Genomic DNA, 72,089 nt, shown 5'->3' on the forward strand with positions numbered 1-72,089 from the left:
TCTGTATATCCGTTTCCAGTCCCTGCCTTGCTTCCCATTTGCCTTGCGCATTCCTGTTTGATCGCCAGGATCCGTGGGCTCAGCTGACTACATAGGTGGTGTTTCTTGTTCACTGTGAGTTTTGTCTTTGAGTTACATTTATAACATCACTATAGGTATAAGCTCCACAGACCCTGCCTTTGCATGCATATCCTACATGTGGGTATTTGCAGTCAGTATCTGTACCAGCAATTGCGGGTAAGAAACTTACTGAGCTTCAGTCTTACCATGTGGAGCTCCTGAGTGCTTTACCCCACACCCCCCTTTATTGTTAATGTTGTATTATATATATATGTCTTGCACGTCCGTCCTGGGTGTAGTTAGTCTGAATGCTAAATTGCCTAGTGAGTGCCCTTCCTTTCTGAGTCTTACCCATCATGTTCACTTGTACAGGCTTCCCCTTTGGATCCCTCTTTCTCCTCTGACTCCCTGTATGATCCTGGGCAGCACTGTATTCCTCCTTTCTGTGTACGTCTTCTACTCAGTTCCCAGTCCTTGTCCCAGTCCCTGACTGTGTTCCCCACATAGTCCCGGACAGTCCCTGACAGAATGACCAACCTACATTTCCAGGGTCCCTTCTGAGGTTTCTTTGCATTCAGTTAGCTACTTTTTTCTGTTTCATGTGTGTGTGCAAATATTAAGTGTCATAATGAGAGGTTTAAGAAAGAGACACACCAGTGCATCATTTAAGTTTGTTCAGGGCAGTTCCCCAGTGTTCACCAATGAGACATTTAGTGTCTACTTTCCAGTTTGAAAATGTTCACCCTAGTCCTGAAACAATTAATCCTCTTATGAAAAATGGACATTTATGTTCTGAATATTTTACTCATTGGCTCTCAAACACCTCTTTTGCCAGATCCCGACTTGCTCTGTTCTGATCCAGATTCAATGTCTGTGTCAGAATTGCAAAAGGAAAATAATACCTTACTCAGTGTGCTGAACAAGAATTCTGATTCTCGCATGTCTGCTGAAAGTGGTTGTAAAATACAATGTTCAACCACACAACCAAAGAAAGAGCAGATCCATTTCATAACCTCTGTTTTCCATTCACATAATGTTACCCAGTCTGGTAGTCCAGTAAAAATCACAGTCCCGGATACTAAAGGGACCTTGTTAAATACCACATTCAAAGTAAACAATAATCAGCTCAAAAAAAGAGAGAAAAGACCTACTAGAACACAGGAGGCTAATAGCCACTTTGAACAAAATCCAAGGTATAGCTTTGTTGCTTCTGAAGTTGCCAAGTCTGCCACTGTCCTTGTAGAGAAAGATCTGCAGTCCTCGAAGGATATATTTTCATCTAAGATTCTTGAATTACAACAAGAGAATAAAATGTTTCAGACTTTGTTAAAAAATTAAAACCCCTGTAGAAAACAACTTTTCCACCTCTATGTTAGCCTCCTTAGAAATGGAGAATGAAGCCTTGCGCTATCTTTTGCGTTCCCCTCTGAGCTGGTCCAGCAATTGTGTTAATAATTCTGTGGCTGATCACTCCGATACCATTCAGAACAACCATAGTACCTTGTCTCACAGTCCAGCTAAGGAAAGTATTTGTTTGAATCCTGAAATGTCTAACTCCTCTGTTTTGTCTTCTAGTACTAAATTACATCCAGGCGCTACATCTGAGATGTGTCCCTCCACTTTTCAGGAACCCCAAATGCCAGGCAAGACAAAACACATCTCTTTGCTTTCTTTTCCTGGTAATGCGGTCAGTTCTATCTCAGAGATAAGCCAGGGACAGGTCATTGACATAAAGACAAAACCTGAACCGGTGATCCACATATCCCTGCTGTGACAATGTCCAGTGACTCAGACCATGCTCTAGATTTAACTACTACAACTGAAGACAACCTCACTGAGAAGGAACAAAATCCTGACCCCTTGTTTGCTCTTCCACCTTCAAGCTTGCCACATATTGAAAAGTCAGAAATATTACTCTATGCTCTGATGCATCTGTACCACCTTATAATGCAGAAGGAATTGAACAAATGTCTCATGACCATGGAGTCTCCGACCTACTTCCTCTGACTAAGAGATGTGAAGTGCTAAAAAGTAAAGGAAGTCTGATCAACAAAGACTCTAAAATAAGCAGTATTCTTAGCCATCCCGAAGAAAGCACTTCAGTATGTTTTAATGGGCCAAGGAACTGTGAAGATTTCACTATTGACAATAGGGATGTTCAAGGGCAATCGCCATTTTCAGAATTTAAAGACTGTCATCCTTGTGCCTCTCTGCCATCAGCTTGTCTGCTTTCAGAGTCTTCAGAGTCCTCAGCCGGCCTGCTGCTTCCTGAACTTCAGCCTGCAGCCTTCCTGCCATCTGAGCCCGAGCCTGCAGTCTTCCTGCCATCAGTACCAGGGCCTCCAGACTACCTTCCTTCAGAGCCTAAGTCCTCAGCCGGCCTACCTACAGAACTTCAACCTGCAGGCCGCCTGCCTCCAGCACCAGAACCTGCAGGCGGTCTGCCTCCAGCACCAGAACCTGCAGGCCGTCTGCCTCCAGCACCAGAACCTGCAGGCCGCCTGCCTCCAGCACCAGAACCTGCAGGCCGCCTGCCTCCAGCACCAGAACCTGCAGGCTGCCTGCCTCCAGCACCAGAACCTGCAGGCTGCCTGCCTCCTGCACCAGAGCTTCCAGGCTCCCTGCCTCCTGCACCAGAGCTTCCAGGCTCCCTGCCTTCTGGACTTGAGCCTCTACTGTGCCAACGTTTTGACTCTGTGCTTCCAGTTTCCCAGCTTTCAGAGGTCTCAATACATATACATTCAGAGACTGAACCTCCAGCACCAGAGACAAAACTCTCAACATGTAAGCCTCCAGGGCCTGGGTCTCCTGCATACCTGCTTCCTAAGTCTCCTGCATGTGTGTCTTTAGTATGTTTTCTTCCAGGGCTAGAACTTCAGGTCTGCTTCCTATCACCAGTCCTGCCAAGCGTCACGCAACAGGTGTGACTGAGGTACTGGGTTTTTAAGAGCCGGTACAGAACCGGTAACCCAGCGGTGCCAGGGGATCAACACACCAGAGACCTCGGGTTCTCCTGAGTCAGACCTACAGAAACTTCAGAGTCTTCCAGGTGAAGTCAAAGATTTGTTTATTGGCTGCAACCAAGGTGACAGGGTCCTAGAAGTACGATACAAGTATATTCAGGAGACTGCACACTTTCACAAAGTCAGGCTTCTCTTCTTATACCTAATATTCAGCCTTGAGCAATACATTCCTTGGATTCGTGGTATTTCATTTATGGTTACTGTTTACAAAAGAAAAGCAGAGTCATGATGACATGTACATATTTCACGTCGTGCTGCTCATAACAAATCATCCGGCAAGGCCCAACATTTCATCAGATATCGCTGGACCCCTAATAAAAACGGTCACCTCCCCATCATAAAGCAAGTGAAGGAAGGAGTGGAGAAAGATGTGAGCGAGATATGGCAGGTGTGCGTGCCGAAATGGTTTTATGGCTGGTTGGGCTTAGATGCTATCTTGCTCGGCCACTGGGAGGGAACTGACCTAACGAGCTCGGCCTGGGGCAATGGTTCTAACTTGTACTGGGGTCAGAGAGAAGTCGATTAAGGAGTATGTGTCCTTGTGGAATCAAATTCAACTGGATTAAGGCCTATGTAGAGGGCAACATGCAGCTAAGGGTTTAGAAGGTAAATGACGATTTCGAGGTGAAATCGTCACTCGAATATGCCGAAAATATACGTACTTGATGTACTCGTCATTCTCGGTCTTTTGATACCAAATTCGTCCTATTTCGACGAAGTTTTTGTTCTCGAGTCCGGTACTATTACGGATCCACATTTTTCAGAACCACAGACCCTCCTTTTGCCCTTACATAGGCAATTAATCTATCCTCATGTTAATCTGAGTCCAGATCTATATTCCTAAAGTCATTGAGATGTTGCTGCAACATCATTCTAGTGCTGAGTTCATGTCTTGACACAGGCTTCCTTACACATGATGTAGCACAGAGGCCACATATTGCAGGAGCACACTGTATGCATAGACAGAACAGGAAAAGAATGGCTAAGACCATCCCAATGACCATCAGAATTTTCCATCCCCAGGCAGATATCAGTCCCCAGAACCATCCCATTAATGACCAATCTCCTTTATCCACATGAATAGATTCGGAAATCTTATGTAGTTTGGAGATGGCCCCGTACACTGTTGGAGCATTATCTGGAATAAAAATGCAACAACTGGACTGGATCAATTTGCATACTCCACCTCGGTCCGCAAGTATTACATCCAAAGCGACCCGGTTCTGAAGGGTCATCAGTCGATCCGACTGGAGCTCAGCAGTCAGGTTACTAAGGGCACCAGCAGTTTCAATCACGGTGGATTCAACTACCCTTGTCAATTGCCTTATGTTTCTGCTGTTAACCATGGCTCCCCAGAACGGCAGAACACCCATTGCAAAGTCACCAAATTCTTGACCTGCAGTGTCTTCTTTACTCAAAACACCTCTAACTACCCTTGTCCGATGGTAATCCGCCGCTGCTGTGTAGGTGGGAGGTAACAGGAATGAAACAAAACATGAGCCCGAGAAGTCAGGGGGAAACCATGTATAGGCTCTATCGTGGCAGATGAAATAGGTACCCTTAGCGGCTAAAAAGGCAGGGGAAGTCTGAGATCCAAAAACGTACGTTTCTGTGCAGACACTCTTCCCTAGCTGAGCTCTCGGATTCCTACCAATACCTTGCAGACACAGGTGACCTTGATGGGGTACGATCCAGATTGGGGACGATCTCTTGGCTTGCTGTTTCTCACTTACTGTAGTGCCATATCCGGTCACATTCCAACCTACATATGCAAGTATCTCATCATCCGGGGTATCTTCGTAAGAAGTCACTTCCTTGATCATGTCAACTATACCCTTCACTAGGGCGCTAGTCTTGAGGTTGTCTTTTACCGAACGTAGGGGTTGGATTTCTCGTGCATATATGAACATTGTCCTATATGCCCATACTGACCCATTGCGACTAAATGGCAGGACCAAATAGGGGATACCTCTATCCGTGGTGTGGGGCATGAGGCCACACACCCAACAGTTGGTTGTGTTCATCACAAGTTGGTGTTGGTGTAATAGCTGAACGAAGGAGTTATTAATGAACTCTAATCTCCTATTTGATTCGTGGTCAGGCAAAGAGTGGAAAGAATGAGAGGAAACAGTAGGGGGAGGTATGGGTGATGTAGTGGCCGTGAATGTCACATGAAAAGAGAATAAAACATAGCTTATAAAAAAGACCATTACGCTAAATAGCATAAAAATACACATCATTATAAAAATTCTCTTCCTCATTGTTTCCAAAAGTCTCTGCTTAAAGTTCATTTGTTTGGCAGTTCTCTCCACATCAGGAAACTCCATCCTCTCTAAGGTGCTGCCCGCGGCGGTAGGTTGTTTCTGCTAAAGGATGCTTCCGTCAGTCTAGGGTGGCTCCCTTGGACCAACTGGAACCAGCGACCTATTGTCGACAGCTGCACCCAAAAGTCTTTAATCAACCGCGACCCTAGCAGCGGAACCCGGATGGCGGTTCGAGAAAAAAAAAAAAAAAATAAGCAAGTTACCTAGATGGGAGAATCTGCACTTTCAAAAATAGGATTTTGGGAAAAAAACTTATTTTTTATTAGTCCACAGGTTTTTCTCTCGGATCATAAAATAAATCACTTTTACTTTAGTCTGTTTTTCTCGGTCGTAAATGGTAGCGTCTTTTCCCGGGTACTGTCTGGTCCGGAAATAGTAGCTCAGGTTCCACAGAGTTCAATTGTTCTGATGGCGGCGTAGTTTCTTGAAAAATGTTCCCGCTCTTACAATCACGTTTAGCTTCTTTTACACGTTCATCAGTTGTGCGCTCTGAGTCAGTGCCTCCTGTCCGGACCCATTGGTCATGCAGCAGAGGGAAGGGTATCTTCTTACAATGGATCCCGTGGACCCAATTGGCCTTCCCCTCCACTTTAACGGTCGACCTTGTAGACAGGAGGACGAGGTGTGGCCCGGTCCATCTGGGCTGGTCGTTTCTTGTCCTCTGGAAATTCCTGACCAGCACCCAGGAACCGGGGTCAATGGAGTGACCCGGTGTCTCAGAGACCGGAGGCAAGGTGTTGTGGACCTGTTGATATAAAACACGCAATTTAGCCGTCAATTCATACAAATAGTCAAGCAAAATGGGGTGTTGCAGCTCGCTAAACTTCGTGGGCCTAGGCACTCCCCATATGTTGGCTGGCCGACCAAAGATTATTTCATAGGGGCTGAGTTTCATTCGCGAATGCACAGTCATTCTGGTGGATAGGAGTGCTAAGGGTAGAGCGTCAGGCCATTTAAGACCTGTGCTCGCTTGGATTTTGGCCAATTTAAGTTTGAGCGTGCCATTGTAACATTCCACTAATCCAGCTGATTGGGGGTGATTTGCAGCATGGAACTTCTGCCTAATGCCTAGCCCTTCACACCCTCTTTTCATCACACAACCCACAAATTCACTTCCGTTGTCCGACCAGACCATTCTAGGCATTCCGAACCTGGGGAAGAACTCTTTCACAAGGGCTTTCGCTGTGGACAAGGCAGTATTGTCCCTTAGGGGATAGGCTTCTACCCACCTTGAGAAGGCACAAACAACCACGAGCACATATTTTAAGTTGTTGCACCTCTCCATGTGTATGAAATCTAGCTGCAAAACCTCGAACGGATACGTAGGAGGTGCAAAATGACCAGCTGGAGTTGGGGTTCCCCTACCAGGATTGTGCTTCAGACATATCATGCAATTCTTGACAACATTCTCTGCACACTTGGGAATCCCTGAATTCTTCCACACTGGGGCCAACAACTCGCAAATCCCTTTCGCGCTGATATGGGCCATCCCATGAGCCATTGTAACCACTGCAGGCACATATGCATCGGGTAACAACCATCTCTGTTGCTCTGTCGATTCAATCCAACAACCATTTGCATCCATTCTCCCTGTACTTTCTCTCCACATGCTTAACTCTTTCTCCGTGGCCTCAGCTTGGATGGACTTCACACTTTCTATCGTGTCTTCACATATTCCAACATCACCAGTCCATCTTTCTGGGCTCGCAACATACATTCGGCTCATCATATTCTTTGCCGTATCCTTAGCAGTTTCATCAGCAAATGCATTTCCACGACCAACATCATCAATCACTTTCTTGTGTGCACTACATTTTACGATCGCTACTTTCAGGGGCAACGTCAGTGATTCAAGAAGCTCATTCACTTCACTTTAATTAGTCTTTATTCGATATATTTCAATCATCAAAGACATTTTACAAGATAAAAATGTGTTGTTTTTTGTCCCACCCCTCCCCCCCACCCCACAGAAATACAGGATCCACATGAGTTAATACAATAAATAAACAAAAAATAATAAAGATCTTCCTATCTCATACTATTTACACTATTACACAATCTTAAAATATCCTATTTACATCTTTACACAATCTTAAAATATCCTATTTACATCTTTACATAATCTTAAGATATCCAGCTAAGTTCATTAGATGCCAATCGAAAGAAAATAAGAAGTAACAACTACTTGTTGTGGTTTGCATAGTTTATCACATAAAAATGTATACTAAAAAGAAATTTAAATAAATGCAAACTGTACGACATGAAATAACAATCCTAAACTTATTCCAAACAGATTTTGCGTGCCCGAATTATCCACATCCAGTGGAGGAATTTTGCCATAGCTATAACAGGCTGAGAGGAATCTGTTCTTAAGATCCTGACAGCCTCGTTTGACGTTTTTAAACCTAACTGGATGCAAATTGGTTTAAGCCATGATTGTCTAGGTATTCTATATTCAGGGCAGGCAAATAACACATGTCCGATGTTTTCGTTATGGTCCGGACAGAAGGGGCACCTTGGAGTTTGTACCTTATTCCATTTCACTATTAGGGCATTTAACGGAAGTGTCCCCACCCTCAACTGATGGTACCTCTTCCGGTCCCCTGGGACCGTGATCCAATCCCAGTAGGATTCGAGGGCCGGTGAGTGCTTGAGCTCCAAATAATCATATGTAAAGGAACGGTCAATATGATTCCTAAAGCACTTAATCTCCACCATACTCCAGTAGAGTTCACGAAGTGTCTTTTTCGGTGGAAAAACACTATTTAAGGGATCATCCCACATTTGGGATAAACCCAGTGCCCTATATAGAAGTTTAGCCTCTTTCAACCAGACTATCTTATTAGCAGTATCTAGGGTTCTCACCTCCAGGAAGCCTTGGGCATACTGGAAGAGTTCAGGAGTTACCCATAACCTTCTCCAGTAGGCCACAATTCTATACCTGGCTATGTCCCTAAAGCTATAAAATCCCAAATCATACTTTAAAGGTATCAATGGGGTTGACATTGGTAACCCAGTAATGTTGCGGAGAAATTTGTTCTGTGCTACCGTCAACTTGTTAAGATTACTGGACCCCCAGAGTTCTGCTCCGTAAAGAACAGCTGCTCCAACCTTAGCATTGTAGATTTTTAAGACAGGTCTAATTGGTTTGGTATAAGATGAAAAAAGCTCCTTTGTGAGAACTCCTGCAAGTTGAGCATGTTTTGTGTCTAATTCATTTATATGATGTTTCCAATCTAGATTGTATGACAGATTGATACCAAGGTACTTGAAGACCTGGGTCTGCTCGAGCTGGACCCCATCCATAATGACTCTACCTCTAATGTGTTTCCGCTTGTGCATAACCATAAATTTAGTTTTGCTGGTGTTAATTACAAGACCATGATCAATGCAAAATCCTTCAAACACCCTAATGGCCTTTTGAAGTCCCTGCTGGGTCTTTGATATCAGCAAGGTATCGTCCGCAAACATCAACAGGGGGATCGGCCTTCCTGCCAACCTTGGGGCATCCGTGGGCTGATGTTCAAAATAACCGATCACCCTGTTGATGTATAACGAGAAGAGTGTTGGTGCGAGCACGCATCCTTGGCGTACACCCCTCGCAATGGGGAACTTCTCAGTGGTACTACCCTGCTGATTCCATCGTACTTGTGCAAAACTGTTTTCATGCATCCTGATCAATAAAGACAGGATTTCTTTTGGCATACCCTGATCATGTAGGATATTCCACAGTTTATGGCGGGGAACTAAATCAAAAGCTGATTTTAAATCAACAAAAGCTGCAAAAAGCATCCCGCCCCCTAATAAAACTGTACGCCAATACAATAAAACAAATCTAAAAACTTGATCGATAGTGCTGGTATGACTACGGAAACCAGCCTGCAGGGGAGATAATATATCATGATCATCTATCCACCCATGAATTCGCTGTAATAATAACCTTGCCACAACTTTTTGTATACATGCAATCAGGCTAATAGGCCTGTAATTGCCTGGATCCGAGCATGCCCCCTTTTTAAAGATGGGGATAATCTCGGCTCCTTTCCAGGTCTCAGGAATAGGCGAGCCCTTTGCAATAGCGTTGGCTAACAGCTGAATATAGGTGGCCCATAGGTCCTTGTCGTGCATAAACAAATCTGCAGGGATAAAATCTAGGCCCGGGGCTCTGGCTTTAGGTATACAGCTCAGAGTTTTTAGGATATCATCTTTGGAGAAGACTAAGGGGCTCGCAAGAATATCTGCTAAAGCTAGACATTCCTCTTCGCCTTCATCCTCAGCAGCAAAATGGGTAGAAAAATGGGATACCCAGGCTTCTGGTAGCACATGGTTAGTGGGTTCTCCTCTATTAGACCCCCTTCCCCATTTAACAATGTTCCAGAAGGGTGTCATAGATCTTTCCCTACTGGCATCGAGTAGGTCCCTCCAGTAGCCTTCCTCCCAATCCCTTTTTGCACTAAATTGCACTTTTTTGTACATAGCTCGGGCCTCCCTTATTTTGGTTTTGTCTCGAGTTTTTACCGCATCTGACAGGAACCTATAGGCAGTCCTGCAGGTCTTGTCATACCACTGATCCTCCTTTCTTATCGGTCTACGTGGCTTTTTCTTAGCTTTCTTTACAAAAAATAATTTTAACTTGTTAAAAAATTTGTCGTGGATCCTGCTAATTTCAGCTATCGGGGTATTTTTATCATATATGTCCTGGACTTCATGGATGGCCAGAGTTGTTAAGTCCCTTATGGCTACCATGCTTTCCTCATTTGCTGCACAAATTGCCCATCTGATGTGTCTTTGATCGTTGGAAAGGTTTATCTGAACAGTTTCCCTCTCTTCCTCATTTGTCATCAGATCGAACAATTTAAAGGTTAAAATCAGTGGGTCGTGGTCACTTTCCACCCTTGTCTCAATCCTCATATCAAGAACATTCCCCCAGTTCTCTTTGTTAGTCAATATATAATCAATACGACTTTGAGTAGTACCATTAGAGAAAGTAGGGGCACCCTGCTTATCTGATAATGTTCTTCCGTTAGTGGCCCTCAGCCCAGACTCAACACATAATACTTTTAACTGTAATGCAGCCTCAGACCATCTTTTGATAGGTATCAAGGAAAGCTGTGGGATTTCCCAAATGAAGTCCTCTTCAGTAGTGAGGTCAACATCCTGGTTATCAAGTGGTTCAAAACAACAATTAAAATCACCACCAATAATAATATCAGCATTCAAACAGTGTTGGTTTAATAGAATATCCAACAGTTCAACCGCCTTAGTGGGTTTACCACCCGGTAGGCCCCTTGAGTAGATGTTAAAAATAAAGATGTCCCTACTTGGCGGTCGCTGTAATTTGACCAATAATATATCAGGACTATTGGTATCTATTTGTAACACTGAGTAATCATTATTCTGCTTAATCCATGTTACCAAGCCACCTTTTGCCCTTCCCCTTGAGCTCGGGGTGGCTGGAATGAAATAATGTAAATATCCCTGAATTGGATCCGGTTCTAACTGCCAAGTCTCCTGAAAGAGGATTATATCCTTTGAATCCAGGAAAGTTAGCAGATCCTGTGATAAAATCTTGTTTTTTAACCCTGCAACATTCCAGGACATCAAAGTACGTTGTATATTAACATTGTCACTGGTAGATTTTATACTATTGGTTTGACCTTCACACTGTTGCTGAGTAAAATTATATTCACATGCGTTACCATCTATAACAACCAATTCAGGAGATAAAATCTCATATGACTCAAGTATATCATTATTAGTAGTAAGTTTGGAACGTTCAATACACTGGTGAGCATTAGTCATATTACCAAACTCGACCTGTGTGTTGCTTACATTAGTCAAAGCATCAGTTAATCCAGTATTTAATCCAGTATTTAACCGGGTGCCCATTTCCCTGACCGCATGAGTGACAACAGGAATTAGAAGGTTTTCAAGTCTATTACCCAGTCAATCACAATCATTTAGCCCTGATAAGGCTTCATATCTATTACCTAAAACCATACCCCAATCGTTTAGGGGAACCCCTTGGCCTCTGTTGTTTCTCACAGTGTTCCACATAGGTCCAGGAGTCCTTGGAAAAGTCACATTCTCTTGCTCTCCATAAAAGAATTTTAACGTAAGAGGAACAACAGATCCTGCTCTTCTTTGGGGGGGATTGATATGGTTTAGGAGATTTGGCAGAACACCTGGATGGGAAAAAGTCACTATAACACAATCTCCCTTGAATACTTTCGGTCGATTTCCAATCCACGCCACCCTCTTAGTGGATTTAATCTCGGATGCAAGTTGATATTTTCCTCCTGGTGCCATTTGCGTATTATTTGTTAGCCAATGGAGGGCCTTACTAAACAAAGATGCTGGTGTTTCGGATTGTGCATCTGCTGGCGGGGGGACATTGGCCAGAACCAGGACCACAGGAGAGGCTTCCTCAATAAATTGGAGGGGATCTATTTCCTGACAGTTTATTGGCACGTTACCTTTGGGTCCTGATACCCCGGCGGTGTTCAGAGGTCGAATAATAGAATGAGTTTCATTCCCGACTGTACTTTCTGGGAGCGTAGGACTGCTCTCTTTTTCTATAGAGCTCTTTGCCTTAGATTCAATTGGTTTCGCCATTTGTGTCACTAAGGTATTAACCGTCTCAACCCCTTCCACAGCTTTGACTTGAAGACCACTCATCTTTTTTACCTCCGCATTCAATTTGTCAATCTTGGCGATTAAAGGCTTAATGATGGTTTGAATTTTGGAGTCAATAATGTCTGCTATTTTCTGAAGCAAATCGTCCTCATTATAGCTTTTATCGTGATTGCTTTTATCAAGAACATTAGTGTCACCATCATCTAAAATTTTTGCCTTGTTTTGCCCTGTCGGAGTAGCATTTTTCCTCCTATTACTTGAACGTAACCCCATCCGCTTTTGATGAGTTTTCCTGTTTTTTCTCGAAGGTCGAGTTTCCTGCTCAGGAGATGGCAAATCATCAACATTATGCACCAGAATCTCGTGGTCATGTTCAATATTTATTCCTTGATCTAGTGGCATAACATTTGCGGCATCATCCAGGATAAGGCTATTCTGATCATCCAAGTTTGGAGTAGGATGGACCGTAATGTCTATTAGGTTAGTGGAGTCATCAAATACTAAAGAGCCTGAATGTTGAGGACTTTGGATTGGGCTTAGTAACTGTAGGTCAGGCGACTGACTTAGTCCTAGTGATTCTCTTCTGTCTTTATTTATTTTGGTTATGACTTGGAGCATGTAGTTTTCTATGGGCTTAGAGTTAACTGTAGGCTTAGAGTTAACAGAGGGCTGTTTTTTAGTATTTTTTTTAGACATATTAAGATTGTATTGTTGATTGTCCTGAGATTATAGGGGCTTTGCCAGTAGACACCAGATACTTGGATGAAGCGCGTGTATCAGTGAGTTTCATTAAGAGCTCCCAGGGAGCCTTACGTGATGACGCTGCACAGTAAAGTTAATAAAGAAGGGAAATTTCTTACTTGCTTGGGTTACAGATGTTAGAGGGGTTGCCCAGTCCAGTCCCGGCCAGTCTAGGACTGTCTAAGACTGTCCCGCCCTTGTCCCGGGCTTCTCCCGCGCGCGCGACTCGCGGGGCGAGAGGGGGCGTCTCCCTTTTCAGCGCCGCCTGGCGCTCCTCTCGCGTCACGAGCGCGTCACCCCTGGTGCTGCTGGGGGCTGTACTGCGCTCTCAGCGCGTCCCGCTGGTCCTGCCGTTCACCTCACGGCTTCCCTGCCCGATGGCTCACTGCTCCGTTTAGCTGTAAAGTTTTGAAACGCTCCACGGTGCTCCAGCGGCGTCTCCCTTTTCAGCGCCGCCTGGCGCTCCTCTCGCGTCACGAGCGCGTCACCCCTGGTGCTGCTGGGGGCTGTAGTGCGCTCTCAGCGCGTCCCGCTGGTCCTGCCGTTCACCTCACGGCTTCCCCGCCCGATGGCTCACTGCTCCGTTTAGCTGTAAAGTTTTGAAACGCTCATTCACCAACTGACCATGCTGAATCTTAGCTCCATGCGAAGTCAAGAACCCACGTTCTCTCCACAATCGTCCAAAACTGTGAGCCACTCCAAAAGCATACTGACTGTCGGTATAGATAGTCACTCTCATTCCTTTGGATAACACACATGCTCTCGTTAATGCCACGAGTTCAGCGGCTTGAGCTGAACCATGTGGTATTCGCGCGGTTTCAACGATGGTGTGCAAAGTTGTGACAGCATATGCTGTAGTCACGTTACCATTTGGGAGTTTAAAGCATGAACCATCCACCCATAATGTACCATCACATTCAGCAAGAGGAGTGTCGAATAAATCAACTCTTCCTTTTGTCTCTTCCTCCGTTCTGAGGAAACAATCGTGCTGTTCTGAAGCATCCGATTCCTCAGCAATTGGTAACAATGTGGCTATGTTCAAGGTACTGCATCTTTTGATGTGCACATGGCTCGCTAGTAGCGTCAATTCATAACTGGACAGTCGAGCACTAGTTAAGTGCTGTGTCTTGGTCCTATTTAACAATGTGTCTACTGCATGCGGGACCATCACGATTAGTGTACTATTCATTACTAGACCTGCAGACTGTCGAATAGAAACAGCTGCTGCTGCTGTGGCCCTTAAACAACTTGGCAATGCTCGTGCTACCGGATCCAAAGTTGACGAAAAATAGGCGCATGGCCGCTGTCTATCTCCGTATAACTGAGTCAGCACGGACAATGCACAACCCTCCTTCTCGTGGACATATAATGTGAAAGGTTTACTGTAGTTGGGGTTACCTAACACAGGGGCCGAACATAATGCTGTGCGTAATTCGAGAAAACTTTTCTGACACTCATCAGACCAAGGAATGGGATTGGGTGTATTTGTACACGTTAGTGCCAATAAGGGTTTGGCTAATAACGAAAAATTTGGAATCCACTGTCTACAGTACGATGTAATGCCCAAGAAAGCGCGTACTTCTCTCTGCGTTCTTGGCATATTTAATTTTGCTATTGCCTGAATTCTTTCTGGGGTCAGTTTCCTTCCCTCCTTCGATAAGAGATGACCTAAGTAGGTCACTTCTTGTCGGCAATATTGGAGCTTGGAAAGTGACACCTTGTGATGTAGATCACATAGATGACGCAGTAGTGCCAACGTGGCCATTTTACATATTTTCTCAGTATCCGCAGCTATGAGCAAATCGTCCACGTACTGTACGAGAGTGGAACCTTTGGGCAAAACCATTGCGTCGAGCTGACTTTTCAGAGCTTGACTGTATATTGAGGGGCTTTCACAGTAGCCTTGAGGAGCGCGTTTAAAGCGGAAACTGCGACCACCTAAACTAAAGGAAAAAATATCCCTGCTTTCCTCAGCAATCGGGATACTGAAGAAAGCATTCTTCAGGTCAATCACCGAAAACCAGGATGCAGAGGCTGGAATCATAGTCAATAATGTTGTAATGTCGGGGACAACTGGGAATTGTGGCACCACTATCTTATTTACTTCCCTAAGATCAATCACGAATCTATACACAGGTGGCTGAGAAGGGTCAGTTCGTTTTAAAACAGGCAGAACAGGACTATTGCAAACATTTCCTCGTGTTTCTTCAATCACGTCTTTCTCAATCAACTCGTAAACAATCGCTAGCAAAGCTTTTTCGCCCTCATTGGATATTCTGTATTGGGGAATTCGTTGCATTTTGACATTCGACTTCAATGTTACAACATATGGTGGAATTTCTAAAAGACCTACATCATTCGGACCAGTTGCCCAAAGAATATCCGGAAGGAGTGCCAATTCTGCTGGAAGCGTATTTCTCGACAAATACATGGGAGAAACCACTTTCTTACCTAAAGTCAGTTGTACTCCTGAGGGAGAACAGTACAAAGTCGCATACAATCTTTTTAGCAAATCTAATCCTAGCAAATTTTCACCACAACCTGTTGTCAAAATAAGGGGTGCTTCGAATTCACAAGGACCAACAGAAAGAGATAAAGGGTCAGAAATCGGAATTCTAACCGGGGCGCCAGAAAAACCTATGGAAACGTTCATTTCGCCAGACAAAGGTGCGCCAGGGAGTTTGGAGTGCATAATAGAACTCTTTGTAGCACCAGCATCCAACAGAAAAGGTTCTGACACACCCGATGTAATCACCTCAACGTAAGGTCCACTCTGATCTACTGGAACTGAAACAACTCCCTCTCCTTGTCTAAGGCTGTCCTAGCAATCATTATTCTCCCACTGCTCATTTTCTGTGTAATACTCATCAACGTAGTATTGAGCTGTCCTGTCAGATACGTTATTTTGCTGGTCAAACCTGTTCATAGAGTTTTGTGGTGGAAGGGGACGTGCGTCCTGAGGGGTGTTTCCACGCCCTCTACCTCTAGGCGCTTGCTGACTACCACAACCTCTTACGCCAGAAAATTAATTTGTACGTTGCGGCAGGGCAGGACAGTCATATTTGTAATGACCCTCTTGTTTGCAGTATAAACACTGGTTGGGACCTACGCGGTTTTGATTGTAATCGAATCTCTGCAAGTTCCTCTGAGGCTGCTGAAAAGTGTTCTGGTAGTGATTCGGACCATTATTATTTTTATTACCACCACCACGTGGAGGATAGGCTTGCTGTAGCAAAACCTTCGTTTTCAGTTCTCTAGTTTTCTTCTCTACTTTATCTTTCTCATCCTTGTCTCTATTCTCGTAGTACTGTGCGGTAGCTAATATCTGGGCTGAAGATGAGACTGCCCAAGAACTTTCCGAATCTTTTAATTTCCTACACAAATCTGGAAGCAGATTGTGGACAAATTTATCGACAAACAATCTCTGGCCACCTTCTGTGGTCATATCTTGACCGCTGTGGTCAATGAATGTTTCTTCAAATCTGGTGAAGAAATCTGAAACAGTTTCTTCTTTCTTTTGCCTGCATGCAGATAACTTATCCCAATTTACACGTATCGCAGGCATTATTGTTTTCATGTAATCTACTATTCTACCAGGTAGTTCCGCTATCAGGGGCTCAGGCTTGGCACCACCAACTTGTCGTGCGTCTGCAGTAGTAATATTAGCCCATGTGTCACCTAATTCCTGGTCATGATCTACATGACGAATTTTTCCCCATAAGGGCTGTGGAACAACGTTCCCGAATAACATATCGATATCGGCCAAATTCATTATACATGATCCAGCAGTTTGCGACAATTCTTTATAGTACCCTGCAGGATTTTTACGCGGATCTGGTAGTGTTTGTTTGAGTGCTAAAACTTCAGCTCGCTTCCATGGAACATGTACCCATACGCGGTGAAAGTGGGGCAGGACAGGTGGGACAGCTGTCGCGTCACCCTCTCTCCACTGTGGGGGAACTTCTCTCATAGGGTATTGTCGTGCCTTTTTCCTACTAGATGCACTAGATTCCGATGGTGACCCAGAACTACTTCCCTTACTTCGATATGATAATAGCATTTCAACTGCTTTTTCTACATCGGGACCTACAATCATACCCAGACTAAACTTAAACCTTATACGACACATCTCTTGTGGGAGGCAATCCTGATCATTGTCTTCTAAATCCTCGCAAAGAAAAACACACATCTGTTCGAACACATATCTCTGTGTCGCTGTTTCCCATTGATGGAAAATTCCATGACAGACTGTAAATCATATTTTGCAGTGTCCATGACCCATTTCCGAGCTAAACTATTCAGGGAATCTCTCTCTTGATAATCAGGCAGTTGACTTCGCAACTGTCTTCTTCCTATGTTAGGGGTCGTAGCAGGCGACCCGAAAAGGGGTAAAAGAAGATTAGTAACAGTGCTGGCCATTTTCTGCCGAAGGGAAGGTGAAACGGAAGAACAAACAGATGAAAAAACGGGGTGAGATAAGGCGGGTGCAGAGATGGCAGAAGAGGTATGAGGAATAATAGATGTGGTACTAGGCAAAATCATAGAAGGGGCATTAGGAGATGTAGAAAGTACAGTAGGCAAAATCGTAGAAGACATAGATGAAGCAGAAGTGGTCGGTGGGCCTGGAGGAGGCTGCACCGAAGAAGTAGGAGCCAGCTGAAGAACAGCTGGTGAGTGCTGTGGAAGAGCCAGAGGCGCAGTCTGTGCAACTAAAGGTTGCGGGGGTGCTGTAGCATTCTGCGCATAGGGGGGTGGCGAAGTTAATAATTGCGACATTAATTGGTCTTTTTCACGCTCTTTTGCTGTCCCTTGCTGAAGAGACGGCAAAACTGGATAGCACTTATCTATTGCCATTTTACGTTGCCTGTGCAATTTATCATTTATCTGCTCTTCCTCATTATCTTTAAACTGCACAGCAGCTTGCATTTCTGAAAGTCCCCCTTCTCTCTTATTTTTCTTAGCTAATTTAATTTCTTTTTGTTTGGCTTCTTTGCGCCATATGCGGAAAGAGTCAAACATCGCCGGCCGGGCTTTCTTTTTGAAGAGTTTAACTTCAAGGTTGTCTAAGATTTCAGAATCAAAGCTACCATATTGGGGCCATTTTAAAACACCATCTTTCCTAGTGTATTTAATCCATACCTCGTTGTAAACGATGGGGCCTACCCCATGTTTAACGTACAGCTCGTAAGTCGGAGTTCCAACTGGAGGAACCGGACATGAGTCCTCCAATCGGGAGTCCCTATTATTACTACCAAGACAAAACCAATTCCCGAGTCTAAGACTAGGCATCCTTTCTCTCTAGTCTAGTTCCAAAACTTCAAAGGAGTTATCGATTACGATATTGCTCGTGAAAACACGAGTCCTTCGGTTATGGTGCTTGCAAGAACCAATAAAAACCTTTATGTATCTCCAAGATATCACAAAGTAAGTCCAACTAAGGACTTGGAGACGCTCCACTTATACTTAACTGAAAAATATCGATGGCTTCACCAGAAGACTCGTCTCAGCGTTTCGCTCTACCGAAAATTTCAAGGGTCCAACATCAGGGCGATAGCCAGGGCATCAGTCCTTGTAGCCGTCGAGAAGCGGGGAACCTCGTAGTAAAGACCTTCGGACCACGTCGACATGCAGGGGTCGATGAGGTGGTGGGCCCTCCTCCGGAATTTTCACACGAAGCTCCTCACGATCTTCAGGCTGATTGGTACCACTGGAATCGCCCCAAACGCTGGGCGCCAAATGAGGTACTGGGTTTTTAAGAGCCGGTACAGAACCGGTAACCCAGCGGTGCCAGGGGATCAACACACCAGAGACCTCGGGTTCTCCTGAGTCAGACCTACAGAAACTTCAGAGTCTTCCAGGTGAAGTCAAAGATTCGTTTATTGGCTGCAACCAAGGTGACAGGGTCCTAGAAGTACGATACAAGTATATTCAGGAGACTGCACACTTTCACAAAGTCAGGCTTCTCTTCTTATACCTAATATTCAGCCTTGAGCAATACATTCCTTGGATTCGTGGTATTTCATTTATGGTTACTGTTTACAAAAGAAAAGCAGAGTCATGATGACATGTACATATTTCACGTCGTGCTGCTCATAACAAATCATCCGGCAAGGCCCAACATTTCATCAGATATCGCTGGACCCCTAATAAAAACGGTCACCTCCCCATCATAAAGCAAGTGAAGGAAGGAGTGGAGAAAGATGTGAGCGAGATATGGCAGGTGTGCGTGCCGAAATGGTTTTATGGCTGGTTGGGCTTAGATGCTATCTTGCTCGGCCACTGGGAGGGAACTGACCTAACGAGCTCGGCCTGGGGCAATGGTTCTAACTTGTACTGGGGTCAGAGAGAAGTCGATTAAGGAGTATGTGTCCTTTTGGAATCAAATTCAACTGGATTAAGGCCTATGTAGAGGGCAACATGCAGCTAAGGGTTTAGAAGGTAAATGACGATTTCGAGGTGAAATCGTCACTCGAATATGCCGAAAATATACGTACTTGATGTACTCGTCATTCTCGGTCTTTTGATACCAAATTCGTCCTATTTCGACGAAGTTTTTGTTCTCGAGTCCGGTACTATTACGGATCCACATTTTTCAGAACCACATGACACTCACGCATTTCAGTGCGGTGATCCGCATCACCGCACTGGAATGCATTGTCACGCATTTTCAACCTGTGCCAGGCGCGCCAGCGGCGCTCCTGTGCCCGGGCTCTCTCTGCTGTTCTGAGAGAGCCCGAGTGCCAATGGTGCGGCGCGCAGCTACTCTCAGACTCCTCACAGTGTCTACAGGGGGGCCGGGCTGCTCTCTCGATACTGCAGGCAGCAGCTCAGACAGAGCTGTCAATCACTGTGTGGCCACCAGGGACTGGGATTAAATCCGGATGTGCCGGCCGCGGTAGTGCCGTCACGTCCGGAACTAGGAAGTACAGAAAAGCGGCGGGGGATTAGAGTGCAGGCTGCCACGACTAGACGCTCTCTGACTCTCTCAAGTGCCGCCATGGCCGCCCGCCGCAGCCGCCTGCGCCCCGTAACAGCACAAAGAGTACAGAGAGAATGGGGACATCATCCAACTTTCATTCTACTCTTTAGCGCCGATAATCGGGTGGGTGTGGAATCGAATGGTGGGAGTCGGATGTGACCTCTCACTTCAGTCCAGGCTGGAAATGAGGTTGGAGAAGCAGCGCGGGCCCGAACCGCCGCGCTATTTATGTCTTAGATTAGCATGATGCAGCGCTGCAGAGCTGGACTCGGAGGGAGACTCGAGGCAATAATTACACCCCTTCCCCCGCGCTGGACCGGCAGGCGAGATCGCGGACCGCACAGCATCGACCTGAGACAGTGATTAGTCCCGGAGAATGGTCAGCAACATCATGTCCGGGCGGCATCAGAGGGCTGAGGTGTGATCATGATAGGGCGACCGCCGAACGGGACCTGGGCTGTCACCTTGCTGAAGTGAAATTGGAGCGGCCTCGCAAAAATAGTGAGTGCAGCCGAGTTTGTTAATAATCCCTAAGCGAGGGTGACTGTTTGTTTTAAACACAGTATCTAATATGGGCAGGCACCTGTTTCCAAGCAATCCGATTTTGTAGGTAACAGTACATGAAGATCGGGTGTGGACAAAGATCACACAATACTGATAAGTGCAGACTCAGAGACCGACCACGCTTATAACACTGAGGTTTCCAGATTCGATGTAGAAGTAGGACAATGTATTATTGGGACAAGATATAGAGCTTCTCCTTACTCAAATGGGTGTAATATCATATATTGATATAGCTCCCTAGTTTCGTTACTTGATTTCGCGCACGAGAAAGTGTCACTCATATTCCCTGAAATGTCACTCATAATTACAGAAAAATTATGAAAATGTCACACATAGCAATCTGAAACCTTGGCAGCTATGTATCACCTCCTTCATTTTCAGCCAGTTTGTCTTTAACCTCTGTGCCTCCTGCCAACCCGTTATCCGCTTTTGACCCTACAGTCAATCAGCCTCTGTTTGCAGAGTGCTACTCTAGCCTGTGAACATCAGGACTTCAAACACATTTAATGCAGGCTTCTAAGCCCTTGTCACTGGATTTGGACTCTTCAGGTTCTACCTTCAATACTGCTGTTAATTTACAGAGTATTATCCAACTCTCCAGAACATCACAATTTACCTTCAGTCCTCTGATAGCGTGCACTGAATCTATGATGGAAATTGACTTAATTCTTAGGAGCAAAGGCTTTAGATCCAGTTCCAGACTCCGCGAGACGGTCTTTGGAGAGGGAGTACTGTCACAATTCGCTCCCTATGTTCTCGTGTCCAACACCAGGGGGCTGAACTGTTGGACTCTCCAGTGTTCTAATATGCTTCCTGACACTCCCCTGCATGCATATCTTGACTTCCAGCCATTTGGACACTATTTGGGAATTGACACCCATTCCCAATCCATGCCGGGTTTTGTGAAAGCCAGCCTGCTTAGACTTAAAGCCAGCCTACTCATGCCTGAAACTCCATTACCCAGAATTCCCTGCTCACTGCTTTGTCTCCACCCCTGCAGGCGAAGGATGGGTGGAGGAATTCAGCTCACCTGTTGCTGGCTGCTGCTAGCCTGCTCACACCAGCTGCATGTGATTACTGTGAGCTCTTTTAAGCCCCAGCTCCCTTCAGGCAAAGGTTGGTCATTGTAGCTGTTTACTGGTGAGACCAATCCTTGGTTCCAGAGTTCCCTGAGCTTTTGCTATTCTTGTTTCCAGTGTTTCCTGAGCTTTATTATTATGCCTTGTTCCTGACCTGCTGCTGTTTTCCCTGTTCCTGAATTAGCACTGCCTGCAGTGCTATCCTGACCCCATAGCCTTAGTATTCCTTGTTCCTGAACTGCAGCAGTTTAGCTTCTCTTGAATTAGCACTGCTTGCAGTGCTACCTTGTTTCCTGAGTCCTGAGCTATAGTTATTCTTTGTTCCTGGGCTTAGCTATTTCTTGTTCCTGATTTGCACTGCTTGCAGTGCTCCCTTGACTCCTCGTTTCCTGAGCTGTAGCTATGTCCTGTTTCCTTGAACCAGTATTGCCTGCAGTCCTACCTTGACTCCTAAGCTCTAGTAATTTCCCTGTTCCCGAACTAGCACTGCCTGCAGTGCTACCTTGACTCCTGAAGCTTTGGTAGTTCCCTGTTCCTGAACCAGCACTGTCTGCAGTGCTGCCTTGACTCCTGAGCCTTAGCTCACTTCTTGTTCCTGCCCCAGCACTGCCTTCTCTGCTACTTTGTTTTCTTGATTCCTTAACCTGCACTATTCTAGTATACCCATGTAGCCTCCCCTTCTGTATATCCGTTTCCAGTCCCTGCCTTGCTTCCCATTTCCTTGGTTCCAGTTCTAATTTGCTGCCTTTCTATTCTGCTGTCTTACTTCTGTTACCTTGTATGTTTGTTACCTGCTTTCTGCCAAGTGTGCCCTGCCATTTCCTTCCTTTCCTGTTAAGCACTCCTCCTTGCTAGCTCCTTGTCTATTGTGCTTGTGTTTAGTTCTACCCCTTTGCTGTAACTGCCTTGCGCCTTCCTGTTTGATCGCCAGGATCCGTGGGCTCAGCTGACTACCTAGGTGGTGTTTCTTGTTCACTGTGAGTTTTGTCTTTGAGTTACATTTATAACATCACTATAGGTATAAGCTCCACAGACCCTGCCTTTGCATGCATATCCTACATGTGGGTATTTGCAGTCAGTATCTGTACCAGCAATTGCGGGTAAGAAACTTACTGAGCTTCAGTCTTACCATGTGGAGCTCCTGAGTCCTTTACACCGCACCCCTCTTTATTGTTAATGTTGTATTATATATATATCTTGCACGTCCGTCCTGGGTGTAGTTAGTCTGAATGCTAAATTTCCTTGTGAGTGCCCTTCCTTTCTGAGTCTTACCCATCTTGTTCACTTGTACAGGCTTCCCCTTTGGATCCCTCTTTCTCCTCTGACTCCCTGTATGATCCTGGGCAGCACTGTATTCCTCCTTTCTGTGTACGTCTTCTACCCAGTTCCCAGTCCTTGTCCAAGTCCCTGACTGTGTTCCCCACGTAGTCCCGGACAGTCTCTGACACCATGGACAAGTAGATATTTTATTAAATCCCAAACCCCTACTGATCGTGTGACCTGTGCTTCTGTTGGATTGTGAGTCAGCAGTTAAAGTAGAGCGCCTTTATGTGCTTCAAATGCATGTCTTAATTGCACCTAGCAGAAGAATTACTTGGTGCCTGCTGTTGGTCTCTACCAGGTATGTGAAGGCGCAAACGTGACTCCCTTCCCAGATATCTTTCAGCCAGGATATGCCGATAAGGTCCCAAGATGTGAGCACTGTGAGTTTGATGGTATGTTCCAGCCAGGACTCTTCCCGTGCTGGCTTTTCTGCTGTTGCAGTTTTATGGCATTAAATCCATAGAAGGGCTTGGTGCCAACATGCCAGAGTTGTGGCAGTAGTCGGGGTAAGGTTAAAGCATGTATGAAATCCATATAGCAGGTGCAACTTGCCTTGTTTTACTATGTATGCTAGTTCCACCTCCACAGTTGGGTCGTCACGATCCGAGAAGAGCCAATCATTTATGTGCAGAATGTTGCTTGGCCAGTAATATAATTGAATGTTGATACACTCACAACACCCTCTTATGGTGGTAGAACACATTTCTTGTATGAAATACTCAGCTGTTAACCTGCCCAAAAAAATGGTTGCTGTATTGTATGTATAGTCCAAAATAGGGAATGCATGTGGGGAAAATTATGGAGTGTGGAAAGTAATTGAGGGAGGGAGATCATCTTAAATAAATAACAGTAATCTTTAGAGAATTCCATGTTTTGATGTCTTGCTTTATTTTGGTAAGTAAAGGGGTGATGTTCAGGTCACAGGCCTACTGCTTATTTAGGGTTAACTGCATGCCCAGATAGTCAAAGTGTTCAGGAGCCCAACTCAGATTTGCAGAGTGCTGGATGTCAGAGTGGTCTCCAGATACCGGGAAGTATGTAGTCTTCAACCAGTTCACCAAGAGACTACAGCCCTCTCCATAGATTCGTAAAGCATCCATCAGTAGGGGGAGTGAGCACAGAGGGTTGCTGATATATAGCAAAAGATCTTTCGCATATAGGAAGACTATCTTCTCTTGCACAGGGCCACGAGAAGCCGCTTAGTTGCGCCTCTCATCTGATCCACTCCCCCAAGGGCTCAAAGGTAAGTGAGAACAGGAGTGAGGAGAAGGGACATTCTGGTCTGGCACCCCAACGAATTGGAAAGGTTTCATACATTGCTCAGTTTACTTTAGTAAGAGTCAGTGGCTCTGTGTATGATAGTGTTATGTAGTGGTGGAAGATAGGACTGAAATTCAACCTCTTAAAGAGGCGGAACATAAAAGGCCAGTGTACTGAATTGAAAGCTTTTTCGAAATCAGTGAAGACTAGGGTTTGTCTCTCCTGGCAGTCTGTGCATCTGGCTAAGATTGTGTTCAGTCATCTAAGGCAGTGCCTAGTGCTCCATCGCGGCAAAAACTAATTTTAGTCTTAGCTGCACATCCAATCAACGGTGGTCAGCACAAGACAACATGTGGAGGGATGGTTCCAGTGCTGCTAAAGGGATGAAGAGTATTCTGCTAACTCTTGGTGAGGTAACGGGTTTTTAGGAACCCGTTGGTGTCAGGGGATAACACCCGTAGACCTCTGAGTTCTCCCTTGTTCCGGACCACAGAAACACGGAGTCTTCTAGTCGCAGTCAAAGATCAAGTTTTATTGGTAGCTACCAAGTAACACGTGTCCCAGAAGTACACCACACGGAGAGTAGGTTCTTGGGAGACTGTTCGTTTTTACAGAACCAGCCGTCTCCTTATATATCAAATATATGGCTTCAAGCAAGAATTCTTGAGTTTATGGTATGGCAACACACATATTTCTACAACAATACAAAGAGCGAAGTCATGTAGGCAAGCCCATATTTTAGATGTCCAGTTCGTGATAGATTACCCGGTTAGGCCCGGAACTCCCATCAGATATCGATGAAACACCAATAAAGGAAGGTACAACCCAGCCATAAAACTGACCATAAACAAGATACGTGGACAGGTGCATGTTTGTAGAAAGCATGGTCTGTATGTAGTGAATGGTTCGTGGAATGTTATGCGTAGATGCTATCGTATTCGGCCACTGGGCGAGGAGCTGCCTAAACAGGTTTGGCCGAAGACAGTGGAGTCAGTTGGGACAGGTCAGGGGAAAGTCACGAAAGGTGGACGTGTCTATTTGGATCAAGCTCGACCTTTAATTGACTTAACATGAGGGCAAGATGTAAGATGGATGCCGTTCACAAAATGGAGTCTAAGGGTTGGGACGGAAACTGTAATTTAGGGGTGTTGGCAACCCTCGATTGTAACGTAAATACATAGGAATGATGTCCTACCCATTATCGGTTCATAGACACCAAAATCGTTATGGTACGTTGAGGTTTTGTGATACGGGTATTGGACCCCGATATAGACAAAACAACAGGGTCCAGATTTTCAGTACCACAGACCCTCCTTTTGCCCTCATATAAGGCAATAACTCATGCTAATCTGAGTCCAAATCGGTATGACGAAATTTGTGGAGATGTTGCTGTAGCATCATTCTGTTACTCAGCTCGTTCTGTGACACAGGCTTCCGCACACATGAGGTAGCACAGAGGCCACATAGTGCAGGAGCGCACTGTATACACAGGCAAAACATGAACAGAAGTGCCAAGATCATCCCAATGAAGATCAAAGTTTTCCATCCCCAGGCAGCGATCAGTTCCCAGAACCACCCCAGCAAGGACCAATTCCCTTTCTCAACGTGAAGGGAACCAGATATTTCGTGCAGTTTGGAGATGGCCTGGTATACTATCGGTGCGTTATCAGGGATGAATATGCAGCAACTGGATTGGATGACTCTACACACACCACCACGATCGGCGAGTATAATGTCTAAGGCAATTCGGTTCTGAAGGGTCATAAGTCGATCCGACTGAAGCTCGGTTGTCAAATTGCCAAGGGCTCCGGCCGTCGTAGTCACGGCGGATTCAACTATCCTTGCTAACTGGCGAATATTCCTGCTGTTCACCATAGGCCCCCAAAATGGCAGAAAACCCTTTGTAAAGTCAGCGAATTCCTGACCCGCGGTGTCGTCTTTACTCATGACACCCCTAGCTGTTCTTGTCCGATGGTAATCTGCTCTGGCCGTGTAGGTGGGAGGCAGCAGAAATGAAATGAAACACGTGCCTGAGAAATCAGGGGGCAACCACGTGTAGGCTTGGTCGTGGCAAACGAAATACGTGCCTTTGGCTGCCAAGAGTATAGGGGAAGTTCGGGAAGCAAATACGTATGTTTCCGTGCAAATGCTCCTTCCTAGCTGTGCTGTGGGGTCCCTACCAATACCCTGTAAGCATAAATGACCTCGGTGGGGCACTATCCAAACTGGGCGGGATTTCTTTGCTGCCTGGCTCTTGACCAGGTAAACCCCATGTTTGGTCACGTTCCGACGGGTGTAGGGACTGAGTTCCTCTTTGGGCATTGTCAGATATGTGTCGATATCCCTACTCATGTTCCTTATCCCTGCAATCAGTGCCTTGTTACTGGAATCGCTTGCAGCGGAACTGGTCGGGTATGGTTCTAGGGCGAATAAAAACATGGTCTGGAAAGCCCACAGAGAACCATAGTAGCTAAATGGCAAAATGAAGTATGGGATTCCCTTATCGGTTGTGTGTGGCATAAGTCCGCATATCCAACAGTTGGATGTGTTCATTATGGACTGGTGTTGGTGTAGAAGCTGAATGAAAGAGTTGTTTGTAAATTCGAGTCTTCGGGCAGACTCGTGTTCAGGTAGAGGATGAAAGTAGTGTGGAGAAATAGTGGGAGGAGGTGGTGTCTGGGTGTCATTTGAAAAGGTAACTTTAAATACGAACAAAGTATAACCAATAAAAAACACAAGTATGCTACATAACATTAAAACACATAATATCAGGAATCTTCTTTTGGACAGTATCGTGCATAACTGCTTTTTGAAGTTCGTGAGTCTGATAGGTCTCTCTACCCTCGGAAACTCCATCCTCTAGTTGCTGCCCGCGGTGGTTGATTGATTCTCCCAGGGAGCGCGCTCTGCTCAGTCCGGGGTAACTCCCGTGGACCAATCAGAACCGTGGACCTAGAACTTCCCAGTTGCACTCCCCAGACTTCAACCGCGACCCTAGCAGCAGAACCGGATGGCGGTTCGAAAAATCAAAAATGAGCTAGTTCCCAGGGGACGAGAGAGCTGAAAAATCCAAAAATAGTTCTTAGGGGAAAAAAGGAAATTACATTAGATCAAACTTTTATTAGTTCTTTTGTTTAGACCGTAAGTTGTATCGTCGTTTCCCAGGTACGGTGTGATCTTTAAACAACGTCTCAGGTTCAGTAATGTCCAATTGCATAGACGGTGACACAAGTCCTTGCAAAATGTGACCACTCTCTTTTTCGGTACTAGTTTCTTTCAACCGTGCATCGCTGAAAGGGATGAAACGAGGTACGGATTCTGTTTCAGAGTCGGCAAGTCCTTTGTTGACCCACCGGTCGTATGGAAGGGGTAGAGGGACCCGTTTGCAGTGGGTCCCATGCACCCAGTTCTTCTTGCCTTCCACTCGCACAGCAGATCTTGTTGAAAGTAGTACTAGGTGCGGTCCGGTCCACCTCGGTTGTCCGTTGTTGGTGCGCTGAAAGTTCCGCAACAGGACCCATGAACCGGGTTCGATGAGGTGACCAGGATCGTCAGAGGCTGGTGGAGAAGAACTGTGAACCTGTTGGTGTAAAACACGCAATTTAGTTGTCAATTCGCACAAATAGTCTAGCAGCACGGGGTGCTCTATCTCGCTTAGTTTCTTGGGTCTCGGCACGCCCCAGACGTTGGCTGGGCGGCCAAACACAATCTCATGGGGGCTAAGTCCTAATCTGGAGTGGACAGTCGTCCTGGTTGACAAGAGTGCTAGAGGCAAGGCATCAGGCCATTTAAGACCTGTACTGGCTTGGATCTTGGCTAGTTTGAGTTTCAGAGTGCCATTGTAGCACTCTACTAATCCAGCTGATTGGGGGTGATTGGCAGAGTGGAATTTCTGGTGGATCCCTAAACACTCACACACTCTCTTCATCACGCATCCTACGAATTCACTTCCGTTATCACTCCAGACAATTCTAGGCATACCGAACCTAGGGAAGAACTCTTTGACGAGTGCTTTGGCAGTTGATAAAGCGGTATTGTCCCTAAGGGGGTACGCTTCCACCCACCTTGAAAAGGCGCAAACAACAACGAGCACGTACTTTAGGTTGTTGCACCTCTCCATGTGGATGAAGTCGAGCTGTAAAACCTCGAACGGGTACGTTGGAGGTGCAAAATGACCAGCTGGAGTTGGCGTTCCCCTACCGGGATTGTACTTCAAACACACCATACAGTTTCTGACCACGTTTTCTGCGTACTTTGGGATATTGCTATTCTGCCATACTGGGGCCAATAGTTTACATATTCCTCTCGAACTAATGTGTGCCATTCCGTGAGCCATCGTCACTACTGCAAATACGTATGCATTAGGTAACAGCCATCGCTGGTGTTCCGATAGTTCGACCCAACAACCATTCGCATCCAATCTACCTGTGCTTTCTCTCCATTCATTCACTTCGTTCTCAGTGGCCTCGGCTTGTATTGATTTTACGCTTTCAATGGTGTCCTCACACATTCCCACATCAGCAATCCATCTAGCGGGACCCATAACATACATTCGAGTCATTGTGTTCCTTGCAGTTTCTTTCGCAACCTCATCTGCGAATGCGTTCCCGCGGCCAACATCATCCTGAATCTTTTTGTGTGCACTACATTTTATAATGGCGACCTGTAGGGGCAAGGTGAGTGACTCAAGGAGCTCATTGACTAACTGGCCATGTTGTATCCTTGCACCATGGGACGTAAAGAATCCACGTTCACGCCATAATCTCCCAAAACTGTGAGCCACGCCAAAGGCATATTGGCTGTCAGTGTACACATTCACTCGCTTTCCTTTTGCCAGCACACATGCTCTGGTAAGCGCTACAAGTTCGGCGGCTTGTGCAGAACCGTGGGAAATGCGTGCAGTCTCTACAATGGTGTGTAATGTCGTTACGGCATATGCTGTAGTCGTATCACCATTTGGCAACTTGAAACATGAACCATCAACCCATAAAGTATCATTGCATTCGGGAAGGGGAGTGTCTTGTAAGTCTACTCTCCCTTTTGTCTCTTCCTCTGTCCTGAAACAACAGTCATGTTTGTCAATCTTGTCTGTCTCTGTCGGGATGGGTAATAACGTAGTGGGGTTGAGTGTATCACACCTCTTTATATGGATGTGACTTGCTAGCAGGGTAAGTTCGTAACTGGATAGTCGAGCGCTAGTAAGATGTTGCGTCTTTGTCCTATTTAGCAAAATGTCTACTGCATGCGGAACCATTACGATCAGAGTGTTATTCATGACTAATCCAGCAGACTGTCGAATGCAGACAGCTGCTGCGGCGGTTGCTCTTAGACAACTTGGCAGTGCCTTAGCCACAGGATCCAAAGTTGCCGAAAAATACGCGCATGGGCGCTGTTTGTCCCCAAAGTATTGCGTTAGGACTGATAATGCACAACCTTCTTTTTCGTGGACATACAATGTAAAAGGTTTATTGTAGTTGGGGTTTCCCAACACAGGAGCCGAACATAATGCATCACGCAACTCGTGGAAACTCGTCTGACAATCGTCAGACCAAGGCATAGGATTAGGCATGTCTTTGCGGAGTAGTGCTAGTAAGGGTTTGGCTAGTAGTGAGGAATTCGGTATCCATTGTCTACAGTACGATGTGATGCCCAAGAAGGCTCGAACTTCTCTCTGTGTCCTTGGGGCACTTAGTTCTGTAATTGCCTGTATTCTTTCTGGTGTCAGTCTCCTTCCCTCCTTCGACAAGATGTGACCTAGGTAGGTCACTTCTTGTCGGCAAAATTGCAATTTGGAAAGAGAGACTTTGTGCTTCATGTCACATAAGTGACGCAATAGCGACAACGTAGCTTCCTTGCAAATCTCTTCAGTGTCTGCAGCGATTAGTAAATCGTCTATGTACTGGACCAAAGTTGACCCATCTGGCAGCACAATTGTGTCTAGTTGTGTTTTCAGAGCCTGACTGAATATTGATGGGCTTTCGCAGTAGCCTTGAGGGGCGCACTTGAAGCGGAAGCTTCGTCCTCCTAAATTGAAGCCGAAAAGGTCTCTACTTTCCTCGGCGATCGGGATGCTGAAGAAAGCGTTCTTCAGGTCAATCACCGAGAACCAGGCTGCTGAAGCTGGAACCATTGTTAATAAAGCAGTAATGTCGGGGACGACTGGAAACTGTGGTATAACTACCTTATTTACTTCTCGGAGGTCAATCACAAACCTATACACAGGGGGTTGTGAAGGACTAGTACGTTTCAAGACCGGTAAAACTGGACTGTTGCAAACGTTACCTGTCGTTTCCTCGATAACATCTTTATCGATCAAATCATAAACGATCGTTAACAACGCCTGTTCGCAGTCGTTAGAAATTTTGTATTGGGGAATACGTGGCAATCTGACGTTGGCTTTCAAAGTTATGACATACGGTGCTATCTCCAAACGACCTACATCGTTGGAACCATTAGCCCACAGTGTATCAGGAAGTGATGACAATTCTGTCGGAATACCTTCTTTTGACAAATACATTGGAGAAATGACTTTTCTCCCCAAAGTAAGTTGTACTCCCGAGGGAGAACAGTACAAAGTCGCATATAACCGTTTCAGTAAATCCAAACCTAACAAATTTTCACCGCAACCTGTTGTCAAAATGAGGGGTGCTTCTAATTCATAGGGACCAACAGAAAGGGAAACAGGACTAGAGATCGGGTTTCTAAGAGGGGCGCCAGAGAAGCCTACTGAGACATTCATTTCGCCAGACAAAGGTGCGCCAGGAAGTTTTGAGTGCATAATAGAACTTTTCGTAGCACCAATATCCAGCAGAAATGGCTCTGACACTCCTGAGGTAATTACCTTGACATAAGGTCCATTCTGATCTACTGGAACTGAAACAACTCCCTCTCTTTGTCCATGGCTGTCCTAGCAATCATTACCCTCGTTTTCGTGTTCGGTGCAATAGTCGTCGGCATAGTACTGAGCTGACTTGGACGATGAATTATTCTGTTGATCAAAGCTATTCATGGATTTCTGAGGCTGAAAAGAAGTTATATTCTGAGTGAAATTTCCACGGCCTCTACCTCTAGGTGCATGCTGAACACCTCTTCCCCTTACACCTTGAGTACTGTTTAAACGTCGCGCAAGGGCCGGACAATTACCTTTAAAATGACCCTCTTCTTTGCAATACGCACATTGATTCGGGCCATATGTAGGACGCTGATGGGAAAGCTCGTTTCCTTGCGCGTCTCTAGAATACTGCTGATTCTGTTGATAATTGGGCTGGCTAGCCATACGAGGCGGATAGGCCTGTTGGAGAAGAACTTTAGTTTTTAAATCTTTCGTCTTTTTGTCTGCTTTGTCTAGCTCGTCTTTACGCCTATTTTCATAGTACTGGGCTGTTGCTAAAATCTGTGCTGACGTAGAGACAGCCCAAGCACTTTCAGAGTCTTTTAGTTTATTACACAGTTCAGGAAGCAAATTGTGCACAAATTTGTCTACAAACAATCTTTGGCCACCCTCGGTAGCCATATCCTGACCACTATGGTCAGTGAAAGTTTCCTCAAATCTCGTGAAAAAGTCAGACACATTCTCATCTTTCTTCTGCTTGCACGCTGATAGCTTGTCCCAGTTTACGCGTACTTCAGGCATAATTGTCTTCATGTACGCAATAATTCTACCAGGAAGTTCAGCTATTAACGGCTCAGGTTTGAAACCACCGACTTGTCTAGCATCTGTAGTCGCAATATTCGCCCATGAGTCACCTAATTCTTGGTCATGATCTGTATGACGTATCTTACTCCATAAAGGATGTGGAACAACGTTCCCAAATAACATGTCGATATCCGCTAAATTCATTATGCATGAGCTTGCAGTTTGGGACAATTCCTTATAATACCCAGTTGGGTTTTTACGGGGGTCGGGTAGTGTCTGTTTGAGTGCTAAAACTTCGGATCTTTTCCAGGGGACATGTACCCATACACGCTGGAAATGAGGCAGAACCGGTGGAACTGCGTTTGCATCACCTTCCCTCCAAACAGGAGGAACCTCTCTCATGGGGTACTGTCTCGCTCTCTTCCTACTAGATATACCACATTCAGACGATGACGCAGAATTACCACCTGTACTTCGATGTGATAATAATATCTCTACTGCTCTTTCAACGTCGGGACCAACTATCATACCCTCCCCGAATCTAAATCGTAACCTACACAACTCTGGCAGGTTGCTCTTCTGACCATTATCTTCCAAATCCTCACACAGGAAAACACACATCTGTTCAAAGACGTATCTTTGTGTTGGTTCATCCCATTGACGGAAAACGTTCATGACAGATTCTACATCATATCTCGCTGTATTCATAGCCCAATTCCGTGCTAACTTATTCAATGATTTTCTTTCCTGATAATCGGGCATTTGGCTTCGTAATTGTCTTCGTTCCGTGTTAGGGGTCGTTTTAGGCGACCGAAAAAGTGGTGAAGGAAAGTTAGTAACAATGCTGGCCATTTTATGCCAGACGGAAGGTGAAAGTGGAGGAATAACTGGTGGTAGAACAGAGTCACGCAAAGCAGAAACAGAAATGTTCGTAGAACAAGTATCAGGGAGACTAGAAGGTGCGCTAGGCGAAATTTTAGAAGGAACAGTAGGAGGAGTAGATGTGATCAGTGAGCCTTGAGGAGGCTGCGCCAGAGAAACAGGAGCCAGCTGAAGAGTAGCTGGTGTGTGCGGTAAAGGAGCCTGTATAACAGCTACCAGAGGCGCAACTAAAGGTTGCGGAGGAGCTGTGGCATTTTGTGCATAGGGTGGTGGCGAATTTAGCAAATGTGCCATTAATGGATCTTTTTCGGATCCTTCCTTTTGACCTTGTCCCTTATTTGGCAGCATCGGGTAACATTTATCTATCGCTAGTTTCTTGCTCCTAAGCATCTGTTCTCTTTCCTGCTCTTCCTCGTTATCTCTGTATGCAACGGCAGCTTGCACCATCGACATACCTCTTTCTCTCTTATTTTTCTTTTCTAATTTAATTTCTTTTTGTTTGGCCTCTTTACGCCATAAACGGAAAGAGTCAAACATCGCCGGCCGGGCTTTCTTCTTGAACAATTTGACCTCTAAGTTATCTAATATTTCTGAGTCGAAACTACCATATTGGGGCCATTTTAAAACACCATCCTTGCGGGTGTATCTCATCCATACTTCGTTATATGTTATAGGACCTACGCCATGCTTCACATAGAGCTCATACGTTGGAGTTCCAATTGGAGGAACCGGACAAGAATACTCTAATCGGGAGTCCTTACTATAACCAAGACAAAACAAGTTTCCAAGTTTGCTAAAACTAGGCATCTTCGCTCACTAGTCTAGCTTCAAACTTCAAAGGATTATCTATTACGATATTTCTCGCGAATAAACGAGTCCTTCGGCTTTGGGGCTTGCAAGTTCCAAATCAAAGCGTATCTCAAGGATACCAAAAACTAAGGACAAACTAAGGACTGGAGACGCTCCACTTATACTTAACTGAAGTAATTGAAGATCGATGACGTCGCTAGAAGACTCGTCTATCGTTTCGCTCTACCAAGGATCACTGGGTCCAAAACAAGGCGATAGTCAGGGCAGCAGTCCTTCGTAGCCGTCGGGACGCGGGGAACCTCGCAGCAAAGACCTTCGGAACCACGTCGACATACAGGGGTCGCTGAAGTGGCTGGCCGTCCTCCGGAATTTTCACACGAAGCTCCTCACGAACATCTGGCTTGGACCGTCACCGCTTGATATCGCCCCGAGTTGGGCGCCAACTGAGGTAACGGGTTTTTAGGAACCCGTTGGTGTCAGGGGATAACACCCGTAGACCTCTGAGTTCTCCCTTGTTCCGGACCACAGAAACACGGAGTCTTCTAGTCGCAGTCAAAGATCAAGTTTTATTGGTAGCTACCAAGTAACACGTGTCCCAGAAGTACACCACACGGAGAGTAGGTTCTTGGGAAACTGTTCGTTTTTACAGAACCAGCCGTCTCCTTATATATCAAATATATGGCTTCAAGCAAGAATTCTTGAGTTTATGGTATGGCAACACACATATTTCTACAACAATACAAAGAGCGAAGTCATGTAGGCAAGCCCATATTTTAGATGTCCAGTTCGTGATAGATTACCCGGTTAGGCCCGGAACTCCCATCAGATATCGATGAAACACCAATAAAGGAAGGTACAACCCAGCCATAAAACTGACCATAAACAAGATACGTGGACAGGTGCATGTTTGTAGAAAGCATGGTCTGTATGTAGTGAATGGTTCGTGGAATGTTATGCGTAGATGCTATCGTATTCGGCCACTGGGCGAGGAGCTGCCTAAACAGGTTTGGCCGAAGACAGTGGAGTCAGTTGGGACAGGTCAGGGGAAAGTCACGAAAGGTGGACGTGTCTATTTGGATCAAGCTCGACCTTTAATTGACTTAACATGAGGGCAAGATGTAAGATGGATGCCGTTCACAAAATGGAGTCTAAGGGTTGGGACGGAAACTGTAATTTAGGGGTGTTGGCAACCCTCGATTGTAACGTAAATACATAGGAATGATGTCCTACCCATTATCGGTTCATAGACACCAAAATCGTTATGGTACGTTGAGGTTTTGTGATACGGGTATTGGACCCCGATATAGACAAAACAACAGGGTCCAGATTTTCAGTACCACATTGGTGATAGCGGAGATTTCATCAATGGTGTTCAGGCCCTGAATGAACCGTAGACATAGATCTTTGTGAGCTAGCCATTGGAGGGCCTCGCCACCCTATCGCCTCATATATGTGAAATTGAGAGGAATCCGCTGCATAGGCAGCAGAGTCCATCAATGTATGTCTGAGTGAGAGGCGTGTTTAGTCAAGGCAGTGTTGTAACTGATCCTCATGTGTACCTGCAAATTGGTCTTCCATGTCTTGAATCTGAAGTTCTAGTACAGACACTTCTTTAAATTTCTGTTTCTTTACAGCAGTTTGATATGAGATTGCCTTCCCTCGAATGACTCCCTTATTTGCTTCCCATAATGTGAGGGAAGATGTTACCGTACCTGCGCTGAGTGTGATGTGAAGATATGGTCTCTAATATAGTCTGCAAAGTCCCCTTCTGGGATTCACCACGCGCTTAGTCTCCAAGTTCCCGCCCACTGGGTACATGGCTGCCTCAGTTTGTGCAGCATGGGAGCATAATCCGTTGGGGCGCGGGGGAGTATATTGATGACCTTCTTGTTGCATAAAAGACAAAAGAGGACTGTAAATTAGATATGATTGCGCTGAATCATCTAACTGCCAATGGTCATATGGTTTCTCCCACAAAGATGCAGTACTGTAAAAAAGAAGTGATTTATTTTGGTACCCATATTGAAAAAGAATCAAGGAAAGTCTCAAATGTGTTTCTGCATTTTGAAATGAGTCTTCCAGCCACCCAGAGGGAGAGGACGTTCCTGGGAATTGTTGGCTTCTGTTGTCCGTGAATGGCAAACATTTTTGTAAGGCAGTGATATCAGGGACCCAGTACCATTTGACGACAAATGTATGAAGGCCTTTCCGGCTTTAGGAGAAAAGTTATGCAATGCACCAACCCTTGAAATGCTGGATTAAATAATTCTACCTCTTTTGTTATGAAAAAGGTGGGTGTGCATTGTCTGTGGTGACCCAAAAACATGGGGGAATCATGAGGCAGCTTCTTTTTTGTATCCAGTAGTTGGAACTGTTCCTGGCTGTCTGAAATTGGTTGCAGCTGTTTACATTTAAATTGAACAAAGCAAAGGAATTGGATTGGGACATACACTAACTGTATTTCATCCTCATTTAGTTGAGATTTTGATGACCCTTACTAGGACTCAGCACATGACAAACAGTTGCCTTACTGGTATGAGCAAGTCATACAACCATCAGAAAACATTGTTATCAGAATATTTAATTTTCTGAAGCTTGCAACACTTTCCTGTCTCAGAGCAGAGACGACCAAGACAGAAATATATCACAGAATTATGTACCAAACCAAGACCAGATGTCTAAGAAATTCCTCTTGAAATTGCTGATCTGCTATTTTTCATAAATGGTTCTTATTTGAGAGACCATTGTGGAACATTTAAGGCTGTATATGCAGTGTGTTCCATTTCTGAAATTGTTCAATCATTATACCTGCCTGATATAACTTCAGCAAGTGGGAGATTTGATTGCACTGACGAGACATTGTTGCCCAGCAAATAATTTGAATGTGACGCTCTATAAAGACAGCTAATATGTTTTTGGAGTTGTCTATGATTTCAGGCAGTTGTGGTCACAAAGAGATTTTGTAACATCCTTTGGTTCTTTTATGGCATCACGAATGGTTCCTATAGTCTTGATTTGTTTGAAGCAATGCAACAACCAAAATAAATTACAGCTGTAAAAAGTGTGCTGCCCCTAAAGGCTCGAAATGACTTGGACACACTGGGTAACAATTGTGCACCCTGGTTGCGAGGTATTGCGTACCAAATCAACAAGTTACAATGCAAGAAACAGAGGAAGATGAATCAAGTGAAATTTCTATTGAGAATTAGGCCTGGGCAGTAAATTCCGTTCCGCTCGCAGAATTTGCGAAATTTTGGTAATTTCACGTTACGCGGAGAACGTGGAATTGCCCAAAATCCCGCGATCCAGTGCTTTGCGGAATTTTTTGCTTGTTTGTGCTTTCAAAATGCGTGTTCGCAAGATATTTCTCCCCGAGCACGCAAACAGCGTTTGTGAACAGGAAAAAAGCATCGCGAACAGGTGGAACAAGCAATTCCGCTTGTTTGCGTAACTTTTGCGTGCTCGCATAGATTTTTTACAGTTTCGCCGAGCTTTGCGTAGCGCGACTACACACATTCCGCCCACCCCTATTGAGAATGCAGAGAATGTGAATTGTTTCTTGTTGAACCCAGTACAGACTTCATTTAGGGGCATATGCATCAAGCCCGCATTTTGCGAATCCCAAATAGCAAATTTTACCGATTCGCTAGTTGGGAATCGCAAAATGTTATGCATGTAGGAACTTCAAAAAATGTGCGATTCCTGCACATTCAATCATTGTGACTCGCAAATTGCGAGTCACAATTAAGGAATGGCTTCCTATTGATTCCTATGGGCCTTGGGTACTCGCAAATTGCGCATACAATTCCAAGGGTGATAGGGGGGCCAAAAGGACACCCTGATGCACCCCTGAAAGTGCAATTAAGAACCATGTTGCACACACACATGCCCCAAGGGCATGTCTGTGCGCAACATAGAACTTTTAAAAATGCACTTTTGTGTATTTTTCAAAGTTTTCGCGAATTACCATCAACTTTAAGTTGATGGTAATTGGCATTCCTTAATAGCGAAATCACCATTTTTTTTTGCGAAATCACCATGTGCGATTCCCTAAATGGAATTGCAATTTAAGTAATCGCAAATTTTGCGATTACTTAAATAGCAATTTTTGCATATGGGATGATGCATCCCAAATGCAAAAATTGCGGTCGCAAAGGGGCAGATTCTAAAAAATCTGCCCTTTTGCGGCCGCAAAAAGCAATGATGCATGTGCCCCTTAGTGAGTTAAGAGAACTTTAAGAGGAGGTACCAGAGGATGAGAGACAGAAGTGGGAGAGAGCAGGATGCAAAAGAAATTATCAAGAGGTTTGGGTACCTACTCAAGAAAAATATGTACTTCCTGATAACAAGCTGTATTCATTCATTAATCTTTATTAGAACATTGGAATGTTGGGAGCTCCATTGAAAACAATGGAGTGCTCTGGGCTTATAATGGCTGGCATAAGCCTGGAGCGCCAACATTCCAATGTTTCTTTGTTCACAGCTCTGGCTGTGAACAAAGGCTTCAGGGAACCTGAGGGGATTCCAATCCCCTCATGCTCCCAAAAGGCTTTATTTTTTTTGTTAGAACATTCTGTCCTCTAGTGACACAATGTTCTAATAGCCTTATAGCCCTTCGTAGATGGGCTATACCGCTATTAAAGTCCCTCTCCCTTGTTAAAGGCCCTCGCCTTCGGCTCGGGGCCTTTAACGCTGGAGAGGGCCTTTAATAGCCGGTATAGCCCTCTACGGCGGGCTATAAGGCTATATTTCGGTCAATTACAACCATAAAAGATACATTTTAAAATACAATTGAACAATTCCAAAATTAATCTAAGAGTTGGGGTACAAGAAAAAGGGCATCAATTGCTATACAATTTATGTGATCCATTCCAAAGACGCCATAAAACCTATCTATAATCATAAATACGTTAAAAAAAACATTTAAAAGCTAGGCATTATATACCGTGTTAATATTTATCCAATCAAAAACTACAAAAAATGCTGTCAGGGGGAGACCAGACCATAATCGCAGTAAACGCAATCAATTTGGAAAGTGCAAGTGCAATACTCTTCTACACAACATTTGATAGAGGAGTGTAAACTTTTGACGCTAAAGCTTTAACCCAGATTTTTTCCTTATCATGTATACATTGAATAGAAACCTGCTTACACAAAAGACAACCAGTTGTGACGTATCAGTCTTCAATATGCGTTCGGCCTCACTGCAACCTCTGACACCCAAATTCCTACAGAGAGACCTACTCCATTGTTTCCTTGCTGATTTGTATGCAGGACAGAAAAAAAGTATATGCGCATCATTTTCTTTAACCTCTTTTGTGCATAAGGAGCACCAGTCATGACTACTGTCCTCCTTGTTTTTGCCCCATCTAGATATATTTGCATTTGTTTGTAAGACCCCATATCTAAACTGCAGAAATAGGGATTTCGCTAGCTGGGGACGTACCTCATACAAAAAAGGTTCAAATTGAGCAACATCTTTAAAGGCTATGAATTTCAAAGTTAAGGACCCGACAGATGAACTATGTAACATGTTGTTATTTATATAGGTCCAGAAAGTGGACTTTAAATGTTGCTTACAGGATCACCTCAGCTGTGATTGATCCTCCCAATAATGGGATAGGCCTAACTTCTTCATCCACAATGTCACATGTTTGAGCCAAAGAATGTCCTTATATCGGTCATACTTCATAATCTCCTCCAGGCCTTCTCTATAATGAGACAGCTCAGGAGTTGACCAAATCCTGACGCAAAATAGTAATGGTCTTAATACTGCATAGTGATCAGTACATTTGATGTTAAGATCCATATCTACTGGGATTAAGGACGTTCTGATTGGGCGTTTTAATAATTTCCGAAAAAAAGTATTTTCTTCTCGTTCAAAATTCTTTTTGGAATATGGCCCCCAAATCTCTGCTCCATAGAGTGTGTCTGATTGAGCTTTAAACTTAAAAACCTCCAAAACAGGAGAAACAGCCTTAGAAGCACTAGCCCTGTGTTTTTTCAATATCAGCAGTGAATTTTGGAGCAACGTTATCCTATTGTTTTCCAATTGTCCCTTCCAAGACAGTTTACTATCCAAAGTAATCCCTAAATAGTTAAAACTTTCCACATATTCCAGTTTTTGGTTGTTTAAAATTAGATTCTTCTTAAACGATTTGTGTGGGTTTATTGACATGTATTGGGTTTTACTTGAATTGATTTCAAGGCCCTTGATAGTGCAATAAGTATTAAAGGAATCCACTAGGCATTGTAATCCCTTAGGAGTTTGCGAAATTAAAATTGTATCATCAGCGAATAATAATGCAGAAATGACTTCGCCCCCTAGCTGTGGAGAGTCATGTTTACAGCTTTCCAGATATTTAGGGATATCGTTTACATACAGTGTAAGAGTAAGAGTGTGGGTGCCAACACGCATCCCTGTCATACACCCCTTCTCACTGGTATTGCCTTAGATAGTTCCCCCCCTCGGCCCCCATCTTACTCTTGCATAATTCCCTTCATGGAGCCTGATTATTTACACAAATAATTCTTCTGGCACCCGGTATGTTTTAACGAATCCCATAATAGGACCCGGGGCACCAGATCGAAGGCTGCCCTTAAATCTACAAAGGCAATATATAAACTGCCCTTCCTTAAAATAATATATTTCCAGCAAATTCATGTGAATCTAAAAACTTGATCACTGGTACTTGTTTTGATTCTAAACCCCGCTTGATACTTTGATAGTATATCTGCCTCTTCCATCCATTCTAACAGTCTATTTAAAATATGCCTAGCAAAAACTTTCTGTAAAATATCAATTAAACTAATTGGGTGATGATTTGCCGGATCATAACGATTACCCTTTTTAAAAATTGTCACAATCTCTGCCCCTTTCCATGTGTCAGGGATTGGAGTACCTGCAACTATTGAATTACATTAAACAATTATATACGGGCCCCAGACTTCCATGTCATGCTTCAATAAGTCTCCTGGGATTTTATCAGGCCCAGGAGCTTTACCCGATTTAATGGCCTCTATTGCGTTTATAGTCTCTTCTGAGCTAAGATGCATATCAGCGGCCTTTGTTGCAATTTCCAAGTCTTTTTCTGCTGTAGCAGAATCCCAAGTGTTATCAGAATACAGACAGGAGAAGTGTTCAACCCATGTATTTTCATCTAGGAAAGGGTCTTTAGCAGTCCTTCCTGTCTTATTTCCTCTCGCTATTAGACTCCGGAAGGCGGCCTGGTCTTTGGACTTAGCTGCATTTATTATGTCAGTCCAAGTATCATCCTCCCAGACTTTTTTTGCTTCTACAAGCGTTCTATTGTAGTTATGCCTTTTTCCCCTTATTTCTAATATATTTTTACATTTGATTGCTTGAATTAGGGTAGTCTTAGACAGGGGTGTGGAATTTATTAAAATATCTACTTGTCCATGGGGCAGGTTGCTTCATAAATCTACTTGTCCTGTAACAAAATCCACTTGTCCTTTTGGTGCCATGTGGTGCGGCGACAAATTATGGCAGAAATCACATTATATAAGAGCTCTTATATAGCCTCTCTGATTATGCCAGGGCTCATACCATAGAAGTGTTTGAATATTAACAATCCCTTTATGCTGCCACGTTTCTGCAGATCTACATATTGGGACTGAAGGTAGTGGTAAGCAATAGTTCCAGGGTTGGAATGCCCTTTTGAGTCTGTGCAAACCTACTAACTTGCATGTGTAAGGGTTTTCAACAACTCTTCTCTAATCTTTTCCCATACTGAGAAATGTTGGAAATTTACTCCTGACAATGGCAGATGTAAACCTTCTTCCAGAGTTGGGGAAAAACATGGTTGAAGGGAAAATTGAACTTGCAAACACTCAGGTTTTCGCATGAGCAAATCTACACATGCATATTTGCTCATGATAAACTGCAGTTCACAAATATTTTCTAGGAGTACAATTTCTTGCCCTACTTCTGAAAATTCTTGTAAATTTACGAAAGCCATACCGCTGCACTTAATGCAAGGACATATACCAAGGGTGCACTTTGGAGACTTTCTTTAAGAATTGGGCCCCTTATTTGGTCTGGCGTTAACCACAACCTTTTGTGTTTATTAAAATTCTCTCTCCCTCTCTGTATCAGCTGGCTTCACTGTGAGTGACAGCATTAAGCTCTTTCACAAGGAGCATATTGGCACACAAAGTAGTTTTGTTCAGTGGCAGTAACTAATGTGGCAGTCTGTGCTTTTTTGAGACCACTTTTTTTTTTTGCTTTTGCCAGTGTTCGTTATAATGGTGAGGGCCCGGCAGCTCTCACATCAATAAGGTTTTACAAAAACCATGCCAAAACAAGTCACGTATAGGCAAATCTAAAAAGCTGACCACTAATTTCAGACCTACTGGCTTTGCCAATGTTTGTTTATTTTTATGTTTCCCATACTCTTATTGAAACTGGTTACATTGATTTTCCAAAATGAATATTTTTGCGAAATACTAGCATGCATCAACACATTTTACTAAATGATGCTGCTAAGAAATTGTACCTGAAATTTTACAGTAGTTTAGCAAAATGTATTATTTTCCTACTTTCATTTTTTTAGGAACATTTTATATTGAAAGCAAAGAGTCATTAATCTTGCTTTCAAACTTCTGAAAATATTTGCATCTAATCAGAGAGCATTCTGGGAGCATTATGCATAGCCTCATATTGCTAGACTTTAAAACCGTGAGTACACATTTTTATACTGGAACTACTGTCAGTAGTGCAGTCAGAACTTACATTTACTTAGAGCGCTTACCCTAATAATCAAGGCTTTCAATTAATGAACCATAAATACAAGTTTGAACAGCATTAACATAGGCACACAAATATTAACTTAACTTCAGGCAGTGTTCAGTTACCTGGCCCTTAACTTGCTACTGCAAACTGGCAGCCAAAGGGTTTGTGCTGCAGGGGGTTGGGTCTAATTGTCCCAAGGACAAAATACACATTAAAACTTGTTGCCCTTGACCCCAAACAATATCTCCTGGGCGTCGGGCTATAGGAATTCCACATCCCTGCTTAGCTAATCTGCAATCTTTGTTATACCAAGGGTTTCCCACCTCACTTTGATTATTCCCTCCTCCATTTTTCTCTTTATATATATTGCTTAAAAACAGGGTCAACGCATCTACAAAATTATTATGCAGATCTACTAGACAACTTTCCCCTACTGAGAAATCTTGGAGTGGTGTGATAATGTCAGCAAAGGTATTATAAATATTTATCATCACTGCATTTTTAGCTAGGATGTAGGGCCACTTTATGACTCGTCTATTATTACTTGTTGTAAGCTCACAGGCAGCTGTATCATTCCCTTCGATCCTCACTGAGGTAGACATAAAGAGCTGGGATTCTAATAACAGTTGTAAGGGATAATGATCGCTCTCCATTCTGGGGTCAATTTTAAAATCAATGGCATACTGCCAAAAATTTATTGAAACCAGTATAAAGTCCATCTGGCTCCGTGAGCTGCCTCTACAAAATGTAAAGGCCGTGGGTCTATCTGATGGCAGACGCCCTTTGCATGCCCTCAGATCATGCCCTGCAGTAAGCTTTAAAATTTGCGCAGCTGCGACAGTGCACTTTACCTCCCTGCTGTCTTCTATGGCCGGAATATTATTCGCCATGTCTTGCTATGCAAAAAGATTATCAAAGCCCAATATCGGTTCAAATTTACAGTTGAAGTCGCCACCAACAATTATCTGCGACATGGGCCCTAATGTATCTAAAAAAGAATCAAGTTGCTCTATTACCAGCAATTCTTTTTTTTTTTTTTTTTTTTTTTTTTGAAGACCTTTATTATCACTTCACGTAAATACAAGGATGGGCCTACAACCATTCCGGCCGGCCGCTAATCAATTTGCAAGGTAAACAAAGCAGTGTAAAAGAAACGGTGGTCCATAAGCCGGGGCAGGTAAGTATCCAGGATATGACTCGTATTTAAACGTACAGCGTAGTAAACAGGAAATAAGAAGGTCAATTTTACAATGAAGAAAAATAAAACAAAAAAAAATTCAAAAGAAGTGCCAGACAGTCACACATGATCCTACAATAGCAACATGAAACAGAATCCCGCAATAAGGGCGAATACACGTAAGAACACGGGGGCAAAACATACGAGTCAGGATAAATGTAAACAACATATACATATACATATCATGCCGAAGCAGCACCCCGGCCCAGAAAAACAAAACAGGTTGTAGGAAACATGAAGACGACAGCACCTAAAAAAGAAAAGGCAACAGGGCAATAGAGACAACGAAAGGACAAATAAACACCCCCCTTCCCCCTACCCCCCACCCTGCACCCCTGCAGAAGGCTACGGCCTATCCCCCCCCCAGCAGCGTGCCTATCGCCCTAAAAGAGACCCAAAATATAGAAGAAAGAGGAGAAAAAGAAAGGAAAAATAAGGAGAAGGACCATCGAGCAGACCCCCCGGCCCCTCCCCCATCTATCGCGCACATTATACATCAGAAGCAGGTCAGAAGAGCCACAGTAAACAAGAGTCCTAAAGTCAATCGGTAACATCCCCGTGGAGTGTCCCTCAAAAAACACCATCAGCCAACTCTGTGTGCCATCATGTCATAAACTATATCATCCCTGGCCCTCTCTATCAATGGTATCCACATATGGCCATTCATCAATCGGCAAACAGTACAGTGTGGCGGGACCAACCACACCGGGTGGTCCGAGAAGTGCCACGACTCCATGGGACCTTAGCTCCCAAAGCCCAGTCAAGTACGCATGGTGGAACTCCGTATGTGGCAGAACCGAGGCCGACAACATCCCCCAGGCAGAACACAGTCTCACCAGCCAGGAGGAGAAAGACACACAGTCCGACAATTGGTGAAGTGCCGCCGGGTCAGCCCAAACTGTGGGTCGATGTTGTTTCTCCCGCCGCCGTACAGGTAAAGACCCCGACGAGCGAGTCCCAAACACAACGGAGCAATCCAAAGCGATGTCACGGACCGGGACCATCAGCGTCTCCATAAACGTAGGCACAGCTGGAACGTTCATCACTGACGCAAAGGCGGACACCTCGGCGCTTCCCTTCGATTCATCCCTACCCATGTGGATCGGTGGGACAACAGTGGCGGCCATCCTCCTTCCCAGATCCCGGGCGTCCCGGATCAGGGTTTCATGCATAGTTGTTAACGCAGCCAAAACATCACTGGGCGTGGGCTCTCTCTCATGTCTACAGACCCCAGGACTCTCTCGCATATCGGCTTCTCTGCCCGGGTGAGGTATACGGACGAGGGTGCTCTCCGCCATCTTAGCTGCTCCTGCTCGTCCCTCTCCACCTCACCACGGGACCGGGTCTCACATCAAGGAGGAATAGGGTTCACAATGGGAATCTCACAGTCCAGGGCAGGCTTCTCAGCGGAGAGTCACCAAAAGGCTAACAACTCCGCCGCACCCTGGGGGCAGCACGCTGACTCCGGGCAAAGTCGGCAATGGGCCCGGTTACAACACCGGAATGGGGGGCTAAGAATCATGCGCCTCCCTAAACCCAGCTGCACCACGCTCCCCACACAGCTCTCCGCCAGTCGGGCAGGGTTGGCACTGTCTCCATCGGCAAGCAGGTCTCTAGGTTCCTCCGGCCGAGACCTCACCACCACCAGAGGCCGCTGTTGGTGCAGTCGCGGACGGCCACTCTCCGCACTCGAGACCCCGGTCCCAGCTCCGCGAAGGCCTCAAAACAGTCGGGGACACTCCAACAGGTCCGCAGCAAGCAGAAGCCTCAGGAGCAAGCGGTAAGTGAAAGCGACTCTTCGCCTACATGTAGATGCCGTTGTAGCTCAGGATAAGTGCCAGCCATCTCGATCACCATCTTGGCTCCTCCCCCCCAGCAATTCTTTATTGACTGCACTTGGCCTATTATAGATGTTAATTAAATATAGTTCTTTGCCATCTCGTGTAACAATTTTTACATCCACCAGATCCTGAGACTGGATATGCAATGGAATGATAACTATTTCAAGAGTAATCCTTATCCAAATTACCAAACCCCTTGATGGCCTTCCTCTAACAGAGGGGCTGGCATTCACACTGAATGTTTTAAAGCCCAATCTGTGAGGAATTTCCAGTGACCAAGTCTCCTGTAGGAGGATTATAACACTCTGCTCTATGTAATCACTCCATATCATGTCCAATAAATTCTTGTTAAGACCTGCTATATTCCAGGAGGTGAGCTTCACTTCCAGATTCCTACTCAGTTCTATTTGTTCAAAATCCGCATACTCATCCAGAGCAATTGATACATTATTATCCTCCGGGTACCCTGAGTATAGTTCTGGGCTAAGAGCTTGTGAGAGCGGGGCAGCCTCTAAGCCCCACTCATTGAGTGACTCATTTCTCCCCTGCAGAGTAGATATTATCTGTACATTTTGAGAGTGGTGTGGTACCTCACTGATTCACAAGGGGAGTTACAGAAACAATTGTACCACTTAGTCAGTCTAAATCATCTAAGGAAGATAGTCCATCAAATCTATTTACTAATTGAACAAGAGGGACCAAATTTTTGCTATTACTTCCAGCAGATGGTTTTTAGAAATAGCCCAGTGGAAGGGTACCGATGCACGTGTTCTGGAGGGAGGTCTTTTCGTGGAGCTCTAATATTCTCAAAGCTAACTGTGGGCATCTCAAATTTATCACCACACAGTCTCCTCTAATATTCTTTGGGGAATCCCCCAACCACCCAACTCTACGAACCATCAGGATATCACCGATGTTTACTGGATGGAATCGTTTGAATTTTGTTAGCCAGTCCACTGTTTTATTTCGCAAATTAGTCCAAGTTTCTTTTTGTGCTCTTCTTAGAGTCGGGACTCCAGTTAACACTACTACATATGGGGAGGATGCGGGTGGTAACTGTAGGACATCAGTATTAGGTATTAAGTCGGTGCCTTTTGGGCTGTGTATTGTTATCCTATCAGGGTAAATACTTAATCAGGGCTATTTGTGTTTGCAATCTTCTTGTTGGACTCCCCTGAATGACATGAGTATCCTGATGCCCGCCCTCATTGTGTTCCTCCATGTGCTGTACGATATTATTTGATCTTATCGAACAATCATCTCAATGCCCAGTGTCTATCCTTTCTCTTTTGTCTTTAACAAGATGAATACCAACCTCCGAGTGCGATTTTAGTTGCGATTGTGTATGAGCACCACCCGCCTGAGCGATTGAGCAGGTAGGGGCATTACCCCTTCCGGAGTTCCCCATTAATTTACATAACTGCTCAATCTTATTATCTAGCTGGCGAAGGTTTGCTCTTATGCGATCTTCTACTTCGTCCAATCTAGCCTTAATCCCAGATTCCAAGGAGAGATTTATCACATTCTCTAACTTCCCAATTATTTCCTCTAGCCAAGGGGTGTGTGATACATAATCTACCTCGGTTTGTGTGCTCACTGATTTTCTTAACGCTGTTTCAGTTCCTGACTCACAATCTGTTTTTTTCGCTTGAACTGCCCCTCCAGTTTTCCTAGGCTTGAAGTTCCTCTGAGGAGGATTAGATTTCTTTTTTGTCCAATGGTCTTGACCCTTGTTCCCCAAAGCTGGCCTTTGTTGGCGCAACCTCGATGACATAGCATGGCTAGTTGTGCTATTCAAATCTTCATGTGTATCTAATGGAAGGATAGTCGGAGTATTAGATAACCGTGGTTCATTTGAAACCATTATTGTTGGACTCAATGGTACTGTATACAAGGTATCTGTCAATTTTAATAACTGGCCAGCAACCTGGCCACTGGAATCACTCAAATTTGATACCTCAGCTATGTCCACCTCTAAATTTAAATCAATGGTATCAATGTTAGCCGTCCCTGCATCCTGTTGCTCAATGCTAGCATAGTCTATGGGTTGCACAACTACTACTGGGGATTTAGCTTTGCTAATGGCCCCTAGACATGCCCAAGGAAAGTCTTTTTTCCGTTAGTCATTTCAAGCTGCAAAACGGATTCGGCCCTATTTAAGAAGGCATCCAGGGTTCCAACCACGCCACCCCCAACCCTCTGCCCAAGCATTTTACGCTTAGTTGCCATTCAAAAGGGGAACAAAGTCCACAGAAGAAAATAGATTAAACTAAATGTCACTAACCAGGTCCTCGATGATCTTAAAAGCTCAAAAAACACAAATGAAAAGGGGGTGGCCCAGCCCAGCCTCCTCCGGTCTGCGACGGGCGCGGACGGGCCCAGGCTTTGCCCGCGCGCATCCTGCGCCGCGGGAGCCCAGATGTTAATTTATCCTCCCCAAAGGTCCGTAGTCTCGCCGGTAATCCTGTGAGAGCGCGCTGCCTTCTGGGGACTTAAGTCCCGGCAGTCCCACGCTCCGCGGTGAAAGGTGACCAGGGATGCAAGGTGAGTGGGGCTATCGGTGGGGCCCAAGTCCCGGTCTGCTCAGCAACAAAGAGACAAGTGGCAGCAAGGTTCAAATGGGCGTCCCGCGCCGCGGGAGCCCTGATGTTAATTTATCCTCGCCAAAGTTCCGTAGTCTTGCCGGTAATCCCGCGAGAGCGCGCTGCCTTCTGGGGACTGCAGTCCCGCGCTCCGCGGTGAAGGGTGACCAGGGATGCAAGGTGAGTGGGGCTATCGGTGGGGACCAAGTCCCGGTCTGCTCAGCAACAAAGAGACAAGTGGCAGCAAGGTCCAAACAGGTGTCCCGCACCGCGGGAGCCCCGATGTTAATTTATCCTCCCCAAAGGTCCGTAGTCTCGCCGTTAATCCCGTGAGAGCATGCTGCCTTCTGGGGACAGAAGTCCCGGCAGTCCCGCACTCCGCGGTGAAGGGTGACCAGGGATGCAAGGTGAGTGGGGCTATCGGTGGGGACCAAGTCCCGGTCTGCTCAGCAACAAAGAGACAAGTGGCAGCAAGGTCCAAATGGGCGTCCCACGCCACTGGAGCCCCAATGTTAATTTATCGTCCCCAAAGGTCCGTAGTCTCGCCAGTAATCCCGCGAGAGCACGCTGCCTTCTGGGGACTGAAGTCACGCGCTCCGCGGTGAAGGGTGACCAGGGATGCAAGGTGAGTGGGGCTATCGGTGGGGACCAAGTCCCGGTCTGCTCAGCAACAAAGAGACAAGTGGCAGCAAGGTCCAAATGGGCGTCCCCCATGCTGTATTCAGTTGCGTGCTATTTGCATGACCAGACCTATGTAGGAAGGGACGTTGATAACCAGAATTTATAGAAAATATTGGTTTAATACAAAATGTAGAAATGTTGCAGAAGATTTGTATCAGAGATGAATAATTTGTCAGAGACATATCAGGGAAAAAGGACTGTGGTGCTTATGAGTCATATTGGCAAATCAGAGGGCCCATTTACAAGAATCAAAGCAGACTTCATTAAGATGACAGTTTACAATGGTCTTAAATTTATTCTGCCTATTTTCTAAAATCGATTGAGGCCATTCCACCCGGCGATCAGACAGCATGACAGATGTGAAGCTTTTGTTGTGGGAATTGATACCACGTTTTGGCCTATCAACCTCTGTTGATACAGATTGTGAGACTCATTTAAAAAAGGGATCTCTAATTGATTTGTACACCTCGCCAAATTGATCAACGATTCCATGGTCATTATCATCCTCAATTATCTGGTATGATAGGAAAGATTAATGGAACTATCAAAAACAAGATGGCTAATGTGTGTACATCCACTAGTCTGAAATGACCAGATGCTCTTCCTCTTGTCTGATGAGCATTAGAGGACACCAGACAAAAAGACTGACGTCTCGCATCATTAAGTGCTACTGGTTAGAGCCATGATATAATTTACATTCCGTCAGCAGCATTTGTGTCAATAACTGATGACATTGTATTAAAGTACTACAAAACTCTGGCTGATAGGGTGAATTCTGTTTCTCTGGGGAATTTGGTAACAGCACTGTCAAAAGAAACTCCATTTCATACCCTACAACCAAGTGACTGGATTCTGGTGAAGAAACATTCCTTAAAAACCGGCATGAAGAATGTTAGAAAGAACCTTATCTGGTCATACTTATGATTAAATGTGTGTGAAGTATGCCGTAATCCCTCAGTAGATGCACTCATTCACATGAGAAGTGTGAAGGCAGTAGATGAAGAAGTGGTGACAACAACCACTGAATCACAGAGTCAAACTCAAGCTTGCAGTTGCTGATTAGAGTTAAAGCGAATATCCTGGTGTGGATACCATTTGCCAGTTTCATCTGAGGGTCATAGTGAAGAGCTGTTGCAAAGCCATGAGCGGCAGCAAAAAGGAGTCTGATCTGTGTAGTGAAAAGCTTCATTTGAGAATCCCCAGAGGAAGAAAGTTGAGTTGCTGATGATAATCAAAGAACAAATTCATTAGTGAGTTAAGCAGACTTAGCAGTAGTCACACGTGAGATGCAAGAATTGAAACGCCCAAAAGTGTGCAAGGAAAAGCACTGGGAGAATGAAAAGTTAAAATTGATCAAGGAAGAACTAGATGAAATCAATTCAGACGACAGTGACGGCGAATCACCTGTTGCTAAAAGACCAGCAAGGAAGAGAATTCCAAACAGAAAGTACACTTCATCTGAATGGTCATATCTTGTATCTGTGTCTGAAGAGGAAGAGTCAGATGCAGAGATTTATAGCCCAATAAACTGTTGCCAGCTCCTCTTTGAAAATGAATTAGAATAAGAGCCACCTTGAACTGTTGCAAAAAAGAATTTAGTCAATGAACTGTAAAATGTTTCCTGAAGACTAATTTTTAAATCCTGATTTTGTTTTAATTTATGTTTTTGATCTCATTAGAAATGGCATACAACAAATGCTGTCAAATCGTTAGCATGGTCACACTAATATTAATACTAATAGCCTTAGTTGGTCTACTGTTGTACCTCTTTTCGCCAGTAGGATATTACTCCACAGAGGTGGAATAAACTTCAGTATGCGATAGAGTTGATAATACACTAATACATAGGGGAAAACGTGGTGATAATACTTGGATAGAAATGTCGATGATTATATTGACATCACAGGGATTACAAATTACATGGTGTGTACTTTTCTCCCTTCGTCTGCAGGTGAACGTGCTATATACAGCTTCATGTTTATCTACAAACTGTCTTGTGTTATATTTGTTAGCATAGGCGTTTCCATTGTCAAATCTGAAGGATTTCAATGTTTTTGTTGAGAATCCTTCTGTTTCGAAGAGACTAGGAGTAAGGGCAACTGTGGTAAATATTTGAATACAGTTGCACAAACTAACAACAACACTAAAAGACTAAACAGAGTATGTGTGTGATTTAAAGTCAAGAAGACCGCAAATAGCTTAAAGAATATAATGAAAAGAGAGTGGAAATTTTAAGTTATTGGAAGGATGAAAAGAAAACAGAGAGCAGATTAAGGCAGATGAAGAATTTAGGCTTTTGAATTTGCATCCCAGATTGAGAATAGAGTGTGGGAGGAAGGGTAAATTGGTATAGTGTGTCATGAACCTACAGGAGTTAGCTATAGAGGTGAGCTTGGGAAAAGTTATGTTGTTAGTAGGGATTTTTTGGTTGGTGAAGAACCAGTTTTGAGAGGAATTTATTGTGTCTGCTTATTTTAAGCTACCTCGTAATTGGATGGATTTCTGCTATTTGGCTTTAGTATTTCCTAGAGTATATCATGTGAATAAACTGAATGATGTTGTTGGTTTAGACAGGTAGAATTAGATATAATAGGAGATTTGATTCCTTCTATAGGTGTTGCTATTAATTATGTAGAAAATTAGGAGTTTATTTACCTATGTGAACCAGCTTGTTTCTAATACTGTTGGAGTTCTAAACCACTTTAACTCTGATCTAATAGCTATGCGTGCAGTGATTATGCAAACCGCTTAGCGTTTGTTATCCTTTTCACAAAGGAAGGTGGAGTCTGCAGTGTTTTGACGGTGAGGGAGTGCTGAAAGTGCTATATACAGCTTCATGTTTATCTACAAACTGTCTTGTGTTATATTTGTTAGCATAGGCGTTTCCATTGTCAAATCTGAAGGATTTCAATGTTTTTGTTGAGAATCCTTCTGTTTCGAAGAGACTAGGAGTAAGGGCAACTGTGGTAAATATTTGAATACAGTTGCACAAACTAACAACAACACTAAAAGACTAAACAGAGTATGTGTGTGATTTAAAGTAAAGAAGACCGCAAATAGCTTAAAGAATATAATGAAAAGAGAGTGGAAATTTTAAGTTATTGGAAGGATGAAAAGAAAACAGAGAGCAGATTAAGGCAGATGAAGAATTTAGGCTTTTGAATTTGCATCCCAGATTGAGAATAGAGTGTGGGAGGAAGGGTAAATTGGTATAGTGTGTCATGAACCTACAGGATTTAGCTATAGAGGTGAGCTTGGGAAAAGTTATGTTGTTAGTAGGGATTTTTTGGTTGGTGAAGAACCAGTTTTGAGAGGAATTTATTGTGTCTGCTTATTTTAAGCTACCTCGTAATTGGATGGATTTCTGCTATTTGGCTTTAGTATTTCCTAGAGTATATCATGTGAATAAACTGAATGATGTTGTTGGTTTAGACAGGTAGAATTAGATATAATAGGAGATTTGATTCCTTCTATAGGTGTTGCTATTAATTATGTAGAAAATTAGGAGTTTATTTACCTATGTGAACCAGCTTGTTTCTAATACTGTTGGAGTTCTAACCCACTTTAACTCTGATCTAATAGCTATGCGTGCAGTGATTATGCAAACCGCTAAGCGTTTGTTGTCCTTTTCACAAAGGAAGGTGGAGTCTGCAGTGTTTTGACGGTGAGGGAGTGCTGTACCTTAATTCTTTGCAACAGTAGGGTTATTAATGCTTATGTCAACAATATCACTAACATTTCTCATGAAGTCTAAGTTTTAGAAAAGCATGGCTTGTGGGAATCAGTAGGTTTCCGGGTTAGTGAAACAGGAAAGGGGTTTAGCAAGACTGGTGAATGGATTGATGGTTTGGGAGGTGGTATGTTTAAGTACTTATTAACCCCTGAAATTATTGTGTTGATTTGTCCAATTGTCCTGTTTCTCTGGTTTAAAATTCGTTGACATTTTGTTCCTAAATTGTGGATGTAAGGAGAAAAAGAAGTTAATCAAATAGGAAACAGCATGATTCTGTGTCACGATAGTGCTCTTCTCACATGCACAGGAGCAGAATGTTGCAAGTTCCCAATGCTACACCAACGTTTCTCAGCAACACGCATATAATAGCATGTATGCCAACCAAACCTCAGGGGGGAAAGGGGATGGGACAGAGAAGAGACAGCCACACCGCGTCTGACTCCGTATTCAGCTTATTCAGTCTTCCTTCTTGTTTCTTCTTTAGGCTAGTACGAGTAGGTATTTTACAGTAAATGAAATAACACTCTTTAATTCGAGAACTCCCTTTTGTCTTTATATGAAGGCTAGTATATTACACTTTTGTTCACCTACCCCGTCTAGATGTGACCAATGCCTCTTCTTTTGTGTTTTTTTCTTATCTTCTGTGAGCTGTAACTAGATGTTATATTTTTAAAGATTGTTAATTCTCTACTCTGTGTCTCTTACTAAACTTTATTCTTATATTCTTTTTTCTGCAGATTCCTCACCTGTCTTGTTACAGCTGCGGCTTAATATGGATTCAATATTTGGTAAGTATTAACTATCCTTTGGTATCTTGCTTCGCCTTAACTTGGTTTGACTTGTGCTTCTTATTAGTTGTCTTCTTAAACTAGAATGCTATACTAGAGTTATATCTCAGTCTAAAAACGAAATTACTAAGAACCTGTATTTTCAACAAAAAAATAACATTGACTTCTAGCAACAAGCCCCTCGAATCTTCGTGGCTTGAACTGTCATGGAAATTCTTTTTCTGTAATGGAGCGCGAATAAACAATATGCGCTACAAGCCGACTTTTCCTTTCCGACTTGTGCTGACTCTTAAGTTCTTTTACTGCGGAGAGTAGCAGTTAACCCAAAACGCATGCTCAATGCTTCTACGATAAAACTTTATGCACATGCCTCCTACATAGCATTTCCTTAACGAACATGCGCATGCTCCAAAAACTATAAATAATTCAGAACAGTCTTACTGCGGTCTTCCGTGAACTCCTCCTGACTCGAACTCGACCAAGGTATTTTTAATGCAAACACGCGACAAAGTTTTCCCTAACAACTTTGCGGCGCATTACTGCTAGACGTCCTTCTATCCTCAAGGTTCAGGTGAAGTGCGCCACAGAACGGGCGCTTCACCTTCTCCTGAGGAATGGAATTGCAAAAAGCATTAAGTGATGCAGTGTGTGCTATAACTGTTAGATGAAGTGTGGGTTTTTAATGATTCTAGAATCATCAATGAGGGAGGTTCTTTGAGTTTTTGTGCATTTTATATGTGTGTGCCTTATAACCAGCATGCAAGATGTGAGTATACTTTTGATTTTGCATGTGCACACTGACATAGGGCATATGCATTTGAAACACATTTTCTGTGGCCTGCAGAAGTATGTTTCTGGGTCTTATGTTAATCAGGCCTCAATTTAGACTCTGACACCATCTTGTTCAAAATTGATGTCACTCTTCATTATTTCTGCACACACAGTCAAGCAGAGTTATGTTTGTTTTTATTTCCATTGACATTGGTCTCGCAGTTCTTGATGAAAAACTTTCCAACATGGTCATAATAATGTTTCTTTTCCCAAGAACCTTCCGCTACCTCACTCTACCTAATTCATTCATAATAGTTTGCAGTACTTCATGTAACTAGTTTGACCTGTCATCTTCGGATGACATTAGCATAGAGTGGGGCTGAATCAATATTCATGTTGTGGGATAGTGCTTAAATGCTAAGGCAATAGGATGTTAAATAAAGTTGTGCTTTGATTTGATAAAACTTTAATTTATTTGCTCACACCATAATGATTTTAGTGAACTTGATTATTTTCTATGCATAAAAGATTATGTAAACCCCTAATTTTGGGGGTGAGCCAGAGAACTTTTCTGATGACCTTCTGATGCTAGTAGGATGCTGTCCATTTACTTAATGATTTTTCAGCTCACATGGGACTTAGATTTTTTCCGATCCGTACATTAGAAGGTAGTGCCCTATTCTGGGACCGTTCATGGCATTGAGTTAACCCCTTCAGTGCTGATGACAAAGCCAGCTCGTCATGGGCGTTACCTGCGCTACGCGGATGACGAGCTGGCTTTGTCATAAACAATTCAGAAAAGGGGGTGGTGATGAACAGAGTGTCTGAATTAAGCAGACCACTCTTACCCAGTCCAAAGATCAGGGATTGATCCATCACAGTTATTTATCTCACTGCCCCATCCCAGCTCAGAACTTGGCTATATGCAAATTAGTCCGTCCCTGGCCCAGTGCATCATGGGAACAGGGCAGACCAAACTACCAAGCCAATTCTTCACCAGAAAGGAGACAAGCTACCGGGGACCGGTTTCTGGCATTTCAGCCTCTTCGGCCCGGCTTGCTTGAATCCTGATGGAGCAGTGAGAAAGGGACTCATGTCTGAGTATACCCTGCCACACCTATAGTGGCCAAAAACGATTCAGAAAAGGGGGTGGTGATGAACAGAGTGTCTGAATTAAGCAGACCACTCTTACCCAGTCCAAAGATCAGGGCTTGATCCATCACCGTTATATATCTCACTGCCCCATCCCAGCTCAGAACTTGGCTATATGCAAATTAGTCCGTCCCTGGCCCAGTGCATCATGGGAACAGGGCAGACCAAACTACCAAGCCAATTCTTCACCAGAAAGGAGACAAGCTACCGGGGACCGGTTTCTGGCATTTCAGCCTCTTCGGCCCGGCTTGCTTGAATCCTGATGGAGCAGTGAGAAAGGGACTCATGTCTGAGTATACCCTGCCACACCTATAGTGGCCAAAAACGATTCAGAAAAGGGGGTGGTGATTTTGTGCATTTTATATGTGTGTGCCTTATAACCAGCATGCAAGATGTGAGTATACTTTTGATTTTGCATGTGCACACTGACATAGGGCATATGCATTTGAAACACATTTTCTGTGGCCTGCAGAAGTATGTTTCTGGGTCTTATGTTAATCAGGCCTCAATTTAGACTCTGACACCATCTTGTTCAAAATTGATGTCACTCTTCATTATTTCTGCACACACAGTCAAGCAGAGTTATGTTTGTTTTTATTTCCATTGACATTGGTCTCGCAGTTCTTGATGAAAAACTTTCCAACATGGTCATAATAATGTTTCTTTTCCCAAGAACCTTCCGCTACCTCACTCTACCTAATTCATTCATAATAGTTTGCAGTACTTCATGTAACTAGTTTGACCTGCCATCTTCGGATGACATTAGCATAGAGTGGGGCTGAATCAATATTCATGTTGTGGGATAGTGCTTAAATGCTAAGGCAATATGATGTTAAATAAAGTTGTGCTTTGATTTGATAAAACTTTAATTTATTTGCTCACACCATAATGATTTTAGTGAACTTGATTATTTTCTATGCATAAAAGATTATGTAAACCCCTAATTTTGGGGGTAAGCCAGAGAACTTTTCTGATGACCTTCTGATGCTAGTAGGATGCTGTCCATTTACTTAATGATTTTTCAGCTCACATGGGACTTAGATTTTTTCCGATCCGTACATTAGAAGGTAGTGCCCTATTCTGGGACCGTTCATGGCATTGAGTTAACCCCTTCAGTGTTGATGACAAAGCCAGCTCGTCATGGGCGTTACCTGCGCTACGCGGATGACGAGCTGGCTTTGTCATAAACAAGCCATTTTTTTTTCAGCGCACAGCGGGAAAACACGGGAAAACGCGGTAGCGCGGTAGGGGTTAAATCATTTGCATTTATTATCTCAGTACTGTTTTGAGTTTTTGTAATAAATCTTTTACATGTTATTACTGATCTAGCACTTAATCATGTACTGGCCCTATAATTGACTGTGTTTTTGATATGTTGAGAGGTGCTTCGTGAAACTGATGTCTAACACCATCTCCGAAACATCACTCATTGTTTAGTTATTACAGTAACATCTAGGGGCGTATAAATTAAAGGATTCTCCCACGCCAAAAAATCCCCTAGGTAGCCCAATAGAAGGAAAAAGTCTTCACCAATCGATCTATGAAGTTTGTGTAGCAAGCTAAGATCTGCAAAATAGGACAAAGAGCACAATCGTATGTAATACTGGGCATCTGGTGAATATATCAATCCTTTAGCAAAGTGTGTGTGCCTGTTACCTCTATATTTTACCTCCATCTGTAAAATCTTAGTAACTGAGCATTCTGTCGATCAACAAAATCCATTCCTTTCTTGAAGATATTACCCTGTGAAGCCGTGAATCTTAGTAATTTGTCAGGAACCTTAAGTTGAAGTCGGCTACAACATTCTACGGGTTTGGAATACTTTCCACTTTGATGGCAATCCATGTATCTAGGCCAAAAGCTCTTTGCTAACTTATGCAATATATGAGCTCTACCTGAATGTTCACTGTGTATGTTGCTAAACAATGAAACGGTCATGGACAAAATTAACAGATGAGAATTATTGCCAAACTCTAAAATTCTCTGTACAGTTGTGAAAGTACAAACATCTAGGATGATAAGAGCCGACTGTGGGTAAATAGTGCTGTTCATCTCCCACCCTTTGGAGGTAGGTGAAAAATACAAATTGCTGTGCTAATTGTGTGTCCCTTGTAACCACAGGATTCTTTGGTAGCAGACATTCGCAAACAACATTCTTTTGTTTTCTCCTCTGCTGCGCATCTCTGTGGCCAGCATCACATTGGTTTACAATGAGCTATTGAAAGACACATGGCAGTGAATTAAATTCTCCATTTTATTATTGTATCCGGGAGTGGCCTTTCTTCTGTGGGCAAGGTGAGTGATATCCTACTTGGTTGTACTGAATGGAATTTTGCTTCACTGAACACTGGATTACTTTAAAAACAGCTGACTGGGTTTCTGCTTCTACCGCTCTACCGATTGTCAACAATACAAATTACCAAAGATTCAACATACAGGGCTTTGCTGATGCATATGAGCAGATACATGTCTAACCAGAAGACTTTCTGTATGCAGACGAGCCTCCTAAGAAGCAGGGTCACCCAGCATGGCAACACTTTTGGGAGAGGAGTTGAAGGATTAGGGTCTCTTGAATCAAGTGCAGAGTGGCTGCGGATCTGGTACAAGTACAAAATATCAAAGCTTTGTGTGCTTATATATTATCCACAAACATTTCACTAAAAAGCCAATGCCAATGTATGTGTTTTTCTTGATTTTTTCATTTTTATTTATATACCTGCAAAACTATGAAGGAATTTATAGATCTCTGTGGCTCGGATGAGAAACTGTTGTCTGTTAAGGGGGAGTTGTACTCTCACAGCAAAGCCCAAGTGCACCTGAAAAAGCATGGTAAGATGAGTTCCGGGTTTCAGACTAACTGATGCTTGAAACAGGATTGCCTCATTGCACCATCTGTATTTATACTCTACCTGAGCAATATGCATTCAGACGTCTTGAAGGCATTGCGAGACATTCCTTGACCTAATCATCTTGACTGAAACCTGGCTAACTGAATCATCCACACCTATAATGGACATCCTGGTTCCCCCCAACTACCACATCATTAGGCTTGACAGGTCTGGCAAGATAGGTGGTGGAATTGCATGCATATACAGGAACAACCTCTCTGTTCTGAAAGTCTCCGCACCTTCCCTACCCTCCACAACGTCATTCGAATACATCTGCCTCGATATTATCGGTGAAGGCAAACCGATATGCTCTCTTCACGGCATCTACCACCCACCCAGAGACAACCTTACCTCCGCCCAACAAATCATGGACATGATTTCAACTAACGCCGGACGACAGCTCACCCAAATATACCTCGGTGACTTCAACCTCCACTGGAACGATCTCAATGATGCGGTGGTAAATAGTCTCAAAAATGTCCTCAAAGCCCTGGACCTCACACAAGTATGCAACAGCCCGACCCATGAGAAAGGTTCTATCCTCGACCTCATCATCGCCCAAGAGGACGCTATTCAACTTGAATCTATCCAACCCTGTGACTGGTCAGACCATCATATCGTCACATTCTTCATCAATGAAAAAATCAAACTCAACACGAATCAATCCTCCAGACCTAAAATATGGAAAAGAGACCTGAAAAAACTCAACCCAGACTCCCTACCCCCGAACTGCCGCGACCTATTGCTCCCTCCTACGGGCGCTACAGATGTCCAATCCTTGACTGATCACTATCTCAATGCGATGACGTCAATAATTAATGAGGCTGCTCCCATGCAGCTAAAAAGAGTCTCCGCTAAAATATCCAATCCGTGGTACGACGGGAGTCTCAATGAAGATAGACGAGCCATGCGAATGGCAGAGCGCACTTGGAGAACAGCTCCATCGGCACTGCCCCTGAAAAGACTGAAGAAAAAAAGAAACGCCTACTTCAGGAAAATAAAGCGCTCAAAAGCAAACTTCTTCAGCCTCCAGCTCGACCAAGCAAAAAACAGACCAAGAAAACTGTTTGAGCTAATCAGAACACAAGCCAAGGAACAACCCCAACCTATCAGCTCTTTTGACAAAGCACCCTCCTGTGAAGACTTCGCAGCTTTCTTTACACAAAAAACTGACAACATAAAGAGTGATCTCAGCATTGACGCAAGCCTCTACAACACTCCCAACTGCATAACACCCACTGAACTAAAAAACAATGCTACATGGTCATCCTTTGACACCTACTCTGAAGAAGAAATAGGCAAACTACTCAGCACCTTGAAACCGTCCAATCACCTCACGGATCCCCTCCCTGCCAACGCTGTCAAAGACTTCACCCCATGGCTCCTTCCACTGTGGACTAAAATTATCAACAGCTCGCTACAACAAGGATACATCCCTGACTCCCTCAAAGTTGGACAAGTCACACCTTTACTAAAGAAACCTACCGCCGACCCATCCGACCTAAACAACTACCGTCCCATTACCAATATTCCCACTCTCGCCAAACTATTGGAAAAATGTGCACAACTGCAGCTGACTAAACACATTGATCAGTTTGATCTCCTCAATGCTCATCAATCAGGCTACCGAGCAGGACACAGTACTGAAAGTGCTATGACCCACATAATTGATGACGCGCTACAAATGCTAGATCAAAATGATACCTGCCTACTCATCCTTCTTGATCTCTCATCAGCATTCGACACCGTTAAACATGAGAACTTACTCGAACTTTTGAACACAAGAATGGGTCTATCTGGGACTGTTCTCAAGTGGTTCACCTCCTTCTTACACAACAGGTCGCAGAAATTCAAGAGTAACAACCTAATGTCCTCGCCAATACCTGTTACGTTAGGTGTCCCTCAAGGATCCTCCCTTTCACCAACTTTGTTCAACCTAGTTATGGAACCCCTCACCACCTTGCTACAAGCATCCAATGTACTTTTTCACATGTACGCAGATGACACCCAATTATATCTCAAACTACAATCTCCCAATGACATTTTACTCCTGAATTCAACAATCAGAAGCACCCAATCCTGGCTTGCCAATAATCATCTCAAACTCAATGCCCTGAAAACAGAGTTCCTTTTGATCTCACCTCCCGCGAAGATCTCTACCACCCAAACGTGGCTTAAACAGCTAACTGCACTCAATGTCCTACCCACCATCGTGGACTCAGCAAAATCTCTGGGCATAACTCTCGACTCCAATCTCAACATGCAGCATCATATCAGCAAGGCCACTAAGGGTGCGAACTTCCAAATCAATACACTGAGGAAACTGAAACCCTTCCTACCAGCCAAAGACTTCAAAACTGCGGTATAAGCACTAGTAATCCCGCGAATTGAATACGGCAGCATCGCCCTCTGCGGTCTCCCATTAACCACTACTGCACCCCTAAGAGCCTCTCTAAACGCTGCAGCAAGACTCATCACTGGGTCAAAAAAACACTTGCATATCTCCCCTGACTTGAAAGCCCTGAACTGGCTGCCTTTTGAAGCCAGAATACATCTGAAAATCGCCTGCATGACACACAAGGCTGTACACCTGAGCTCTCCCGGATATCTCACTCAGAAGCTGTCAATCTCTGGCGGCTCTAGATACACTAGAGGCACAAACAATTTGCTGCTAAAACCTCGAAGATTCAGGAAGGAAAAAACGTATAAGCGCTCTTTCTCAGGAATGGCACCCAGGATCTGGAACTCACTCCCTCCTGAAACAAGGCTCATCTCCTCAGTCACACTTTTTAAGAAAGAAGTAAAAGCTCTTCTCATGGCCAAATACACTTGAGCTTTCAACTTGAACCTATAAAGTATCGGCACCGATCTATATTACCCAACTTGATCCCGATGACTTTGTGTTTTTCCTGTATTATTCTGCTAGATCCCTATGAATGTGTTTTACCTTTATTATTGTTTCACTTACTATTATGACTATTTACTTGCATTATTGATTCACCTGTACTATTATGTTCCCTCACGTATTCATTCTCTTGTTTGGTATTCCCTGCTCTGTAAAGCGCTCTGATATCTGCAAAGATCTTGTTCGTGCTATATAAAACTTTCAAAATAAAAATAAATAAATAAATAAATAAATAAATTCCAAAGGTAAATTCAAAACACCAGTTCTGCTTTATGCTGATGACTCTATTTTTATAGAAAAACATCAAATGCACTAAGGCCAAGCAGTAGAGCATTACTACAAATGAAATTAACTCAGCATACATTAAAAAAAAATATGACTTCTCTGCAGGAGTTCTCAAAGGAAGGAGAAGGTTTTTTTAAACAAGTAAATGCTTCCCATAGCTCCACATTATGTTTTTAGAAAACCTTAAGTGGAATGTTAATACTACATTTGCCATTAGTAATAGTACACCTACAGCCATTATTATCAAAAGGTCTTTTTAAAGATTGGCAGTAAACAACTCACATTTCAAGTTAACACGATAACGCAGTCCAAAATCGGTTGTAATTTGGTGACAGGACAGTATAAAAGTGTTGAAAGTATATAAGTCATTGAGTGTCCGATTGACTTTTCCAAGAGATGCATGTCAGGTACCAACTACGGAATCATTTAGGCATGGAAGGAGCATCTCACTTTGTCTATTTGAAAGAAGTAGAGTAGAAGAGAAGGAATTAGATACTGGTACTTACCCATGTTGATGACTCATTATAAAACCATATGACACACAGATCAACCACTTGAAAAAAATCAACATGGGTTACAAAAGCGGAGAAAAACACATAAATTATGTAAGTGCAGTAATATGAATTTATGCAACATCTTCAGTGAAGATCCATACCCAATCAGTATATGACTTGTCCAAGAAATGTTATGCTGCGGCAAGAGTAAATAGTCTAATAATGAGTGAGAACCTGGCACAAAGAAAAAAAGGGCACTCCCGTATATTATATTAAAATGGAGGATTTAAGCCAATGCATTTGTCTTTCAAGTGCTTCCTGTAAGCCCAGAGATGTTGGCTAAGAAGATGCGAAGTAGGGGAGACGAGTTAAAGATGTTGTTTTCAAATGTCAGCTACCGAAGAATCTAAGAATGAGGAAGCATGTTATCTCCCTGTTCTGCTGGGTCAGATTTTTGCAGTCATGTCCCAGTATGCATTGCTTGTGCAAGGCAGGGAGGTAGCAGTGCCCAATGACACTGGGTCACCGTGAATGTCATGGTGGTAGGATAGTACTGGAAAACCTAAACTTTTACCTGAGTTTAAGCCCAACATATTTGCATAAGAATGTCTATCCCACTTTCGCAGAATGGACTTTCCAATATACCATGAAACGCTGGAAAACAGAAGTCTCCAAAGGTTTTCACCATGGGTACCAAGACATGCTCCCTTCTCACTTATAATTTATTCCGTTTGTCGTGGAAAATTGGAGGAGGTGAGAAATAAGTGAGAGATAGAATATTCATGGGGATGGTGTGGTAAATAAATAAATAATACCTCTCTTTTTGAATGCATAAATGAATAACAGATAGCTCAATAAATAAGAGTCAAGATTCGAGGTAGTAGGAGTTTTTGCAGGTTTAATACAGCATAAAGACAGGGACAGGACAACCTGCACAGGAATAGGATGGCAAGCCCTGGCAGCGCTGCCGGGGTCCGGATCTGGAATGGCTAGCGTGGTATTTAATAACAGATACATGAGCATATATACATAACGCAAACACATAGCATTACATTGCAATAGGCGTAGCAGTGGGTGGAGCAATAGGCGTGACGCGTAGCAGTCGCGAAAGATAAGGGTGAAAAGAGGTGTAACAGGGCGTATACATAGACATGTGATGCAAACGTAACAGAATATGTCATGAATGGGGTGGAAACCATGGAGAGGGCTACCTAAGGAGCCGGGACCTCTAACCTGATGGTGCGCGCAAACTGGCAATGACGTGTTACTAGGAGAAGCTGGGGGCTATGAGCTCTGTGCTAGGAGCAGAGACTGAAGTCTGGAGAGTCAGGGCGACATGTACCTAAGCAGTATCTAGTATCTGATGTTTAGAGAACATGTTGATAGAATCCAAATGTTATCGGGGTAAAGGCGAACAGACTCTAAGACTGGAGCATGCATTATTCTACATGTAGTGCGTGATGAAGAATATTAAATGACCATTAAATACAGTATTTCTCTAACGTGGAGACGTAGAGGCTAGACAATGACGGAAACTATTGATGCGATTCAGTAGCTTTAGGAATGCAGAGAAGGAGGACTATACTGATAACTCGAATCATAACATACTCTTGGCAGACTCAGAAGCAGAGCCAGGCTGAACCGGGCACTGTAAGGCAGGAAGTAAGTGAAGGGTCGAGGATACAGGTGGGGGCTGTATCGCTCCTCAGCGAGGCTTCAGGAGACAGGAGCTGAATCTGGTGTCCGGGCCCTTTTGAGGCCTAGAAACGGGGACTTTACAATGCATTAACGCGCACACTGAGAAACGTGGCAACGTAGCTTTACATAGGCCTGATATTCGTAGTATTCACGAGAACTGGAAACTGACATACTAGAGGTGGACACAACTGTAATTGCGTCTTTAATCAAACATGGGGAATACATATGCATATTAATCATGCACAGATAACATATGATGGAGGACGCGTAGGGACACAGAACATGGCAAAATTTACTTTTCCACATTCCCTCCTTGTCACTACGTTTCCATCAGGAAACATCAATATTCATGATACCATCTATCATTTCATACAGTATCATTTGTTCGTCTCGAATTTTCTTGGAACGGGATTTAGAACGGGGCTTGGGACTAGGAATACAAGAGGTAGCACAAATGCCGCAAATCGCAGGGCCACATTGTATACAGAGGCAGCAGCTGAATATGATCGCTACTGCAATACCTAGAAAGGACAAGACTTTCCATCCCCAAGCGGAGATTATAGTCCAGAACCAACCGGACCATGTCCAGGTGCCTGGATCTTGGTGTAACAGATGGGCAATTTTATGAAGTCTGGTTATAGCTGAATAAACAGACGGCGCGTTATTTGGAATGAAAATGCAGCAACTAGATCCGATGACTCTACAGGCCCCGCCCCTATCGGCCAATATGACGTCAAGGACGAGACGATTCTGGAGCACGACAATTCTCATAAAGGATTGTTCTTCGGTTAAATTACTTAGAGCAGAAGTAGTCTCAATTACTACTGCTTCAAGGGTTCTGGTTAACCTACGTATCAGTTTACTATTCACAACTGTACCTAAATAAGGGAAGACACCTTTATTGATATCTATATATTGTTCTAGAGCAGTTTCAGTATAATCGACAATCGGGAGGTTTCTCTTGTGTCTAGTATGTACTAGGTGGGAATTCCTATGGTAGTCGGGTGGGGCTAGAAAAACCGGTGGCAGTAGAAAGGCAATGTAACAGGTTCCCTCCCAATCGAGGGGCAGACGAACATATGCGGTCTGACCACAAATAAAATAAGAATGACGTGAAGCTTTGAAAATAGATTTCCTACTGTCACTATACTTGACAATAGTAGTACAATCACTATGTCCTACGTGTGTAGAACCATTATTTCGGACACATAATTCGCCTTTGACTGGTAGTACTGAAATTGCAGGTAAGTCTGGAGTAGTATCAGACTGAACATTCAGGACCATGAAATTCGAAGAATAATTACCTAAATTATACACTTCATTTTCTAGATCTAACCCGGTTCTGTGGGGGAGACCTTGCTTGTCTGGAAAACATGTACTGTTAAGAAAAGACATATCTGTTGAGGATGACGTTAACGTGGACCATGCTCCACACAAACCATTATGTGAAAAAGGATAAGGAAAGAGTGGCAGAACTCCCTTCGGTGTCTGAAAAGGGGGGAGTCGACCACACACCCAACAATTAGTGGCATTGCTGGTCTGGTGTGAGTAATGTAACATGCGGATGAAAGAATTATTTCGCATAGCGAGGCGGTAAGAGAGTTCATGAGGAGGCAGATCACTAAACGTGTGTTCTACTGTAACATTAGAAGACTTATTTACATGAGAGACTGGAAAATACAGATAAAATGCATAACTGGTGCAGGAAATCATAATACTGAGAAATAATATGAAACATAGAAAAACGATACATCGGATTGAGTTTTGACTAACTCTCTCACTATGGGGGTCTATTTTATACATGTCAGAAACAGTCTAACCGTTTCACCTAGGGGAGGACTTAGACAATCAAACTGGCTGACTTATTTTACTAGACCGGAGTTTCAACTTATACTCCTGCTGCGGAGTTTTCTCTAACAGGGAGGGTGCAGTATCATTGTTCTTTGCGGGACAGTCCTTGAGAATAGTACTTTGGTAATCCTTCAAATCCTGGGAAATGTTCTTTGAGACCGGTTTCAGTCCATAAAACTTCTTTATATGCGAAAGATGCACCCAGCCTTTGCGTCCCTCCAACTTCACGGCTGTACGGGTGGCGAGGAGGACCTGTCGGGGCTCCTTCCAGCGAGGCTCTAGCGGACTTGAGCGGTCAAAATTTCGCACCAGGACCATGGATCCTGGAACGATTTCATGCGGTGCCACCCCGGTATTGTCTGGAAATGCGGCGGCAACCTGTGAACGACAAGAGTTGAGGGCAGACATCAAGGAAGCTAGGTAATCTGTCAGCATATTACTTGAAACATCGGTAATACTTCGGGGTCTGGGTGTACCCCACATGTTAGGGGGGCGGCCGAAAACGACCTCATACGGGGACAGACCTGATCTGGAATGTGCGACCATGCGCATATAGAACAAAGCGACTGGCAGAGCTACTAGCCAGTCCACACCTTTCTCTTTACATACTTTGGCGATGCGAATTTTCAGGGTCTGGTTATGTCTCTCTACGAGACCTGCTGCTTCAGGATGGCGTACACAATGGAACTTCCACTGGTACCCTAACAAAAGGGAAACATGCTTCATTAACTCTGAGGAGAATGGCTGGCCGTTATCAGAATATACGACCCTAGGGAGTCCATAACGGGGGAAGAACTCACGAACCAACTGCTTGGCAGTGGTCGCGGCTGTGTAATCTGGGACTGGATATGCTTCTGTCCACCTGGACAAAGCGCATACAACTACAAGGACATACTTGAAACCTCGACATCGCTCCATCTGAATATAATCCATCTGGAGGACTTCAAAAGGGTGGTCAGGGGGCTGGAATCCACCTTGTTCCACCGGGACACTTTTACCTGGATTAAACTGACAACATATCATACAGGTACGGACTTTCTGCTTGGCTGCAGCTCGTAGATGCTTGTTGAACCAAATGTTCTGGATACTGTCTAACATAGCTTTTTCTCCTAAATGTGCTGGACTATGTGCGGAATTGATAATGACTTGAACCATAGAGTCGGGGAGAAACCAAGTGGCTTTTCCTTTCGTTAACCATCCTTGATCTGTCTGGACCCCTCCTTGTTCGGACCATTTCTTGATTTCTTCGGGAGTAGCATGTAACTGGATATCTATGACATCTTGAGTAGGGTCCTTAACTGTCATACATGTAGTCGGATCTGGAGTGTGTGTCATGTTAGCTGGAATGTCTGGAGTCTGAGCTGTAAGCTTGGCTGTGCGATCTGCTAGATCGTTACCCTGGGAAATAATGTCAGTAACTTTCGTGTGTGCTTTGCATTTCATGATAGCAATGGATGTCGGTAAATGTATGGCATCTAACAGAGCTTGAATAAGGAGACCATGCTGAATCTTGGTTCCATGAGAAGTCATGAAACCTCTCTTTTGCCAGAGCACTCCAAAGTCGTGTACGACTCCAAATGCGTAGCGTGAATCTGTGTAAACATTAACTTTCCGGTTCTTAGCGTGTATGCAGGCTTGTGTCAGAGCAACTAGCTCTGCTGCTTGAGCGGACAGGGTGTCAATACGGTGTGTCTTAATAACTTCGGTGTCGGTAGTCACTGCATACGCGGCGACTAGTTCTCCTGTACTTGTTCTCATACATGAACCATCCACATAAAGTGTCAGGTCGGGATCTGGTAACGGAATATCTGTCAGATCTTGTCTTGGCTTTGTCGTAATATTAACTACTTCCACACAGTCGTGTGTGTCCGGACTTAAAGTAACTGATGGTAACAGTGTAGCAGGGTTCAGGATGTTGCAGCGTCTGATTTCTATGTGTGGCTGGAACAGTGTCAATTCATAACCTGTTAAACGTGCAATTGTCAAGTGCTGAGTCTGTGTTCGGTTTAAAAGAACTTCCACGGAGTGTGGAACTTGTACTGTCAGGGAGTGTCCTAATACTATGGAATCACTTTGTCTGATAGCTAGTGCTGTGGCTGCAACTGACTTGAGGCACGCAGGGAGAGCCTGGGCTACAGGATCTAATGTGCTCGAAAAATAAGCACAAGGCTTGTATTGTCCTGCTTGATCTTGTGTGAGAACAGATAATGCTGTACCTTCACGTTCTGTGACGAAAAGTGTAAAAGGCTTACTGTAGTTTGGTGTAGCTAGAACTGGAGCTTGACATAGGGCTTTCTTTAACTCATTGAAACTGAGTGTATGTTCAGATGTCCAAGGGAGGACAGTCGATACGGCTGTCTCCTGTGTCGTTAACTGTATCAGTGGCTTAGCTAGAAATGCATACTGAGGAATCCATTGTCGGCAGTAAGAAGTGAGGCCGATAAAAGCACGTACCTCCTTCTGGGTCTTGGGCTGAGGAAGACTCGCTATTAACTGGATACGGTCAGGTGTCAACTGCCTACCCCTCTTGGACAGTAAGTGTCCTAAGTAGACCACTTGCTGGACACAGAATTGAAGCTTCGAAGGGGACACCTTGTGCCCCATCTCGGCTAGGAAATACAGAACTGTGAGGGATGCTCGCTCGCAAGCACGTTCAGAACGGGCTGTGACCAGTAGATCATCGACATACTGGAGCAGGGCAGTGTCAGTTGGCATGTGAATGTTGTCCAGTTGTCTCTTAAGTGCTTGACTGTAAATACTAGGACTTTCTGTGAAACCTTGAGGAGCTCGTGTGAACATATAGCTCCTTCCATTTAAACAAAATCCGAAAAGGAACTGGCTGTCTAGATGAATGGGGACACTAAAAAATGCATTCTTGAGGTCTATGACTGTAAAAAATGAGGCTTCTGAATCAATGGCTGCCAATAGGGAAGAGATATCTGGGACAACTGGGTACTGGGGAATAATACATTTATTAAGCTCTCGTAGGTCAATCACTAATCGATATACTGGGGGTGCATTTGGATCAGTACGTTTCATAACAGGAATGATCGGAGAATTGCATACATTGGAGTCAGTTTCTACAACTACTCCTTGAGCCATGAGCTCGTCAATAATTTTGGATAAGGCTGCTACAGTCTCAGGTGGCAATCTGTACTGTCTGATTCGTGGTAACACTACACCTGGCTTGAGAGTCACACGATGGGGTGTGATTTGCATATAACCAACATCAGTTGGACCTTGCGCCCATAGATGCTGCGGAACATTGGACAATCTGGGATCAAAATCTCGTAATACATAGTGACCCTTAAAGTCACGCAGGAACAATCGTATTCCCTCTGGGGAACAGCATATAACTGCACCTAACTCTTTCAGTGTTTTAATACCTAATAGATTCTCTGGACATGACTTAGTAAGTAACAGGTCAGTAGTACGGGACAATGGACCTACTTCTAGAGTAACTGGCTTTGATATTTCATTTACAATGGGTTTTCCTGAAAATCCACGGGAAACATTTCTTGAGCCTGAGAGCGGAGCCCCTGGAACTTCGGCGTGGCTAATTGTGGTCCTACTTGCCCCTGTATCAATCAAAAACTTTCTGTCTTTCCCTAATACTTGACTGTGAACATAGGGACCTTCTTGATCTACAGGTATCTCGATGAGAGGCAAGCCTACCTCCCTCTCTAGGCTGTTTCATGAATACGGTTGATACTCTGGATACTCAGACTGTGCATACTGGTACATCTGCTGTGTAACGTGCTGTGTTGCAGCGATGGGCTGCGGTCCTGTAACTGTCTGTGGTGCATTCTGTGGCTGAGGAATCTGTGAAACTGGTTCTTGTCTAGGCGGACGTGGTCTTTCTTTAGTCTTACCAGTAGCTATGTTGTGTTTCAGAACTGCAAACTCGTTTATAAAATGACCTGGCTGTTTACAATAATTGCAGTTCCCTTTAACGGGAGCTGCAGAATGACTGGCTTGATTCGGACCCCTCTTCTGACTGTCTTGAGGAACAGATTGTGCAACTAGTACTTTCATTTTCGTGTCTTTCATACGTTTTCTCTCGTGTTCTTGCTCTTCTCTAATTCTATTCTGGTGGTATTGGAGCATCTGTAACATCTGGGACGGGGTATTAGCTTGCCAGGTACTTTCGACTTTCAAAACTCGATTCTTAATTTGTTGACTTGAATTCTCGACTAATTTAGTAACAAAAAGGTGAGGGTATGACTCACTACTTGTCTTGAGGCCACTGTTGATGCTAAAACATTTCTCAAATCTAGAATAAAAATCACTAATGTCTTCGTCTTGTTTCTGTTTACAGGCTGAGATTGCATCCCAGTCTTCCTTTTTCGTTGTTAACAATCTGGGTAAAACTTGAATCAATAATTCAGGTAATTCTTTACATTTCGCTCCAAGACCGGTACCTGGTACTCGTGCCTTATCTTCAGCTTCTAGAACTGCCCAATCGATCTTTTTCTCTCCCACCTCCCATTCTTTTTCCTTGAGCTTTTCATACACCCCTGCAGGCAGCAGAACCTTTAACATTTTAATTATATCTGGATACGTGTATTCTCCCATACGGAGCATGTCTTTTAATTCTCGATGGAACCCTGCTGGATCTTTATCATGACAGGGGATTAATTTTTTCATCTCTAAGAGTTCCATCTTTGTGATCGGGGTGTAAACAAACACTCGTTCTAGTTCGCCACCCGTTCCTCTAACTGGGTGGACTTCTCGTAACGGATTCTGTCTCTCTATGTAAAATGGTTTATTTTCTGGGGGTGAGACATGAACAAAATGCGGGTTCAAAAACGTTCTATATTTGTGACGCTGTTCTAGAATGACACTAATTAAATCGGTACCTAAACCTTTCCATCTATACTGGAGTAACTCGTTCAGGATATCATGTAACGGGCCTGGATCAGAGTGCTGACCCTCATACAATGTAATGAGGTGCTGAATCATATACATACCCGCCAGTCGTTGCTCGGCTGGGGGCATTTTCAGAAACATTTGTGCCACTATTTCGTCTGGAAAAGTGGTGGAATCAGTAATCCATCGGACTGCTGATCGGGCTAGTTCTTGTTCATGCATAGTACTTAACTCACTGTAACCGATTCGTGATTTCAGAATGTGATCGGTGGCTTGAAACACTTGTTCTAGAGAACCTTGTTCTGGTGCTGGATGATGGAAAGTAGACTTGTGTTCTAGGCGTAAATGGCGATCTGGAAATCTAGATTTTCCTACATACGCTATTCTGGCGGGATTCTCGTCGTCTACCTCTTCAGTATCAGAGTTACTTTCTTTCTCGCTTACTTGTGCTGCTTTACGCTGTTCGTGCAACTTTATTATTTCTTTACGGATTTTCTTGTACATACTTTCCATAGCACTGATGGTCCTGTGCTTACCCTCGGCTATATTATCACTCCACTTTGTCAGGGTTCTCATTTCGGCTTGATCTTTGGACGGGTAATCTTGTTCTCTTATTAAACAATTAATCAAAAACTTTAGTATCATGAGCTGGATCTCGGCTTTCCTTTGAGACATGACTTCGCCAATGCTTTCTGGATCATCCCCTGTACGGATGAAACGATATATTCTGTCTAGATCTTCTTTCATATTCGGTAGGGTGACTAGATACTCGGCCACCTTTCTTACACGTAATGAATATAAAACCATATTATCCTCGCCTGGGACTGGATCATAGCCGCATTCATTAAGGGCTTTTCTTATTTCTGCTACAGACTGATGTCTGGGCGTACGCTGTGACGCTTGTGCATGTAATTCGACTAACGTTAAACGCTTATGTGGCGGCGGGGTCTGAGGAGGACCTCCTCCTGCGGCCCCTAAACTAGAATCGTCGACTGATCCTCTTCGTACTGGCAGAGTGGGAAATGGAAATGCAGACTGGACTTGTATGGCGGGCTGGACCGGGGGTACCATAACAGGTACTCCGGTGTCTGGAGGAGCGGGAAGTGCCTGATTTACAGGGACTGGCGGAGTAGTAACAGGATTTGCATATTCTGGAACTGTGTCGTCCAAATAGGACGAGATGAAAATATCAGCTGCGGTCGGTTTGTGACGTAGCTTGGTCGGAACTAATGGTGGCGGAAAGTTACTGGATGCCTCCGGGGTCGCTTTTGGCCGGCCCTCGGCAAGAAGAGGATACATACCCTTAATAAGAGCATGCCTCTGTCTGTCTGACTGTTCGGTTTTAACTCGTTCACCAATCTCGATTAATTCCCTTTCTTGGGCTCGTTCCAAGGATTCTCTACTTAATTCTGACTTTCTGATTTCTTTTTCGGTTCTTTTATGAGATTCTTTGCGCCATAACTCGATGGCATCTTTCTGTGACTGTCTGGCTTTCTTTTTCCATAATGCTTCTTCTACTCTCATGATGCACTCGGCATCCCATGTGCCTGACACAGGCCATCTATACTTTTCCTCTAACTGTTTGGTATACTCGACCCATAAATCTAGATACAATATGGCGCTTATGCCATGCTTCTGATACATAAAATGACCTGGACTGTCCCTAGGCGGGACAGGAACTGCTGCTTCTAGCAGACCTTTTCTAGTTCTCAACTGACGCAGTTTTGAAAAGAGCGGCATGACTGAACTATAATCTGGACACAATACGATACACAATAAACACGATAACTACTTCACACTCATTCCACGACATCAAGATACATGAAGAACATTCAGAATAACAGTTCGAACAGAATACTACCTGGAATACGGAAAACAGAATACATGAATTTTCTCGAGAACAGAACTGACTAGAACAGAAACTAGATGCACTGCTGAAACAGTACGAAACTTACCGGTCTCATACAGAGACACGTCAGGACCCGTATCCACCGGAGTGGACACTTCGTTTGTGGGCTTGTGTACCACCAACCCACGGACCAGAGTCAATTAAATTGACCCTGTCTAGATACTACCCCAGTAATGGTACTCACCGGGCAGTAAGAACGGAAGGCCTCAGACTGGACGGGACTGCTTGGACGCCGGACGGACGAACTTCGGACTTCTGTTACGGGTGGGCCTCCGGATACCTCGGACCCTGGACTCTCGGCTTGGGCTCTGGTCGGGACTCGCCGCGTTCCTCCAC

Source organism: Lissotriton helveticus, chromosome 2_1 (genome assembly GCF_964261635.1).
Source record: "Lissotriton helveticus chromosome 2_1, aLisHel1.1, whole genome shotgun sequence".
NCBI lineage: Eukaryota > Metazoa > Chordata > Amphibia > Caudata > Salamandridae > Lissotriton > Lissotriton helveticus.